Genomic DNA, 72,089 nt, shown 5'->3' with positions numbered 1-72,089 from the left:
CAAACCCTACTACCATCAGTAGGTACACAATCAGACAGAAGCTACTAACCCTACTACCCTCAGTATCTACACAATCAGACAGAAGCTACTAACCCTACTACCCTCAGTACCTACACAATCGGACAGAAGCTACTAACCCTACTACCCTCCTACACAATCAGACAGAAGCTACTAACCCTACTACCCTCCTACACAATCAGACAGAAGCTACTAACCCTACTACCCTCCTACACAATCAGACAGAAGCTACTAACTCTACTACCCTCAGTACCTACACAATCAGACATAAGCTACTAACCCTACTACCCTCAGTACCTACACAATCAGACAGAAGCTACTAACCCTACTACCCTCAGTACCTACACTATCAGACAGAAGCTACTACCCCTCAGTACCTACACAATCAGACAGAAGCTACTAACCCTACTACCCTCAGTACCTACACAATCAGACAGAAGCTACTAACCCTACTACCCTCAGTACCTACACTATCAGACAGAAGCTACTGACCCTACTACCCCTCAGTACCTACATAATCAGACAGAGGCTACTAATCCTACTACCCTCAGTACCTACACAACCAGACAGAAGCTACTGTACTAACCCTACTACCCTCAGTACCTACACAATTAGACAGAAGCTACTGTACTAACCCTACTACCCTCAGTACCTAATACCTACACAATCAGAAAGAAGCTACTAACTCTACTACCCTCAGTACCTACATAATTAGAGAGAAGCTACTGTACTAACCCTACTACCCCTCAGTACCTACACAATCAGACAGAAGCTACTAACTCTACTACCCTCAGTACCTACACAATCAGACATAAGCTACTAACCCTACTACCCTCAGTACCTACACAATCAGACAGAAGCTACTAACCCTACTACCCTCAGTACCTACACTATCAGACAGAAGCTACTACCCCTCAGTACCTACACAATCAGACAGAAGCTACTAACCCTACTACCCTCAGTACCTACACAATCAGACAGAAGCTACTAACCCTACTACCTTCCTACACAATCAGACAGAAGATACTAACCCTACTACCCTCAGTACCTACACAATCAGACAGAAGCTACTAACCCTACTACCCTCCTACACAATTAGACAGAAGCTACTAACCCTACTACCCTCAGTATCTACACAATCAGACAGAAGCTACTAACCCTACTACCCCTCAGTACCTACACAATCAGACAGAAGCTACTAACCCTACTACCCTCAGTACCTACACAATCAGACAGAAACTACTAACCCTGCTACCCTCAGTATCTACACAATCAGACAGAAGCTACTAACCCTACTACCCCTCAGTACCTACACAATCAGACAGAAGCTACTAACCCTACTACCCTCAGTACCTACACTATCAGACAGAAGCTACTAACCCTACTACCCTCAGTACCTACACAATCAGACAGAAACTACTAACCTTGCTACCCTCAGTACCTACACAATCAGACAGAAGCTACTAACCCTACTACCCTCAGTACATACACAATCAGACAGAAGCTACTAACCCTACTACCCTCCTACACAATCAGACAGAAGCTACTAACCCTACTACCATCAGTAGGTACACAATCAGACAGAAGCTACTAACCCTACTACCCCTCAGTACCTACACAATCAGACAGAAGCTACTAACCCTACTACCCTCAGTACATACACAATCAGACAGAAGCTACTAACCCTACTACCCTCAGTACCAACACTATCAGACTGAAGCTACTAACCCTACTACCCTCAGTACCTACACAATCAGACAGAAACTACTAACCCTGGTACCCTCAGTATCTACACAATCAGACAGAAGCTACTAACCCTACTACCCTCAGTACATACACAATCAGACAGAAGCTACTAACCCTACTACCCTCCTACACAATCAGACAGAAGCTACTAACCCTACTACCATCAGTAGGTACACAATCAGACAGAAGCTACTAACCCTACTACTCTCAGTACCTACACAATCAGACAGAAGCTACTAACCCTACTACCCTCAGTACCTACACAATCAGACAGAAGCTACTAACCCTACTACCCTCAGTACCTACACTATCAGACTGAAGCTACTAACCCTACTACCCTCAGTACCTACACAATCAGACAGAAACTACTAACCCTGCTACCCTCAGTATCTACACAATCAGACAGAAGCTACTAACCCTACTACCCTCAGTACATACACAATCAGACAGAAGCTACTAACCCTACTACCCTCCTACACAATCAGACAGAAGCTACTAACCCTACTACCATCAGTAGGTACACAATCAGACAGAAGCTACTAACCCTACTACCCTCAGTACCACTACCTACACAATCAGACAGAAGCTACTAACCCTACTACCCTCAGTACCTACACAATCAGACAGAAGCTACTAACCCTACTACCCTCCTACACAATCAGACAGAAGCTACTAACCCTACTACCATCAGTAGGTACACAATCAGACAGAAGCTACTAACCCTACTACCCTCAGTATCTACACTATCAGACAGAAGCTACTAACCCTACTACCCTCAGTACCTACACAATCAGACAGAAACTACTAACCCTGCTACCCTCAGTATCTACACAATCAGACAGAAGCTACTAACCCTACTACCCTCAGTACATACACAATCAGACAGAAGCTACTAACCCTACTACCCTCCTACACAATCAGACAGAAGCTACTAACCCTACTACCATCAGTAGGTACACAATCAGACAGAAGCTACTAACCCTACTACCCTCAGTACCACTACCTACACAATCAGACAGAAGCTACTAACCCTACTACCCTCAGTACCTACACAATCAGACAGAAGCTACTAACCCTACTACCCTCCTACACAATCAGACAGAAGCTACTAACCCTACTACCATCAGTAGGTACACAATCAAACAGAAGCTACTAACCCTACTACCCTCAGTATCTACACAATCAGACAGAAGCTACTAACCCTACTACCCTCCTACACAATCAGACAGAAGCTACTAACCCTACTACCCTCCTACACAATCAGACAGAACCTACTAACCCTACTACCATCAGTAGGTACACAATCAGACAGAAGCTACTAACCCTACTACCCTCAGTACCACTACCTACACAATCAGACAGAAGCTACTAACCCTACTACCCTCCTACACAATCAGACAGAAGCTACTAACCCTACTACCATTAGTAGGTACACAATCAGACAGAAGCTACTAACCCTACTACCCTCAGTATCTACACAATCAGACAGAAGCTACTAACCCTACTACCCTCAGTACCTACACAATCAGACAGAAGCTACTAACCCTACTACCCTCCTACACAATCAGACAGAAGCTACTAACCCTACTACCCTCCTACACAATCAGACAGAAGCTACTAACCCTACTACCCTCCTACACAATCAGACAGAAGCTACTAACCCTACTACCCTCCTACACAATCAGACAGAAGCTACTAACCCTACTACCATCAGTAGGTACACAATCAGACAGAAGCTACTAACCCTACTACCCTCAGTATCTACACAATCAGACAGAAGCTACTAACCCTACTACCCTCAGTACCTACACAATCAGACAGAAGCTACTAACCCTACTACCCTCCTACACAATCAGACAGAAGCTACTAACCCTACTACCCTCCTACACAATCAGACAGAAGCTACTAACCCTACTACCCTCCTACACAATCAGACAGAAGCTACTAACCCTACTACCCTCCTACACAATCAGACAGAAGCTACTAACCCTACTACCATCAGTAGGTACACAATCAGACAGAAGCTACTAACCCTACTACCCTCAGTATCTACACAATCAGACAGAAGCTACTAACCCTACTACCATCAGTAGGTACACAATCAGACAGAAGCTACTAACCCTACTACCCTCAGTACCACTACCTACACAATCAGACAGAAGCTACTAACCCTACTACCCTCCTACACAATCAGACAGAAGCTACTAACCCTACTACCATCAGTAGGTACACAATCAGACAGAAGCTACTAACCCTACTACCCTCAGTATCTACACAATCAGACAGAAGCTACTAACCATACTACCCTCAGTACCTACACAATCAGACAGAAGCTACTAACCCTACTACCCTCCTACACAATCAGACAGAAGCTACTAACCCTACTACCCTCCTACACAATCAGACAGAAGCTACTAACCCTACTACCCTCCTACACAATCAGACAGAAGCTACTAACCCTACTACCCTCCTACACAATCAGACAGAAGCTACTAACCCTACTACCATCAGTAGGTACACAATCAGACAGAAGCTACTAACCCTACTACCCTCAGTATCTACACAATCAGACAGAAGCTACTAACCCTACTACCCTCAGTACCTACACAATCAGACAGAAGCTACTAACCCTACTACCCTCCTACACAATCAGACAGAAGCTACTAACCCTACTACCGTCCTACACAATCAGACAGAAGCTACTAACCCTACTACCATCAGTAGGTACACAATCAGACAGAAGCTACTAACCCTACTACCCTCAGTACCACTACCTACACAATCAGACAGAAGCTACTAACCCTACTACCCTCCTACACAATCAGACAGAAGCTACTAACCCTACTACCCTCCTACACAATCAGACAGAAGCTACTAACCCTACTACCGTCCTACACAATCAGACAGAAGCTACTAACCCTACTACCATCAGTAGGTACACAATCAGACAGAAGCTACTAACCCTACTACCCTCAGTACCACTACCTACACAATCAGACAGAAGCTACTAACCCTACTACCCTCCTACACAATCAGACAGAAGCTACTAACCCTACTACCATCAGTAGGTACACAATCAGACAGAAGCTACTAACCCTACTACCCTCAGTATCTACACAATCAGACAGAAGCTACTAACCCTTCTACCCTCAGTACCTACACAATCAGACAGAAGCTACTAACCCTACTACCCTCCTACACAATCAGACAGAAGCTACTTACCCTACTACCCTCCTACACAATCAGACAGAAGCTACTAACCCTACTACCCTCCTACACAATCAGACAGAAGCTACTAACCCTACTACCCTCAGTACCGACACAATCAGACAGAAGCTACTAACCCTACTACCCTCCTACACAATCAGACAGAAGCTACTAACCCTACTACCCTCAGTACCTACACAATCAGACAGAAGCTACTAACCCTACTACCCTCAGTACCGACAAAATCAGACAGAAGCTACTAACCCTACTACCCTCCTACACAATCAGACAGAAGCTACTAACCCTACTACCTTCAGTACCTACACAATCAGACAGAAGCTACTAACCCTACTACCCTCAGTACCTACACAATCAGACAGAACCTACTAACCCTACTACCCTCAGTACCGACACAATCAGACAGAAGCTACTAACCCTACTACTCTCCTACACAATCAGACAGAAGCTACTAACCCTACTACCATCAGTAGGTACACAATCAGACAGAAGCTCCTAACCCTACTACCCTCAGTATCTACACAATCAGACAGAAGCTACTAACCCTACTACCCTCAGTACCTACACAATCAGACACAAGCTACTAACCCTACTACCCTCCTACACAATCAGACAGAAGCTACTAACCCTACTACCCTCCTACACAATCAGACAGAAGCTACTAACCCTACTACCCTCAGTACCGACACAATCAGACAGAAGCTACTAACCCTACTACTCTCAGTACCGACACAATCAGACAGAAGCTACTAACCCTACTACCCTCCTACACAATCAGACAGAAGCTACTAACCCTACTACCCTCCTACATAATCAGACAGAAGCTACTAACCCTACTACCCTCCTACAGAATCAGACAGAAGCTACTAACCCTACTACCCTCAGTACCTACACAATCAGACAGAAGCTACTTACCCTACTACCCTCCTACACAATCAGACAGAAGCTACTAACCCTACTACCCTCCTACACAATCAGACAGAAGCTACTAACCCTACTACCCTCAGTACCGACACAATCAGACAGAAGCTACTAACCCTACTACCCTCCTACACAATCAGACAGAAGCTACTAACCCTACTACCCTCAGTACCTACACAATCAGACAGAAGCTACTAACCCTACTACCCTCAGTACCGACAAAATCAGACAGAAGCTACTAACCCTACTACCCTCCTACACAATCAGTCAGAAGCTACTAACCCTACTACCTTCAGTACCTACACAATCAGACAGAAGCTACTAACCCTACTACCCTCAGTACCTACACAATCAGACAGAACCTACTAACCCTACTACCCTCAGTACCGACACAATCAGACAGAAGCTACTAACCCTACTACCCTCCTACACAATCAGACAGAAGCTACTAACCCTACTACCATCAGTAGGTACACAATGAGACAGAAGCTCCTAACCCTACTACCCTCAGTATCTACACAATCAGACAGAAGCTACTAACCCTACTACCCTCAGTACCTACACAATCAGACAGAAGCTACTAACCCTACTACCCTCCTACACAATCAGACAGAAGCTACTAACCCTACTACCCTCCTACACAATCAGACAGAAGCTACTAACCCTACTACCCTCAGTACCGACACAATCAGACAGAAGCTACTAACCCTACTACTCTCAGTACCGACACAATCAGAAAGAAGCTACTAACCCTACTACCCTCCTACACAATCAGACAGAAGCTACTAACCCTACTACCCTCCTACATAATCAGACAGAAGCTACTAACCCTACTACCCTCCTACAGAATCAGACAGAAGCTACTAACCCTACTACCCTCAGTACCTACACAATCAGACAGAAGCTACTAACCCTACTACCCTCAGTACCGACACAATCAGACAGAAGCTACTAACCCTACTACCCTTCTACACAATCAGATAGGAGCTACTAACCCTACTACCCTCAGTACCTACACAATCAGACAGAAGCTACTAACCCTACTACCCTCAGTACATAAACAATCAGACAGAAGCTACTAACCCTACTACCCTCCTACACAATCAGACAGAAGCTACTAACCCTACTACCATCAGTAGGTACACAATCAGACAAGCTACTAACCCTACTACCCTCAGTATCTACACAATCAGACAGAAGCTACTAACCCTACTACCCTCAGTACCTACACAATCAGACAGAAGCTACTAACCCTACTACCCTCCTACACAATCAGACAGAAGCTACTAACCCTACTACCCTCCTACACAATCAGACAGAAGCTACTAACCCTACTACCCTCCTACACAATCAGACAGAAGCTACTAACCCTACTACCCTCAGTACCGACACAATCAGACAGAAGCTACTAACCCTACTACCCTCCTACACAATCAGACAGAAGCTACTAACCCTACTACCCTCAGTACCTACACAATCAGACAGAAGCTACTAACCCTACTACCCTCAGTACCGACAAAATCAGACAGAAGCTACTAACCCTACTACCCTCCTACACAATCAGACAGAAGCTACTAACCCTACTACCCTCAGTACCTACACAATCAGACAGAAGCTACTAACCCTACTACCCTCAGTACCCACACAATCAGACAGAAGCTACTAACCCTACTACCCTCAGTACCTACACAATCAGACAGAAGCTACTAACCCTACTACCTTCAGTACCTACACAATCAGACAGAAGCTACTAACCCTACTACCATCAGTAGGTACACAATCAGACAGAAGCTCCTAACCCTACTACCCTCAGTATCTACACAATCAGACAGAAGCTACTAACCCTACTACCCTCAGTACCTACACAATCAGACAGAAGCTACTAACCCTACTACCCTCCTACACAATCAGACGGAAGCTACTAACCCTACTACCCTCCTACATAATCAGACAGAAGCTACTAACCCTACTACCCTCCTACACAATCAGACAGAAGCTACTAACCCTACTACCCTCAGTACCTACACAATCAGACAGAAGCTACTAACCCTACTACTCTCAGTACCGACACAATCAGACAGAAGCTACTAACCCTACTACCCTCCTACATAATCAGACCGACACTACTAACCCTACTACCCTCCTACACAATCAGACAGAAGCTACTAACCCTACTACCCTCAGTACTGACACAATCAGACAGAAGCTACTAACCCTACTACCCTCCTACACAATCAGATAGGAGCTACTAACCCTACTACCCTCAGTACCTACACAATCAGACAGAAGCTACTAACCCTACTACCCTCCTACACAATCAGACAGAAGCTACTAACCCTACTACCATCAGTAGGTACACAATCAGACAGAAGCTACTAACTCTACTACCCTCAGTATCTACACAATCAGACAGAAGCTACTAACCCTACTACCCTCAGTACCTACACAATCAGACAGAAGCTACTAACCCTACTACCCTCCTACACAATCAGACAGAAGCTACTAACCCTACTACCCTCCTACACAATCAGACAGAAGCTACTAACCCTACTACCCTCAGTACCTACACAATCAGACAGAAGCTACTAACCCTACTACCCTCCTACATAATCAGACAGAAGCTACTAACCCTACTACCCTCCTACATAATCAGACAGAAGCTACTAACCCTACTACCCTCAGTACCTACACAATCAGACAGAAGCTACTAACCCTACTACCCTCCTACATAATCAGACAGAAGCTACTAACCCTACTACCCTCCTACATAATCAGACCAAAGCTACTAACCCTACTACCCTCCTACACAATCAGACAGAAGCTACTAACCCTACTACCCTCCTACACAATCAGACAGAAGCTACTAACCCTACTACCCTCCTACACAATCAGACAGAAGCTACTAACCCTACTACCCTCAGTACCTACACAATCAGACAGAAGCTACTAACCCTACTACAATCAGTAGGTACATAATCAGACAGAAGCTACTAACCCTACTACCCTCAGTACCTACACAATCAGACAGAAGCTACTAACCCTACTACCCTCAGTACCTACACAATCAGACAGAAGCTACTAACCCTACTACCCTCCTACACAATCAGACAGAAGCTACTAACCCTACTACCCTCAGTACCTACACAATCAGACAGAAGCTACTAACCCTACTACCCTCCTACACAATCAGACAGAAGCTACTAACCCTACTACCATCAGTACATAATCAGACAGAAGCTACTAACCCTACTACCCTCCTACACAATCAGACAGAAGCTACTAACCCTACTACCATCAGTAGGTACACAATCAGACAGAAGCTACTAACCCTACTACCCTCCTACACAATCAGACAGAAGCTACTAAACCTACTACCCACACTATGCTTTCAGCTCCTACTGTTCAGTAGGTTCACTCAGTAGGTCAAAGATCAGCTCCTACTGTGCAGTGGGGAAGTTATTATGTGTTGCCCCTTATCATGGAAATAAATTTGCATTGGAAATAAATGTACATGATTTGTGATGAACAGACAAAAGTAAACACTTGAAAAGCGTCTGTATGGGGGTTTAAACTAGCCTTTTATTGTCATTTTTGGGAATAAAGTAAATCCACTTCCTGAAACTAACCATGCTAAGCTAACTCAGTAAAACCCAGAAGGCAGTAAACACACAGCGATTCTAAGAGTAGGCTACTGAAGGGGTGCCCAAAAGGTTCCTACTCGACCATCAAACAGTTATAGTGCGGTGGCTTAGCACCAGATTTGAGAAGGATGTGGACGCGCCGGACAAAAGCACCAAATTTTTCCCACGTGTTCCTCATCATCATAGCTTTCATTTTGGGGTAGGGGCCACGTCATCATGATGGATTTCAAGATGGCCGCCATGTAAAATCAAGGTTCTGCCCATTAATAAATAAATCTTGGCCCATAGCGCGCTCAATATTTGAGTATATATATATATTGGTATCCCTGTAAACTAGAGAAGCTAAGCTTTCCATTGGTACCATTTTCATTAAGCCCAACTGTTGGGAAGGGGGTTTTAATAGGCAATGATTCAAAATTATGTAAAATTTTCGCCTAGAAAAAACTGCCATGCTCATCTTCCAAAAGGTCCCTTGGCTGTTCACATGAATATATCAGAGTGAACATTGGTTTTATAGGTACCCACAAGCCTCTTCTTTCCAGACATACCCACTTTGTCCAACTTGCATGCTATTTGGGGATTTGGTGATTGAGTTTGAGGGTGGGGTTGTTCCTAGGGAGGTGTTTGCAGGGCAAATTGTGTATAGGGTTAGGGAATTTGTTCAGAATCCTCTTAGGTGTTATAGGTGCCAGGAGTTTGGCCATATAGCTATCATGTGTAGGAAGGGGCAGAGGTGCGCTAGGTGTGGCGGGGAACATGAATATGGGAAGTGTGGAGAGGGAGTGAAGCCGATGTGCTGTAGTTGTGGTGGGGAGCATAGTGTAGCGTTTAGGGGGTGTGAGGTGATGAAGGAGGAGGTTGAGGTGATGAAGAAGGAGGTCGCGGTTCAGAGAGTGAGAAGGGAGGGTAAGTTGTCGTATGCTGAGGCGGTTAGCAGGGTAGGACAGGGCAGCCAAGAAAGGGTGCAGGGGGTTGGAGAAGGGCATTTGGCAGAGAGGGTAGAGCAGGAGGATAGAGAGAGGGTAAGGGAGGAGAAATTAGGTATTGTGGCCTTCGTGGCAGGGGTAGTTACTGGTCTGGCAGAGGCTAAGGGTAAAACAGAGAGGGTGAAGATGATTGTTAGGATAGCGGTTCAACATTTGGGAATGGAAGGTCTGAAATGGGAGGAGGTGGTTAGGGAATTGGGTGAGGGGGCTGAGAGGGACCAAGCAGCCCAGAATAAGATTGCGGGGGGCAAGGAGGGTCCCGCGGAGGGGGGCTCAGACAGGAAGTAGCAGCATTAGCTGCACTCCAATGGACAATGTAGGGGATGACGGGATCCAGTAGACTGCGGGAAAAGAAGAAGAAGAAGAGCCCATCAAAAGAATTGCGGAGGGCAGTAATACGCCACGATGCGTCTACACTGCCGGAAAATCAAATAAGAAGAAGAAGAAGAGCTCATTGTGCATCTTGAAACAGTGCTGAGCAGTACTGAACAGATAGACTAACAACATAGATTGAAGCATGCATTTCTAGACCAGGGTGCCTTGCCTACCGTTTTGCTGTTTATTTACGGCTTTCAGGTGAGGACGAATTTTCGCGTCGGCTGTGATTTTGGAGACTGGGAAAATACAGTTTTCTTACCTTGTAGTAGTGACGTGAATATTTAGGAAAATAGCTTTAGGATCACTTCTGTAAAGAAAGACTTCGCTGTGGAAGAGAAATAAACCATTTGGATATCTTTGTTTTACACCGGAGCGGCTGTGGACCTTATTTTTCTTTATCAATGAACGTACTACTCACGAGTAAGCAACTTTAACCAGTAGAGTGGAACGTCGGCCCTGATACGTATATTGTGCATGTGAACGTTGACATGAAAAGAAAAAAGGTTAAAAAATAAATAAAAAAGGTTCCAAACAAAATTAATAATTTTTCTTTCTTTTACGGTATCTCGCGTGAATCGATACTCTGTAGTACCGACGTGTTTCGGTAAGTACCTTTAAAAGTACAGAATTCGGTACCCATCCCTAATAAGCAATGACGTTATAGTTTAAAGCTAAACTATACGTTTTTCTCTCTTGTTAGAAGAGGGATAACTTCTTCAGTTAGATTTGATTTGATCTTTATTTATCTCGAACATTTTCAACCATAAACACACATTTGTAATAACACAAAATTAATAAAAACGAAATAAAATATCTTCCTATGGAGGGAATAATCAACATAGCTCAAGACAAATGGTTTTGTTCGAGAAGGGACAAAAAGAAGCAAAGCTTATCTGGTCCTGCCCCTTACAATATCATATTAATATGTAATAAGTTATCTATCAATACATAGTTAACTAACGGAATAGGTAGTTAACTAATCAAAGTATCAGAATGTTTATAGAAATTCCTGCGGCCTGCGGGCCATCCTCTCCTCAGTCATGACTCAAGTGAGCACTCGCAAATTATGCTGCATGCATGCATATCATTGTCAAACGGTGCACGTCTCGAGTCGTGCCACTGTCGGTCGCTTGGTTGACAGTGGCACGCACAAGACCACTGCACAAGACCTGCGAAAATATCAGAATGTTTTATAAAAATTCCCGCGGTGGCCATACTCTCAGTGCACGTCTCATGACAGCTGTCGGTGGCAATACCGGTCATCAACACCGTAATGACCAAACGACCAGGATATTCTTCATAGCATTAACACATTTATTGACCCAGAAAATTTGTAGTTTGACATAGGGGTGGACGGTATAAACGGTATGAATTTGCGCTACGGTATGGATTTTGACTATACCTTGTAACCAGCTCTAAAATAGCAATGACGTCATGTAACCACAGCCAGGGCGCGAGTATTTCACTCGTATTTGCCCCTAAAAATAGATAGAATTAGTCATAATAGATGTGCGAACTGGAAAAAGTTATTTAGGAGCACAGAGGCTTCACGCAGTGGGCGTGTCAACAAGCAATTGTCATTTCATAATACACAGACGCAAACTAGCTCTTCCACCCTGCGTTTGAAGGCTGTGTGACAACTTCTCTCGCAAGTCGCGCAGTTTCTATGTGTAATGTAAACTCTGCGATGAGTCCAATGGTCTAACATGCTTTGCATCCTCGCCATTCTGGAATGCCCACGTTGCGCTAAAACCTTATGTAATGTTAACTGTCGTACTAGCCTCAGCAAGCTAACGTTAGCTGGCTCCACTATAGCAGCCTGTCGATGTACTAGCCTCAGCAAGCTAACGTTAGCTGGCTCCACTAGCAGCCTGTCGATGTACTAGCCTTTTTTTTTTAATTCGAATATTGATTTAGAATTTGAAGGCCAATGTAACGAACTCTCCCCTCACGAGGCTTGCTCACCAGTCCACAGTTGATAGAGATGCCTTCCTTAACCCTGTCCCCCATGGCCCCGGTCCTCTTCAGCCTCTCGGAACCAGCCAGGTCCACAAAGTGGAACTTAGCCGTCAGCGTCTCGAACTCGTTCACCTCAGAGCCGTTAGCCACCCGGTTGTCCGTCTTGTTGTCCTAGGTAGAGATGGATTATAGGCAGAGTAGGACATTAACACCAGATAGTAGTGTGGTTAGTGTAGTTAGCTTAGCAAGCATAATAATATACCCGGATCTGAAGGCCATTGGCCAGCTGTTGGTCATTGATTAGATTTGATTAGATTCAAATCTATTGTTATTATACAGCACGGGTACAGTGTACAGCTAAAAGAAGATTGGCATCCAACCAGGGTGCAAATGTAGCAATCAGACAGAAATATATAATGTACAGATTGTGTATAAACTACAGAGTGTAGTGCTAATCAGATGTATGTACAGAGTTGTAGTAAAATATGTACAGTGATACAGGTATAAAGACAATATGGTAGTCAAGTTTCAAGTTTCTTTAATAGTTGTCATACAGAAGTACAGAATACTTTCATACAAAATGCTTCTTACTGTTACGCTCCAGAGACTGTGCTAGACAAGATAGTATCAAATAACATATTATAGCATGTAGTTTAGAAGAAGAAAATGAGGTCACAGTGTTCGGTATAGACATGTACAATGTTCTGAGTTACCATATAATATACAATACTATGCAGTGTACTAATGTACAGTACTATATAGTGCAAAGCAGAAATGGGATGAGGTACAATTTAGGTACAATTTACAGTAAGGTGTACGAGTTGTAGTGCAATCCTTCATCAATAAATATAAAGTGTGGGGAGTGGGTGCTACAGTGTGTTTGTTTAAAGTGGGTGTGTGCTATAAAGTGTGTGGAGTGGGTGCTACAGTGTGTTTGTTTAAAGTGAGTGTGTGCGTGTGGATGTGTGTGCTATGTGCGTTTGGTGGTGGCCAGCAGCGTAACTAGTAAGAGTAGGATGTACAGATATAGATATACTATCTCTACAGATAAGTAAATGTCATGTCCTTCAAACAACGTCCCAAAACATTTGCAAAATCAACACAGTTTGTCTTTTACACCAATGTTGTTTTTAACTGTGTTAAACTGCAGCATTGTGATGATTTACATTTGCACCCTTTCACTACCACACTCATTAATGTCATTATGAATTGAAAATGATGTAAACAAGACGAAAGTCTTTCTCTGGTCTGTATCCCCTTAACAATTGTGTGTATTGAGCTGTGTACTGTACCCATTCTGCAATCTGTTAATAAAGTTTTCAATCAATCAATCAATTTCAAAAACAGACGGTTAACCATCTGTAATGTGGTAATGAAAGGTTAACCTTCTGTAGTGTGGTAGTGAAAGGTTAACCTTCTGTAGTGTGGTAGTGAAAGGTTAACCTTCTGTAGTGTGGTAGTGAAAGGTTAACCTTCTGTAGTGTGGTAGTGAAAGGTTAACCTTCTGTAGTGTGGTAGTGAAAGGTTAACCTGCTGTAGTGTGGTAGTGAAAGGTTAACCTTCTGTAGTGTGGTAGTGAAAGGTTAACCTTCTGTAGTGTGGTAGTGAAAGGTTAACCTTCTGTAGTGTGTGGTAGTGAAAGGTTAACCTTCTGTAGTGTGGTAGTGAAAGGTTAACCTTCTGTAGTGTGCTAGTGAAAGGGTTAAAGCTCAACAAATGGGATCGGTGTTGGGGGTGAATAAGGAGGTATTGTATTCCTTAACAGTAGCAACATTCTCAGTGGAGCTCCTGTCATCAGTATGTGTGGGGGGGTGGAGGGGCGTTGGAATGAGATCATGCCCAGCTGGTGTGCTTGTCCCTGGGGAGCTGTGTGTGGGAGGATGGGCTCCTTGGCTCCACTACAGATGTACATCACAGAATGCACATGGTCCTCAAGAAAACGAGATAATATCCTCATTCACAACGGCTGGTAAACCATGGTCACACATAATATGGTTCTGTACACCAACGGTTCTCAAACCATTTCATGTCAAGGACCCCCAAATGGACACGTAATTTGAAACCCCCATTTGAGAAGATCTTGTTCCAGGGACCCCCAGGATATTTGTTGCTAGATGTGATTTAGTCTAGAATTCCATAACTGCCTATACTGTACCTACTGAGGGTAGTAGGGTTAGTAGCTTCTGTCTGATTGTGTAGGTACTGAGGGTAGTAGGGTTAGTAGCTTCTGTCTGATTGTGTAGGTACTGAGGGTAGTAGGGTTAGTAGCTTCTGTCTGATTGTGTAGGTACTGAGGGTAGTAGGGTTAGTAGCGTCTGTCTGATTGTGAAGGTACTGAGGGTAGTAGGGTTAGTAGCTTCTGTCTGATTGTGTAGGTACTGAGGGTAGTAGGGTTAGTAGCTTCTGTCTGATTGTGTAGGTACTGAGGGTAGTAGGGTTAGTAGCTTCTGTCTGATTGTGTAGGTACTGAGGGTAGTAGGGTTAGTAGCTTCTGTCTGATTGTGTAGGTACTGAGGGTAGTAGGGTTAGTAGCTTATGTCTGATTGTGTAGGTACTGAGGGTAGTAGGGTTAGTAGCTTATGTCTGATTGTGTAGGTACTGAGGGTAGTAGGGTTAGTAGCTTCTGTCTGATTGTGTACCTACTGAGGGTAGTAGGGTTAGTAGCTTCTGTCTGATTGTGTAGGTACTGAGGGTAATAGGGTTAGTAGCTTCTGTCTGATTGTGTAGGTACTGAAGGTAGTAGGGTTAGTAGCTTCTGTCTGATTGTGTAGGTACTGAGGGTAGTAGGGGTAGTAGCTTCTGTTTGATTGTGTAGGTACTGAGGGTAGTAGGGTTAGTAGCTTCTGTCTGATTGTGTAGATATACTGAGGGTAGTAGGGTTAGTAGCTTCTGTCGGATTGTGTAGGTACTGAGGGTAGTAGGGGTTAGTAGCTTCTGTCTGATTGTGTAGGAGGGTAGTAGGGTTAGTAGCTTCTGTCTGATTGTGTAGGTACTGAGGGTAGTAGGGTTAGTAGCTTCTGTCTGATTGTGTAGGTACTGAGGGTAGTAGGGTTAGTAGCTTCTGTCTGATTGTGTAGTAGGGTTAGTAGCTTCTGTCTGATTGTGTAGGTACTGAGGGTAGTAGGGGTTAGTAGCTTCTGTCTGATTGTGTAGGTACTGAGGGTAGTAGGGTTAGTAGCTTCTGTCTGATTGTGTAGGTACTGAGGGTAGTAGGGTTAGTAGCTTCTGTCTGATTGTGTAGGTACTGAGGGTAGTAGGGTTAGTAGCTTCTGTCTGATTGTGTAGGTACTGAGGGTAGTAGGGTTAGTAGCTTCTGTCTGATTGTGTATGTACTGAGGGTAGTAGGGTTAGTAGCTTCTGTCTGATTGTGTAGGTACTGAGGGTAGTAGGGTTAGTAGCTTCTGTCTGATTGTGTAGGTACTGAGGGTAGTAGGGTTAGTAGCTTCTGTCTGATTGTGTAGGTACTGAAGGTAGTAGGGTTAGTAGCTTCTGTCTGATTGTGTAGGTACTGAGGGTAGTAGGGGTAGTAGCTTCTGTCTGATTGTGTACCTACTGAGGGTAGTAGGGTTAGTAGCTTCTGTCTGATTGTGTAGGTACTGAGGGTAGTAGGGTTAGTAGCTTCTGTCTGATTGTGTAGATATACTGAGGGTAGTAGGGTTAGTAGCTTCAAGTTCAAGTTCAAGTTCAAGTTCTTTAATAGTTGTCATACAGAAGTACAGAATACTTTCATACAAAATGCTTCTTACTGTTACGCTCCAGAGACTGTGCTAGACAAGATAGTATCAAATAACATAATAACATAATATAGCATGAATTTAGAAGAAGAAAATGAGGTCACAGTGTTCGGTATAGACATATGTACAATGTTCTGAGTTACCATATAATATACAATACACAATACTATGCAGTGTACTAATGTACAGTACTATCTAGTGCAAAGCAGAAATGGGATGAGGTACAATTTTAGGTACAATTTACAGTAAGGTGTACGAGTTGTAGTGCAATCCTTCATCCATAAATATAAAGTGTGGGGAGTGGGTGCTACAGTGTGTTTGTTTAAAGTGGGTGTGTGCTATAAGTGTGTGGAGTGGGTGCTACAGTGTGTTTGTTTAAAGTGAGTGTGTGCGTGTGGATGTGTGTGCTATGTGCGTTTGGTGGTTGTTGTTGTGTAGTGTTCATTCATTGTTCGTTTAGCAGCCTGATGGCCTGGGGATAGAAGCTTCTTCTGAGTCTTTCTGTGCTCGCCTTGAGACTCCTGTATCGCTTGCCTGACCGCAGCAGTTCAAAGAGGCAGTTGTTCGGGTGACTGGAGTCTTTAATGATTCTCTTAGCCTTGCCCTTGCAACGCTTGTAGTAAATGTTCTGGAGGGTGGGGAGCCCCCCTCCAATTGTGCGTTCGGCTGAACGTGTCACTCTTTGTAGTCTGCTTTGGTCTTGTGCAGTGCTATTCCCAAACCAGGAGGTGATGTTGCCGGTCAAGATGCTCTCTATTGTACATGAGTAGAAGTTCTTAAGGATCTTCTGGCTGACTTGGAACTTCCTTAGGCGCCTGAGGAAGTAGAGGCGTTGTCGTGCCTTCTTCACAACACTGTTAATGTGTGTGGTCCATGTCAAGTCCTCGGATATGTAGGCTCCGAGGTACTTAAAGCTGTTGACTCTCTCAACCGGTGCCCTGTCGATGCTGAGGGGGCTGTAGTCCTTGACCCCCGACCTCCTGAAGTCCACAATCATCTCCTTTGTTTTGCTGACGTTCAGGGAGAGGCTGTTTTCCTGGCACCATCCCGCCAGGACCTTGACCTCTTCCAGGTAGGCCCTCTCGTCGTTGGCAGAGATCAGGCCCACCACCACTTCTGTCGGATTGTGTAGGTACTGAGGGTAGTAGGGTTAGTAGCTTCTGTCGGATTGTGTAGGTACCAGTGATGCCGGTAACGCGTTACTAAGTAACGCGTTATTGTAATCTGATTACTTTTCCCCGAAAATAGTAATCTAACGCGTTAATCTTTAAAAGCCAGTAATCTGATTGCAGTTACTTGTCCAAGTGGCTGTGCATTACTATTTCGTTACTATCTCATCATAAATTCATAATGCAGGCGGAATGCAGTATTTTATTTCGTTTTCGACAGTCAAAAATACATTTTTGAGCTGTTTTTCTTATTTGGGAGTGACGTGGTGTGGCAGTGAAAGGGTTACACAAGAATGTGGCCCGCGGCGTGACTGGACTCTCTGTCTGTGAGTGACTCTGCTTTGGCCCAATCACATTCCCCATCCACAGTCTGCGAATCAGAGGCAGAGTAGGGCGGGTCTTCACAGCACGTCATGTGACATATGCGCCAATCGTGTGACAGCAGGGCTCCGTTGCATTCGTCTGAGAATTCCACCCCAAAACGCTTACAGGAAGAAAAAACGCTTATTATTATTACCGAGGCGCGCGGCTTATTATATTATTAAAACAGCTACTTGTGGGCACTCATAAAAACACCGTGGTCTACAAGTTGTTTAGCGAGAGGATGGTGGTAATGTGCTTCAATAGAACAATGGATCAATGCCATGTCAAAACTCGGCTCCGCTGATCTGACACAGACAGCTGATCTCCGCAGTACACACACAGACACACACACACGCGCGCGCGCACACACGGGATCGCAGCAGCCACACACACATTTCCACTGTCCAATAGACAAGCGCCCTTTTCGACCGCGTGACATTGTTCAGAAGGTCTCGGTCCGCCTCTGTGTGAAAGCAGGCGAACCAAATGAAGAATGCAACAATGTTGCAACTTCACCCCCAGAACCGCACCGAGTCCTCCAAAACTATATGTGAAAGCGACCTAAACGTAAATACTGTCTACCGCTAAAAACAGCACATCCAATCGCATTGAAAGCATCTGGAATCACAACACTACGACGCTTCGACTAGGTACAGGAGGACTCGGAGGCCAGCCAAACAGCAAAAGAGAGAGATTGTTTCTTTCCCTATTGATTAATGTATATTTGATGGTGGCAGAGCAAAAGCTCTTATTTGCCAGATTTACAGTTAATTTACATGTTAAAGAGAGACTGATTGTATGTTTATAGAGAGACATTTATAAAAACAATTTAATAGTTACAGTTGATATAATTGAATAGTTCAGCCTGCATTTGTTAGATGTGAATGGATACACTGGTTTTGTAAAACCACTGGCTGGCTGCTCTAATGCTGTGAGCATCATAGACTGTTGCTTTACCATACTTGATGGTACAGAAGCTGAAGCACTAGTTTAACAATTTACGTTATGTGCAGAGAAACAAGTTAAAAACAATTTATGCACTTTCAATAAAGCGTTTTAAAAAAACTGTTGGGGGAACGACGACGACTTCGTAACCTAGTTACTTTCAAAGTAACTAAGTTACTCTGATAATCAAGTAATCAGTAAAGTAACTTGGATTACTTTTTAAAGGAGTAATCAGTAATCAGTAATCGGATTACTTTTACAAGTAATCTGTGGCATCACTGGTAGGTACTGAGGGTAGTAGGGTTAGTAGCTTCTGTCTGATTGTGTAGATATACTGAGGGTAGTAGGGGTTAGTAGCTTCTGTCTGATTGTGTAGTAGGGTTAGTAGCTTCTGTCTGATTGTGTAGGTACTGAGGGTAGTAGGGTTAGTAGCTTCTGTCTGATTGTGTAGGTACTGAGGGTAGTAGGGGTTAGTAGCTTCTGTCTGATTGTGTAGGTACTGAGGGTAGTAGGGTTAGTAGCTTCTGTCTGATTGTGTAGGTACTGAAGGTAGTAGGGTTAGTAGCTTCTGTCTGATTGTGTAGGTACTGAGGGTAGTAGGGTTAGTAGCTTCTGTCTGATTGTGTAGGTACTGAGGGTAGTAGGGTTAGTAGAGAGTGAAACCTTTGATCATAATAGTCAGTCTTATGCATTCTTTCATTGGCATAACCTCTAGTGAATAAAATACAAGTGAAATTAAACTATTGCCCACATTTCTGGGGACCCCCTGGAACCCTCTCAAAGCCCCTTGGCGGTTCACGGACCCCACTTTGAGAACCGCTGCTGTAGACCACAAAGGGCCACAGGACAAGTGTGCCCAATTCGCTTGCTGTTTACTTGAGTAGATAAAGTCCACTTAGAAGGGAAAGTCCACTTGGAAAGATTTCGCAGGATAAATCCAGGACATTATTGACCCCCACTGTGTAAGGATTTACACAATCTCAAAAGTGCAATGGTCGCAATTTCAGAAGCTGCGATATTTCAGTCTGTCTATCAAATCGATCAATTTGGAAGAGAGATATTTCATGAAGATGTATTCTGGAATATTCCTTCAGGGAAAAGATAACATCTACCTTTATTTTACACATTTTTACACACAGCTTTGAATTCATAAGTTTTCCAGGACACGTGCGGTATGTAATGGCTACTAATTCTAATTCTACAGACCGCAGGTCAGTGGTCTCCACTGGGCACCGACCACAACAGCCGAGTCACATTGACCCCCCCCCCCCCCCATTGACCCAACCTGAGCATGACATAAGAGCAAAATGGGGAGAGAGGAAGGGAGAGAGGGAGAGAGTGGGGGGTAGAGAGAGAGAGATGGAGGGAGATGGAAAGTGTGGGGGAGGGGGGTGTACAGGAGGATGGAGAGGGAGAAGGAGAAGAGGGGGTAGAGGGAGATGGAAAGAGAGGGAGGGAGACAAGATGGGAGGGAGGGAGACAAGATGGGAGGGAGGGAGGGAGAGAGGGAGACAAGATGGGAGGGAGGGAGACAAGATGGGAGAGAGAGAGAGAGAGAGAGAGAGAGAGAGAGAGAGAGAGAGAGAGAGAGAGAGAGAGAGAGAGAGAGAGAGAGAGAGAGAGAGAGAGAGAGAGAGAGAGAGAGAGAGAGAGAGAGAGAGAGAGAGAGAGAGAGAGAGAGAGAGAGAGAGAGAGAGAGAGAGAGAGAGAGAGAGAGAGAGAGAGAGAGAGAGAGAGAGAGAGAGAGAGAGAGAGAGAATAAAGAAGGGAGTGGGATGGAGGGAGGGAGAGACATAAGGAATGGAAGGATGAAGGGAGAGAGAGGTCATCAGTTCACTTGTTAAGTTAAGACTTATAAAGGACCCTGATATCATCATTTGGGGATTGCTGGTACATTATAAGACATTGTGATATGATGGACTACTGTCGTATATTTATCTAAATAAAACCTGTAAATTTAACAATAGAAATTATGCACATATATGAAATAGCAAAGAACTAGGTTATTTTCTCTTAGAAAAATAGAGACTCACAGCCATGCCAAATCACCTGTTAGGTTAACCATACATTTGAGTCAACAAGAAGGCTGTTAACTGGCCTCAGTCGAAATGGATCAAAATGACCCATATAAGCATTACAGGAAGGATTAAAATCATCTAGCGGTTGATGGAAAAAGCCACAGGAGAACTCAGTCAAAAAGCTAACAGTGCACCCCTTCAGCCTTCACTTAGCAGTTATAGGAAAGGCCCAGAGTGCCATAAAGATAAAAAAACAGACCAAATGGCAAACAGATGAAACCTCTTTCCCCACACAACAAAGTGGGATGGAGGGCCCAATACTTAACTTTAAGGCCAACACCCGAGTTCTGTTTACTTTAGCTAAGCAGACCAAACAGGCCATTCTGTGATACCCACTGTTAGGTTGAGTGGGTACTATATTTCCATCTGTATGAGGGTCGCATTCAGGGACACTTGGGTAAATCATTCTAAAAGGAAACTAGTTCATATCCCCTCTGTAAGGTCACCTTGTAACGCTGTTTCGCAAGACCCAAATCACTGAGAGGGGAGACCTTCTAGCCAATAGGAAAGCAGGCTCTCTGGGGTGACGGCACTGGATGGCGCAAGGGCGGGGGGGGGGTTCTCTCTTCTCTATAAAACCTACAGGTTGAATGATGGAGGTGAGACAGAGACACGGAGACACCGAGACGCAGAGAGACACGCAGAGAGAACGGAGAAGCAGAGACGGAGAATCCACCCCACCAGTTCGAGAATAAGAGACGCCACTAAGAAGCCCTCCGGGAAAAGCTGATTAGAGATAGAAAATAATTGATGCTGTGAACCAGATAATTTAAGCTGTTGGATATTCCAATAAAACAACGGTCAGAACCGTTTTCACCCGCAGCGCTGTCTCCGCCTCCACGTGATTTCCAACGGACCACATTTGAATGAACTGTTACTTTAACGGGAAATACAACGAGCAGAGTAAGCTATTCCACTATACATTAGAGAACGAGCATATAGCTATAACATAGAATCATTGAGAAGATACATTAATCTGGCGCCGTGACTGCCGGTCTGTACATCCGAACGGAACCCAGGACAAGGACACAACAGAACTTCAAAAACTCTCAGAGCAGAGCAACGACGCCTGACTACACCACCCTCGAGCGACAACAACCAGCAGAGGTCAAACGGTGAGTTGAAGATGTGTCTGTATTGTCTGGGTTTGTTTGGGCAGATTTCGAACAGGGGTAGGGAATGGTTGCATTGGCGCGATCGAGTTAAACGATTGAGCGCACAGCCGTATCGGCACTAATGAAATGAAGGGGATTGGCGCGATCGAGTTAAACGATTGAGCGCACAGCCGTATCGGCACTAATGAAATGAAGGGGATTGGCGCGATCGGGTTGGACAATAATATAGTTCAGGTCGCGCACTGCTGAGGGGCGGGAGGATTGCGCCAGGTTAGGCGACAGAGACTCTTGTTTAGAATCGTAGGTTCAAATGCAATGACAATAACTAGAGACGTCTGGTTTGTACGTTGCTAAAGACAAATCGACGTCGTACGAATCCGTTTAATTCTTACGGAACAAGAGATCTGGAGCGCGTAAGGTAGTCCTCTTAAACCTCGGAAAAATTAGCACTTGTGCACTGGGGGGTTATAAAGATCTGCGCTTATGTTCGAACTAAAAAACTGCACTTAGAAGCGATGAGGCATTATATAAGGACTTTGGTATGTAACAATGTATATATGTTGTTTAGATGAAATAGGATGACACATGCATGGTATCATAGCTATGATCAAACGTACGTCATCATAACGCTAAACGTCGCGGATTACTATACTGTTGCAGAATACGGAATAAAGCCGTTTTATACCCGGGAAGCTACTGCTATACAAAGCAGGGCTAATACATGCTAAGCTACGTTGCAAGCTAACGGGGAATGCTTGGGGCTAATAATGTTTAGTACGACTGATGTGTTGAGATGACGGAACTTATAGCTTCATCCATGGTGGCTGAAAGGCTACCAAATGATGCTGCATGATGTACAAGGTTAACCAGTGCTAAGAATGATTATGTTGCTGAATGGAAGTATGAGTGTAACTGTGTGGATGAGAGAGGATGTGTGTGAATGAGTCTGCTAGAGGTTATGGAGTGGATGCCGGTATTTTTTGTATCATTATGATAACTCTAGGGACGGGTACGGCCGCGGGGACACCATAGCACTGTCCGCAAGAACGTCGTACATACCGTATGGACGCTGCGTTGCGATATCGAATGAATTGAGTGAATGACGAGTGAGATGGAACCAAAAGGATGTGTCACGTTATTTGAATTTTTTTTTAAATCAGTGGTAATGAGGTCGTGGTTTAATGTGGTAAAGATCAAAGAAAGCAGGGTTCTTCTTCTGCTTCGAGGAATAAATGGCAGATCGCGGCCACCACTGATGACGTCACTAGGAGCATCTGCTTGGTGGGGGCCTAGAGGGGGTGCGTTAGATTTGAAATACGGGGCTGGATCGGGAGCGTTAGATTTAAAATACGGAGCCGGCCGGGGCCGGACGGGCGTGCAAACGAGAAAATGATACTGTAAGGTTTATGAACGAATGCTTAATACATTTAAAATTATGTTATAAAGTATGACTGGGTTGTGCAAAACGTCGCGATGTGTTGTGCTGCTCAAATCAACAGGATAGTGGGCCGTATAGGAAACGCTATTGTAAGGGGCTAGGCTAAGCTAACTAGCCGTGCTAGGCTTATATCTATGGGCTGATCGAGCGATAGCAACATTGAGCTAAGCTAATGGTATTAAGCTAATGGTGTTAGCAGTGGACAGCTAACTATGCTAAAAATGCTAAGCTAACTATGCTAACATGCTAAAGCTACCTGTGCTAACAATGTTGCATGCTGGGAGTCTCGGGGAATATCGCGTGATGCTATTTTGGCTGACAGCGGGACCTTGTGTGTGTAAACGTGACGTAAGCCTGTGGCGACGTCTCGCGGGAAGCCATCCTTAATGCCGGACTACGATTCGGTACAGGGAATTCTGGGAATTGGGGTTCATGTTGTGTGAGCACGTCGGCTGACGTCATGGGAGGAGTGGCTGAGTGATGACGCACTGTGGGGCAATGGGGTTGATGTGCGAATAGAGACAGCAGGGGGCGGTGTTGTCTTTGAAATGGATACACCTCTGCTGTTGCTTGGCCCTCTCTCCCTAGGTTGCCCCCCTCCTTTCCTCCCTCCCTCGCCCCCCCTCCCTCCCTCACTTCCCTCCCTCCCTCCCTCCCTCCCTCCCTCCCCTCCCTCCCTCTCTCTCTCTCTCTCTCTCTCTCTCTCTCTCTCTCTCTCTCTCTCTCTCTCTCTCTCTCTCTCTCTCTCTCTCTCTCCCTCTCCTCTCTCTCTCTCTCTCTCTCTCTCTCTCTCTCTCTCCCTCTCCCTCTCCCTCTCTCTCTCTCTCTCTCTCTCTCTTTCTCTCTCTCCCTCCCTCCCTCCCTCCCCCTCTCTCTCTCTCTCTCTCCCTCCCTCTCCTCTCCTCTCCTCTCCTCTCTCTCCCTCCCTCACCTCCTTTTCTTCCTCCATCCCTCCCTCCCATTTCCACTCCCTCCCTCCTTTTTTCCCCTTTTATGGCTAAAATGGTACAGTATATGAGAGGATACTAGAAGTTTCATCAGGGCCCCCCCCCCTCCCCACTGTAGCCTTCCCTATAGGGTGTGCCCCCTCCTGCACTATTAGAATGGGTGCCATCCTGCATTATCATAGTGTGTGCCCCCTTCCCCTCCCCCCTTCCATCCATCCTGCACTATCATAGTGGGTACCATATTCCATTCCATCCTTCCGTTTATTATATGGTGTGAGCTCCCTATGGTACAGCTCCTTCCCTGGAATACTTCCTTTCTTTTGTAGTCTCTCCCTTCATAGCTTCTATGGTGTGTGCCCCCCCCCCCCCCCGCCCCACTGTAGAGATGAGATATCATCTCCCTCTATACCATAGTGTGTGCCCCCCCATGCAGATATAGTACTCTCCCTCCCTCCCTCCCTCCCTCTCCTTTCTCTCCCTCCCTCCCTCCCTCCCTCTCCTCTCTTTCCCTCCCTCCCTCCCTCCGTCCCTCTCTCCCTCCCTCCCTGCCACCCTCTCTCCCTCCCTTTCTCCCTCCCTTTCTCCCTCCCTCCCTCTCTCCCGTTCCTGTGTGCGTATGAGTCACGTGTCCGTTCTAATGTTTGCAAACAATGCACCTTTAGATGTAGTTGTGATGCGCTCTGCTCACGAGGACAAGTTTGTAACATGAGACGCACATGAGGTCTTGTTTCGCATTTAATTTAACCAGGTGTGTGGAGGCTTATTTCCTGATACGGGTTCGAAGATAACTTCACAGTTATTGGCGATTTGTTTCCTTATATCGCTTCTTCCAGGGTTCCAACTTGTGTTGGCAGACAACCCTGCTCAAATACGGAGCGTCAGCGCTCTCGCTGGGCTAGAAGGGTGCACTCAGTAGAGCACAGATGACCGCCAGGACGGCAGCCACACATGATAGTGATAATAATGGATTGGATTTGTGATGCGCTTTTTGTTCGATGGGATCCCAGAGTGCTACGCTACAGGTTTGAAACAGTTATAGGGAAGAAATAGAACATGGTTAATTAGAAACATAGAGAAAACGGAGGATTTAGAAAAACGAGGGCGATGAAGTTAAAATGGGAGGCTGACAGTCGAAGGCCTTTTTGAACAGGTGGGGTTTCGGCCTGCCTTCTCCCTCCCCCGTCCCCCCCTCCTCCCTTCGTCTTGCCGTCTCTCTTTTTCTTTCCCTCTCTCCCCCTCTCCCTCCCTCCCTCCCTCTCTCCCTGCATCCCTCCCTCCCCCATTCCCTTCTCCCTCCCTCCGTCCCTTGGGGTATAGTGGTGGCTTTTAGGAACTCCATGCAAAGACCATTAGTTGTATTAAGCTGTGGGTTAACTGGACCAGGCTGTACGGTGAAGTCTGCTGGTTGATTCTGGGAATAGAAAGAAAATAAATAAATCTCCCTTCATAGCATCCCCCCCTCCTTCCCTCTCTGTGCCCCCCCCCCCTCCCGTCATAGCTCCCCCCCTCCCTTCATCTGTCTGTGCCCCCCCTCCCTTCATCTGTCCTCCCTCTCTCCCTCCCTGTCTTCCTCCCGCTCTCTCTCCCTCCCTCCCTCCCGGTATCTCCCCTTCCCTCTGTCTATCCCTCTCTCCCAGATGGACTCTGTTGATTGATTGGTTGATTGAAAACTTTATCAGAATGGGTGCAATACAGTACGGCTCAATGCACACGATTGTTAAGGGGATGCAGACCAGGGAAAGACTTTCTTCTTGTTTACATCAGGGTCCCCCATTTTCGGTTCATCAGGACATACATGACATGCAGTTAGTTAGAGTATTCGAGTTAGGTTGCCCTTATGGTGGGCTTGAGGCAGTGGTTGTATTTAAAATAGTGTTTACTTTACGGAAGGATAGGGTAATATTCATGGTCGTTTGGGAACTCCTCTTCCGTATGTATGTCTCTCCCCCCCTGTGTCTCTCCTTCTCTCCCTCCCTTCATTTCTCCACGTGCGCCCCCCCTCGATGCCTTGCCTTCAAATGGATTGTGGGTACGTTACGGACCGTTTCTAGTTGGGGTCCCTCCAACCCCCAGACTGGCCCTCTTGAGTGTGGCGTGTGTGTTTGGGCTGGGGGCAAGGAGTTGGAGCATTTGTTATAAGGGAGATGGGTTTTACATTAGGTTGGTTTTGGTTAGAGACGGTTGTGGCGTGTTTTTTGTTTTTCATTTTAGGGAAGGTGCCAGTCCCCTGGTTTCCCCCTTCGGTTGGGGTCCTTGGAGGCAGGGTTGGCTTTGCGTCTTGTTGTGTGTTATTGGTTGGGTGGTTGTTTTGAACTACGTAGCTGTTATGTATGTGAAATAGGTGCCGGTACAGGTGATGGTTGGACGAGTTGTGATATTCCTTGGAAGGGGGCTTGGGGTGTTTTCGTTCAGGTTCGAAACTGAGGGAAGATGCTTTGGGCTGTGGAATGACGGGTCCCTGTGGATTCAGGGATCATGGGAAATGTTGCGGTGGGTATAGTACTGGGGTTCATGAATTTAATAACGTGGACAACTGGGCTATGTAACGGTCAGGGGTTTAGTGATCTAAGTTGCTAAAGATAAATTTTTTCCCGTGATAGTGGTTGGATGCAGTGACGCCACCAAACGTTTTTTTTTGGTGGTGTGAGGGGGTATGTGTGGAAAAATAATGTAGAATGGTGTTGTATGAAGAATGTGATGAAGGTGTGAGATGTAAATGTGGTGAGAAATGTAGGAGGAAGTATAGTTTTTGATTTTCATAGTAGAAAGCAAGTAGGGAAGTTAATATTACATTTATACATAGTTAATACGCGGAGCAGTCATTTAAAGTATAAATTATGACAATTTCAACAAAGCAAAAAGAAATTGGAACAGATGGCTAACCAAGTTTACCATTTGTTAGAATTGATAGGTTGTGTGGAACTTAATGATTATGTTCCCCAGAGAACCAAAGGTGAAAGGAACACACAAAGGATTGGAACCTCCAGTTTCCGGTTGGACAAACGGACAAAAACAAGTAAAGCCGTATCGTTATATTCAAGTAGATCACACCGAATCTCTCTAGAAGAATTAGTATAGGAATGCCCGACATTTCCAATGCATAAATATTGAGGAAATGACAAGGGAAATGCCACTGTATTAAGTGTTATGTTTTTGCTTTCTTTTTGCACAGGCTCGGCGAGGACTGGGGCTCTGACGATTTCAATACCAATTGGGGAAATGGCTATATGAGCCTTGGTATAGTATGAATGATAAGAAAATTGTCAATCCCTGTCTGCACCGGTATAAATCTGATAGTGTGGGTGAATTTTAACTCAAGTAGCGAAAAATAGGTTTGGACACAGAGAAACTTGTTCTTCCAAACGGTGATTGCAGGTGTGTTTGGAAGTGGTGAGAATGTCGGGTACATAGGAAGTTCACCTTAGTGGAACATTGATAGGAACAACTGAAGGTTTAGAAGCAATAACAATAGCAAAAGTAGACAATCTGTCTATGTCAAAGACTGGAAATATCACAATAGAAGTGAAGAAGCCATGGCCAAAGAGATTCAGGCCTTTACAAAACCTTGTATTTAAGTATAAAAAAGGAGGCTGTTATAGATTGAGAAACAAAAATAAAAAACAGAAAAAGAGAGCACGAAGAGCGATGAAAAGAAGTAATGCCGACAATAGCAATAGGCTGACAACCTTTGCAGACACTCCCGTAGAAAGATTGATATCTGAAGTTAATCTGATTGAGTGGGATGTGATGGAATTTCCTCAGGTGACCAGTATAACAGAGGGACTGGAAATAATGACTTTGATTCCAATACAGGAGGTCTTACAGGAGAGAGAACCAGAGACAACGGTTTTACTCCAACCAGAACCGAGCCACACTGGGGTGTCCATTGCAGGCGACTGCAGTTTAACCAAGGGACAGAGAAAGAGACTGAGAAGAGCGGCGTTGTTACAGCAGTCCCACGAAGTCTATTCTGGCCGTACGGCTGGTACAGAGACCGACAGCAGGTATGGAACTATACATGAACAGTTTCTACAGCCCACCCGTTTCCCATGTCCAGTCGTCCCTCGAGACCAAAGCCGGGATGAGAGGCGTGGGCCGGTGACGAGGAGCCAGACAGCGGGGGCCAGGGTGGAGGTAGAGAGGATGACGTACCTCTCTCCAGAAAGACAGAGAGCATTCACGGAAGCGTCCGAAAGACATGAGACAGTCCGTAGAAAACTGGTGGAGAAGCAGCTGGCGGTTGACCAAGTCACACGCGAGAGGGAGGTGCTAGAACAAGAGCTGGCGAAACAGACTGTGATCATGAGTGATGTAATTTTGGAAATCATGTTTCGTACTGCAGAACAAGGACTCAGTGAACAAGAGAAGTCATTTGCCCTGTTACCTGAACAGGGAGCGGAGCAGCGAGGGAATGATGACAGCCGCAGGGGGGGTGAGTTTCCAGGCCCCTCCCAACAACAAAAGGCCCAAGGTGCGGCGGCTGGGAAGAACAGGTATGTCCCTCTCTCATCCAGACAACAGAACTGGCAGCCCCAAGGAGGAAATGGACGACAAAGAGGGGGACCGCTTGGATGGCTGGCATCGACTGAGTGCTGGTAATGTGGAGAAATCGGCCATCTCGCTCGATCATGTGGCAAAGGGTGGCGGGCTCAGCAAGAGTCCAATAGACAGCAAGAGTCCATCAGAACACAGAGTTGCTGGACATGTGGAATGTTGGGACATTTTCAGAAGGGGTGTAAAGAGGGTGTGTCTGCAAAGGCCATAGGTTGAATAAGAACGAGGCAGGAATGCACAAGCGAAGCTCATAGTGCTCGGGAAAATAGAGTTATTAATAAGTTAAAATGGGAAAAAGGACTGATTGGAATAAAAATAGAATAAAAAATATATAGAAGCGTTGGTACATTAGATTATGAGTGGAAGCGACTAGGATGGATGTGCAACTAACAAGGAGAGATGAAATGACTGACAGACTTGATCCAAGGGGGGTCAAGGAGGCGTAAAAAAAAAAAAAAAAAAAAAAAAAAAATTAATTTCTTTACTTAATTTCTTTTTAATTTTTATTTCTTAGTGATTATGCGGGGGTATTTATGCCTCTAGCTGATAGTTTAATTCTGTTGATGGGTGTGTTGCATGAAGGCACTCACGAATTTTTGTTTATGTTTGTTTGCAATTTTCTTTGTTTTTGTTTGACACTCTATTTTTTTTAGGAACTGACTGGCTGGGAGGGATCTCTCGCCGGTCAGGGATAGCAGGTGGTGGTGACACAGCGGGACTGGTAGGAATGTCTAATATAATGGGCTGGAAACTAAGGGTGGACGGGAGCTGGTTCATGATTTGGTTTTCCGCTCATTGAGAGTCCAGGAGTAGTATCTGGGGAGTTGTGTCACGTTTTTGGGTTTGGTAAGTGTTGGGCGAACGTGTTTCTCTGTTTGTAGGTAAGCTCTGTAGATTTTGGTCGCCATTGGCCAAATAGTTTGCAAATAGGGTGCAGACGTGTGAAATTGATAATTGGCTTATGGGAGACTCTGCACCGGCTTGTTGAAGGCTGGCAGAGTGTGTGGGATGTGTGTTTAAAGGGACTGTGGTTTGTTACCATGCGCATAGGTTCTGTTGGTGGTTGGCCTCGTCTAGAGCTGGCTGTCCGGACCGAGGAGGCTGTCTGGAAACAAGGTATTGATAGTGTAATAAATGGTTATTCCACTTTCAAGGGTGGAGTGGTGATTGTGTTGAACTTGAGATATTTGATCTAGTAAGATAGTACAGCACAAAAATGAATGAGACAAAGGTGATTTGATTGAATATTAACAATTGAAGCTGTGGAATATATAGATAACGAATTTGGAAAAAGAGTGTTGTCAAATACAGAACAGTAAAAATGTATCTGTGCGAAAATGAGACCTTCCAATCCATTGTGTGTTTGCAAATAACAATCCAAAATGCAAAAAAGGACAGAGGGAAAATCGTTTCCTTCTGTGGAAAATCGGAGCAGTACCAAAAACTGCATACAACAAAGAAGAGGCTGTGGTTAGCACAAAATACAACAAGAAGAAAACAGTCAAAACGAGGTAGCCGTAAAGACCTCAGGAGGTTTAAACAGGGATAACTGACAGGGATGAAAGCGAAGAATAATTGAGGCCTCAGTGGTCTTTTCAAGGAGAAGAGATGATTTATGTTTGCTTGTTTGAATCTCCCTAGATGTTTAGAGTGTTAATCTTTTGGGTAGGATGTATTAATCTTTTCTTGCAGAGTCAATTACACAAAACAGACACATTGAAGCTAAGTAAACATGGATAAAATAGTCTAAACAAAAAAGCTGTTATTGAAAGAGTGTTTCCTTGTAAAAACAGGAACAGCTTTCTTAGTCTAAAGTCATAGTAATAACTGATATTGTGTGTGACTGGGGAAGAAGCCAACGGAAAGAGTGAATGATGATTTTGTAACTGTACAGACGGAAATGGGTTTGGTAGTTCGATTTGTGTAAATTTTGGATTTTTTGAATTTTTTGAAAATATTAGCAAAAATGATAATTATGGTTTAACATGTTTAATTTAGAACATATTGGTGCTATATAGTGGGTTATGAAACCCACTAAGGGTGGATTGTCGTATATTTATCTAAATAAAACCTGTAAATTTAACAATAGAAATTATGCACATATATGAAATAGCAAAGAACTAGGTTATTTTCTCTTAGAAAAATAGAGACTCACAGCCATGCCAAATCACCTGTTAGGTTAACCATACATTTGAGTCAACAAGAAGGCTGTTAACTGGCCTCAGTCGAAATGGATCAAAATGACCCATATAAGCATTACAGGAAGGATTAAAATCATCTAGCGGTTGATGGAAAAAGCCACAGGAGAACTCAGTCAAAAAGCTAACAGTGCACCCCTTCAGCCTTCACTTAGCAGTTATAGGAAAGGCCCAGAGTGCCATAAAGATAAAAAAACAGACCAAATGGCAAACAGATGAAACCTCTTTCCCCACACAACAAAGTGGGATGGAGGGCCCAATACTTAACTTTAAGGCCAACACCCGAGTTCTGTTTACTTTAGCTAAGCAGACCAAACAGGCCATTCTGTGATACCCACTGTTAGGTTGAGTGGGTACTATATTTCCATCTGTATGAGGGTCGCATTCAGGGACACTTGGGTAAATCATTCTAAAAGGAAACTAGTTCATATCCCCTCTGTAAGGTCACCTTGTAACGCTGTTTCGCAAGACCCAAATCACTGAGAGGGGAGACCTTCTAGCCAATAGGAAAGCAGGCTCTCTGGGGTGACGGCACTGGATGGCGCAAGGGCGGGGGGGGGTTCTCTCTTCTCTATAAAACCTACAGGTTGAATGATGGAGGTGAGACAGAGACACGGAGACACCGAGACGCAGAGAGACACGCAGAGAGAACGGAGAAGCAGAGACGGAGAATCCACCCCACCAGTTCGAGAATAAGAGACGCCACTAAGAAGCCCTCCGGGAAAAGCTGATTAGAGATAGAAAATAATTGATGCTGTGAACCAGATAATTTAAGCTGTTGGATATTCCAATAAAACAACGGTCAGAACCGTTTTCACCCGCAGTGCTGTCTCCGCCTCCACGTGATTTCCAACGGACCACATTTGAATGAACTGTTACTTTAACGGGAAATACAACGAGCAGAGTAAGCTATTCCACTATACATTAGAGAACGAGCATATAGCTATAACATAGAATCATTGAGAAGATACATTACTACATTTAAATGCTGGAAGAATGTGGAAGAATCCCTTTTGGTTGCCCCAAACAATAGCGTGTTTGTCAGGGGCTATGGCCCCCACCCTGCTCTACTTAAACTCATTGGACCTCATTCACTAACATTCTCATAAGTTTCCTTGTAAATAACCTTGTAAGAAGTTCGTAAGAGGAAACCTACAATGTACAATGCCGAAATCATCGCAACTGAATGAAGAATGTCACTCATTCTTTTCTTTTTTTTTATCCTCTTTTTCTCCGCCTGATTTTCTGTGCTTTTCCTCCCATCCCAATTTAGTCGTTATGCCAATTCCCCCCTCCCCTACCTGGTCGTTGTGCGCATGTGCCCCCTACTGGTCGGTACAAGGGAGCCCTGAGGTCTACCACATGCTTCCTCCGACACATGCGGAGACAGCCAGCGGCTCTCTTTTCACCTGACAGCACGGACTCTCATTGGTGAAGTGTAACGCGTGGGAGGTCACACTGCCTTCACCACTTCCTGTCTTTTGCTGTGCAGGCGCCCTGACCTGTAGGAGTCGCTGTCCACAACGCCAGATTACCACCCCATCGACTTCCCTCTCGCTAACTCAGCCAAACGAGTTAGTATGACGGCTGGCCCAAGCCGGAGGCAATGCTGACACCCGGATTCGAGACTGGAGTCTCTCGCATTGGTGACGAGCACAATCTCTGCTGCGCCACCCAGCCGCCCTTCTCATTCTTAAACTGAACGCGCGTTCTCGTACACCTGAATTTGCATACAGAAACACGTGATTGAGTTTAGTTCTTATTTATTTATGTATTTATTCAATGTCATTTGCAGTGTTTGTGTAGTGCTATATTTTACATTCACGATGCCTCGGCATGACTATAAATGTCAAACGTAATTTTCAATGATACAAATATTGTTGTATTTATTATTATTATAATTCATTAAATCCGAGGATGTCTGTAGAATCGACGTGAACGCAATAACGAAATGATTTCTTGTGAATGAAGTTGAGAACACAGCGCTTTTCGCCTGCCTTTCCGTGCTCGTAAATCCTCCTGTTAGCTACGAGCGAATCCCGATGAAGGAACCGTTCGTGAATGCCAAAATCGGCCCGAAAAGTGGAGCTACGATGAAATTTGCTCGTAACTTAAAGGAAAACTCCAACATTTTGGGAAATTCGCTTATTTAACATCTTCCCTGGAGTTAGACAAGAAGATACATACCTTTTTTGTCTCTGTGCGTGCATTTAGCTTTGGGAACAGTCGCTCCGTTAGCGTAGCTTAGCTTCATCACTGGAAGTGGGGGAGATCCGGAGCTTCATCACTGGAAGTGGGGGAGATCCGGAGCCTGACGTTCCCTTACACTGTATACAGTCACAAAATACACTCCAAATACAACTCCAAAACGTTCATGTAAACATGTTGTGACCTGTGTATTCACCACGTGGAGAAATAAAAAATAATTGAATTAGACAATTACGTTTTATAAGCAAATATACTCGGAACAATTTTTTGCCTAACCACTCCTCTCTGAGCACAGCCAGTGATTTCAACGTGTCGTCGTGATTGTTGACATTCTCATTCATTCAAAGGATCCGAACCGATTGAATTTTTTTTTTTTTTAAACTTAAATTTTTATTAAACATTTATAGACATATACCACAACATATACAATGACATCTACAGTACTATTAACACTTTAACTGCCGGGAAACGCTTTACAGCGTCATTCCCGGCCATGCTCAAGTTGCCGAAGCACGCTTTACAGCGTCTTTAATATCAATATTTCAAAAATCTGTGATCGGATTCATATTTCCCCTCCGCTGGCCTGAGATCCACCAGGAGGACCCACTGAGCTCTCTGGCGGTTCAGGAGCGCCATCTGGTGGCCGATCGGCGCAATCGCCAAACAGGAAGTGCTATGGAGGTTGTGCTGGTCGGCCATATTACTCCCGGGCACTCGGTTTGGCTGCCGGCACTCTGGCTTGTCACAATATAATAGCGATCCATTGCCAATAACTCGATAAACAACATGATTTGGACGTATATAGTATTATACAAGCTGGAAATGGTTCATCAGGATAAACATCCCATAATCGAAAACGGTCTACACCACGCTGATCGTCCAACGGCGCGAGGAAGATCCGGTGAGATTCAGCGTTATTCTTGAACGTGTTCCATATAAACTGTTATGATGAACATATGACCCACACTAGATGAATGATATAACGCTGCCCACGGAATTATAAACGATCCCCCGCCCATCCGGTCATCATCAGATCATACGTAGATCATTCTAGAAGTACGTCCAATTGAAATTTTTTATATCGCCCCGATTGCCATCAAACTGTATTTCATCATCAATATAATGCATTTGGGGCTATAGATCACGTTCTGGAGAAAGCTGCAGAAAGAGATTAAAACATACTTATACATTAGACCATACTTTACTATGAATATGTGAATGAAAAAGTTTAACGTTGCTACACAATGAACAATACATATAGGACTTTGAATGGGCCCTAATAATGGCAATGTAGCAATAGAATTTAAAAAGTTATAGCCATGCAAAGAAGGGGTACTTATCCATAGACAAATAGAGCTGGCAACCCATGGTATAGCATGAATTTAACCTCCGGCACCCATAGTGTTAACAGACATAAACGATAACGACAAAAACAATAAAAAAATGTAATACTCAAAAAATGGAAATAAAAAACACTGACTTAAGCAAAATTTCCACATACATAAATAGAAAACATTAAGTGTGTGACATGGGTTCAGAGACCCTCCTTGAACCTCTTTCCTCCTTTACCCTTCGCCCTCTTGTGTTTCATTTGTTCCTTCCTCTGTGATGTCGTTTTCGTTCCCCTTATAATCCTTCCACTTTCCCCATCTTTCCCCAAATTTCTCTTCCTGTAGCCTCAGCATGTGTGTTATCCTCTCCATATCCTGTATCTCCTCTACTATTCCTACCCATTGTGCTATTGTCGGTGGGTCTTCTTTGTACCACAGTCTCGTTATTGCTTTTCTGGCCGATATCAACATTATCTTTATTAAATACTTGTCCCCCCCCTTGTATTCCCTCGTGTGTCAGGTCCCCTAAGTAAAGCACTAGTCCCGTTTGTGGTAACCCGTATCCTAATATTCTGATCATTGCCTCCCCTATCTCCTCCCAATACCCCTTCAGCTTCTGACATCCCCAGAATATGTGTGTGATTTGCCCCCTCCTTCCCACACATCCTCCAGCATGCCCTTTGTGTTGGTGCATACTTTCCCTTCAACTCTGGGGTTATAAAGAATCTGATTATGTTTTTCCATCCAAACTCTTTCCATACCCTCGATCCTGTTGTTGAATGTTGCACCTCGCATATGTTACCCCATTCCTTCTCTGTTATTCCTATCTCTAGTTCTCGCTCCCATTTCTCCCTTATGTAATCGGTTGTGTGTCCCTTGCTGTTCATTATAGCCCGGTATAGTGCTGATATTACTCTTCCTTTCCCCCCTTCGTATGCCCATACTATCATCTTGATTATTCCATTCTGTTCTTCGTCTTTGTCCCCCCTTATTTCTTTGTTGTAGTAATCTCTAACCTGTAGATATCTGAAGTGGTCCCTGTTTTCTAGTCCAAATTTCTCCTTTAATTTTTGTAGTGTTTGCATTTCCCCCTTCTCTATCATTTTGCATATCGCTGTTGCCCCCCCCCCCCCCCCCCCCTCTCCCACCTTCTGAATCCATGGTCCAACCTCCCTGGTTTGAATCTCTTGTCATGTGCTACCCATCTCAGAACCCCTGACTGCTTCTCCAATTTGTGTGTTTTTACTACTCTGTTCCATATGGTCAAGGTGCATTTGGTGATTGGATCTAACAGTCCCTCTTTTTCTTTGAATAGTTCCCTATCTCCCACCAGAACTTGAACCTTGTATCCATCCCCTTCTTTTTCAATGTCTTTCTATCTTGCCTCATATCTGTCGTTACACCAGCACGTCACTGCTCTCAGTTACGCTGCATAATAATAATCTTGTAGGCTGGGTACTGCCATCCCTCCCTCTTCCTTTGGTAGTTGTAGTGTTTTATATCTGACCCGTGGTCTTCTCCCCGCCCATATGAACCTTGATATGATATCAGTCCGTCCCACTCCCTGAATTGATTCTGTGGTATTTGTATCGGTAGTGACTGGAACAGGTACAGTAACCTTGATAGTATGTTCATCTTAATGACCTCTATTCTTGAATTGAAGGCCAAGGGCATTACTGTCCATCTCTCTAAGTCTCTCTTGATGTTCTGATTTATCTGTGTATAGTTCGCTTCAAACAGTTTCCCCACTCCTCTCGTGATGTTCACCCCTAGGTATTTAATCTTGTCCATGTCCCATCTTATCCCGTACTCCTCCCTAATTTCCGTCATTGGGGTATAGTTCCATGCTAAGGTCTGTGTCTTTGTCACGTTTAGTTTGTATCCTGAGTAGTGGCCATATTCCTTCAGTAGATCCATCAGTGCCGGGAAGCTCTTGTCTGGTTGCCTCATGTATACTATCACGTCGTCCGCAAATAGGCCTAGTTTATATTCCGTTCCCTTTATCCTTACTCCCTTGATGTCCATGGTCTGTCTGATCAGTTGTGCCAGTGGTTCTATGAAAACGGCGAAGAGCGTTGGTGAGAGACAACATCCCTGTCTGGTAGCCCTCTCTAATCTGATTCTATCCGTCAGGCTGCCATTCACCTTAACTCTCGCTGTCGGTTCTTGATATAGTGCCTTGATCATCTTCATTGCCCTCCCGTTCAGTCCGAACCTCATCAATGCTTTATATAAAAATGTCCAACTCACACTGTCGAATGCCTTTTCTGCATCTAGGCTAATCAGTACTGCACTACCACCTTGTTTTTGTATCTCCTCCACTATGTGTAATGTCTTTCTCACGTTGTCCTGTGTCTGTCTCCCTTTAATGAATCCAGTTTGATCTTCATCTATAATGTCTGGCATAAACGTCTCGAATCGCTTTGATATTATTGATGTATACATCTTGTAATCCACGTTGAGTATGGACACAGGTCTGAAACTACTACATAATTCTCTATCCTTCCCTTCCTTCGGTATCGTGGTGATTACGGCTTCCTTCCACGAGGGGGGCATTTTGCCCTCTTCCATCGTGTGTCTGAATGCCGCCCCTAACATGGGTGCTAATTCTGTTCTAAATGTCTTGTAGAATTCCGATGGGAATCCGTCGCTCCCCGGAGATTTGTTGTTTTTAGCTCTACTAATTGCCTCTTCCAGTTCCCGTTCCGTAATTATTTTATTTAATTCTTCATTCTGTTCTTTCCCTATCGATGGTAACTCTAGCTTCTCCAGATAAGCTTCTATTTCCTCTTATCCCGCTGCCTTTGGCTGTGTGTATAGTTTCTCATATTATTCTCTAAATGTCCTCTCTATTTCAGCTGGGTCCCTCAATATTTCATTAGTCTTTGTATCCCTTATTGTGTGTATCGTGTTTAAGTTCTGTTGCGTCCTGATTCTCCTAGCCAACAGTCTGGTCGCTTTTGGTCCCCCTTCATAATACGTTTGTTTCATAAACCTCGCTTTCTTTTCTATTTCCGTCAATAATTCCCTATTTATTCTGGCCTTTATTTTTTTTATTTCCTGTTCTATTGATATCTGGTGTCTCCCCTCTAGATCCTTCAGCTTCCCTATCAGATTGTGATATGTCTCCGTTCTGGCTTTCTTCAGCAGTGCTGTTTTCTCCATCAATTTACCCCTTATCACCACCTTCAGTGTGTCCCATAGAATGTTCGGGTCGACCTCCCTGTTGTCATTTTCCTCCTTATACCTGGCTATCTCCTCCTTGATCTGACTCACCACCCCCTTGTTATTTAGTATTCCTACATTTAGTCTCCAGATCGTGTTCCTCCGTCTTCCCCCCAGATCTACTGTCAGATATATGGCACTGTGATCCGATATGTCCGCTACTCCTATTCTGCTCTCCCATACCCTGTAACTGTCCCCCGTCGTCATCAAAAAATAGTCTATTCTCGCATATGTCACATGTGGGTGTGAGTAATGTGTGTATTCCCTGTCCATGGCGTGCATCCCCCTCCAAACGTCTGTAATTCCCATTTCCGTCATTTGAATATTCATATATCTGCTGATTTGCGGCCGCCCTTTCCTAGTACTCGTGGTGTCTAAGTCGTGATTCAATACCACATTAAAATCTCCTGCGCATATCAATATCCCTTCTAGTTCCATCACTATCATATCAAAAATGGTCTCATATAAATCTCTCTCACTCTCTGGGGGTGCATAAACATTCACTAACGTAACCATTTGACCCTCCATTTTCCCCTTCACCAGAACAAATCTCCCCTCCTTGTCTCTTACTTCTTTGATCAATTCAAATTTTACTGTGTTCTTGATTAACGTGGCTACTCCTCTCCTCAGGGTCTGTTTAAAGGAACTATAGTATGCATTTTCATATCCAAATCTTTTCAGTTTCTCATGTTCCTGTGCTATCAAATGTGTCTCCTGCAAAAAAATCACTTGCATCTCACTTTTTCTACATTTCAACATCACTTTGCCCCTCTTTATCGGATTATTCATTCCATTAACGTTTAACGACATCATTTTTATACCTTTAACCTTTGTCATCTTTCTTCTTCGTTGGTCTGTCAGTCCCCCCCATGTCACACATATTTCCCCCTCCGGTTGTAGCCTCCGCTCTCTTCACCGAATACATATAATGATTAACATAAATAAAAAACATAAACTCTACATAAAGTGCTCCCAAGGCGTTCGGGGGGTCCCTGTGTTCCCCCCTGTCCCCTGCTGGTGGGTGAGGAGTAACTGCTCTCCTAGTGAGAGGCCTCCTCCTGACGGCCTGGGGGTCTGAGACCCTTGCCCCCAACTGCTCGTCATAATCGTCCAGCATTCTTGCTGTTTTTAGTGCTGTCGAGCTCCTGGTCAAAAGCGCTCTGTGACCTTCTTTCTGTCCAAAGATCCCCATTTCCTAGGTCTCTCTCAATGCGGCTCATATGTTCCAATGTCCCTCCTTCCTCCCAAACAAGTGTGTGGTGTCCTCTGTGTACCCCTCTTCCTATCTCTTACTTTCTTCCCCCCCCCCTCTATTTTTTATGTCAGGGGTCTCAAACTCAATTTACCTGGGGGCCGCTGGAGGTAGAGTCTGGGTGAGGCTGGGCTGCATCAAATATTGCACAAAAAAAGGGTTTCAAGTATTCAAAAAAAAAGTACAACTGATCCAATCTTCTCAATCTTTAGCAATAACATTTCAGAACATGAACAGTTCTTCAGAACATGAACGGTTCTTCAGAACATAGGCTTCTCAGTGGTGTCAGTGGACTCATCCACAGCTATGGAAATGCACTGTGCATTTTTTTTATTCTATCACAAACTGTTTAATCAAATCACCAGCCAGTATTTCAGTTATTCTGGTTGCTGTGCGATCTGAGGGGGATTTGCTTTTGTTTGCCTTCAAACATGGTCTCCATCACTTCAGTCATACATTATTTTATTATGTATGCATCAGAGAGAGAGAATGGCTTCTAAATTCTAGCCTCCGATCCCATGACGTCATAAATGAACGTGTTTTAAAGTGTGATGCTGTTTGTCATTTTAACAGCAGATACACTTTCTTAAATTCCATTGTCCCCGACAGTGCGGTGTGACGGGGAGCTCGGACGGGATGTGTTTTGCTTGCTGGTGTTAAGACAGCATTAGCTGAAAAGCTAGCTAGTTGGAACAACATCCGCTTTAACGTTACATCAAATCAGATGATCGCCTGTCCTTTCTCCAGGACCTGACACTGTCCGTCTATCAACAATAATGCACCCGCGGTGAATCGTATTTAAGTCAAGTAGCTACTGACTAGCGTTAGCTGACTAACGTTATCAAATGTCAATGTGAAAACCTTGCGGGGAAGACGAGCTAGGTCAGCTAGCTTAGCATGATAACGGTACCGTGGCTAAAGTTGGTGCTATTCATAATCCAGCAATAATGGCTGCAGACCTGCAAGAAAAGTACAGCAAGTTCCAAGTGCCAAAGGATAAGAGTCTGAGGCGGAGTCTCAAAAGAGAATGTTGAATATTTATTTTGCATCGAAAATCACAACATGAACGTTAATACTAGCCAGAGCCTCTGCTACTAACAGACTGGGTAGCGAGTGCAACACCGTCTAACGTCCGTGCGGATAATTGGAGTAGGGTATATCTGCAGTGCCGCAGCCCACATAAAATGTCCAACTCTCGCGCAACGACTCGGCAAACAGTTGCGAGCGGGCCGCATTAACACTAAACTTTGATGTCAAGTAGGGGGCTGCAAAATATCATCCCGCGGGCCGCAAATGGCCCGCGGGCTGCGAGTTTGAGACCCCTGACTTAAACCTTATAAGAACTTGGCTAAGTTTAAACACGTAGAAGAAATAGAAAGAAAAAGCATTGGAATTATTGCAAAAGAAAGAAAAGAAGGAGGGGTTAAATACGTGTATGCAGTACGTCCACCAGGCCAGGAGAGGGCGATATTCCGCTGTGAAGACTGTTGTTTCCTCCAATGGTTACCTATGCCGTGTGTGTGGTCAACAGAACGCATGTAAAAGTTACAGAATATTCCATTTCATTTTAGTAAAAGTGCACTTAGTCCATCGTATCAGGAGAGGGCGCTGTGCAACAGCTCGTCTGACATTCTAGCATCTTCTGTACTGTTCCATTATGTCTGGCGGAAGCCTCCAATATGTCAACAACAGCAATAATAAATGACGAAGCCGGCGGTGGAAATCACTATATGTCGAGTGAGTGGCCGGTAGAACGTGCCCGAAACGTCAATGGATCTCGAAGTCCAATACAAACATGTACACACACGGGGAAAACATAAAATAATAAAAAAAGAAGGAAGAAGAAAAAAAAAACCTTCACGAACCTCCGGAGGTATTAGCCAAGTCATGGCTCGATGACTTGCATAAAAATCATAGATCATTTAAACAGAGCTAACGTTAATCTCCCCAGCCTTAGTGGACGTTCAATGGTTTATCAAAACAAATAAACCCGACCAAACCCCCCTTATATCAGATGTACGAAACATTCAAATAAAGTATCTAGACGATATCCAGCATCACATAGTTAACCTATTTATAAAAACAAAGTTATCAAAATTTATATGACGCCGTTTGGCGTTTAAGCCATAACGAAGTGCTCTGCACAAATATATAACACATATACTGTAGCCTATGTAGACGAGGTGTCCTCCTGGCTCTTCAAGAAAGTTCTGGCTTCCTCAGGCGAGGAAAGATGCATCCTCAATCCGTCTTTGTTGATGATGGACAGCCTCACAGGGTACCGGAGGGTCGGTCTGAAACCTTGACTGTAAAGTAAGGGCATGACGGTCTTGTAACGGGAACATTGCTCCACAACTTCGGGGCAGTAATCTTCATAGAAATAGACTGTTTGCCCTCCGTATGCCAGTTTCCCACTCTTCTTCCGTGCCTCTCGAACAATTCTTTCTTTTATTCCAATTTGACGTAAGCTAGCAATAACTACTCTAGGCTTGGAGTTAGCTTTAGCACCAATTCTGTAACATTGATCCACCTCGGGTGTCGTAGTGAGGATCTCCGGTCCCAGAATTTCAACCAGTACTCTTGCAAACAAGACATTGGGTTGGTCCAACTCATGGATTCATCCAGACGTATTATACGAATATTAGGTCGGCGGAGTCGATATTCGACGCCGGTTATCTTAGCCATTAGCTTATCGTTGATTCCTTCTATTTCTTCCCACCTAGCATCCATCACATTCACCTTCTCAGTGCAAGTAGTCAAGCCGGTTTCCATATCATTTAGACGAACGGTCTGTGCATCAATCGTTGCCCATAGCTTGTCGATTTTGGATTCGATAGATTCTTTGGTAGAGGCAACTTGGATGGTTAGGGATTGTAAACCGTCAGTTATGGTGCATTCGAGCTTAAGCTTTATATCTTCGATTAGCTTAGCAATGGATTCCATCGGTGGAAGCCTCATCTTTCCTCGTATCGCTTGCTTTCTTCTGTGGCATTATGGTTCTTTCAGTCAATATAGTTAGTTGGAAACCTAAGGTGATGTATATATACAGGTTTAACCGAGTTGGTAGTATAAAAAGAGGCTTTTAAAGTAAAAATTTAAAAACGGGAGTAACAGCTTAGCAGAGTGCGACCTACATCCTCGACCAGGAACCGGAACTCTAGGGATAGTGTTATTGTGATCTTTGATCCTCAAAACATGGGTCTAAACACCTACTGTAATTTGTTCAGTTATCTGCAATATTGGCTGAGATATATTAAACTGATATTTTTGCCTTTTGATAATCGCGATCGCGTCCTTAATTTGCATATAAATGATACATGGGACACTCTGACAGATTTTTAACATAGCCTATCATTGCCTACACATTGTTTCCAATCTAGAAACACTGGTTAACAATATATTTCCAGGGGGTGCATGATAGTATCCGCTTTCCTAATCAACTAATTAGTAAAAATGTGATTATTTTGTATTGACGGCACAGATTTGCATAGGCAAATTACATAGAAACATGTGATCACTCTAGGGATAGTGTTATTGTGATCTTTGACCCTCAAAACATGGGCCTGCGACATCTCATTTGTTCAGTTATCTGCAATATTGGCTGAGATATATTAAACCAATCTTTTTGCGATTTTTTGATAATCGCGTCATTCATTTGCATATAAATGATACATGGGACACTCTGACAGATTTTTAACACTTTGATCGCCATGGTTAAATTCATAATTTACCATCCCTAGCCAGCTCTATTTGTCTATGGAGAAGTTCCCCTTCTTTGCAGGGCTATAACTTTTTAAATTGTATTGCTAAATTGACATTATTATGGTCCATTCAATGTCCTATATCTATTGTTCAGGGTGTAGCAACATTATACTTTTTCATTCACATATTCATACTAAAATACGGTCTAAAGTATAAGTATGTTTTTATCGTTTTCTGCAGCTTTCTCCAGAACTTGATTTATAGCCCCAAATGCATTATATTGATGATCAAATGCAGTTTGGTAGCGATCGGTGCCAGATAAAAAATTTCAACTGGAGGTACTTCTAGAAGTTACTACGTATGATCTGATGTTGACTGGATGGGCGGGGGGTCGTTTATAATTCCGTGGGCAACGTTATATCATTCATCTAGTGTGGGTCATATGATCATCAGAGCAGTTAGTATAGCAGACATTAGAAAATAACGCTGAAACTCACCGTATCTTCCTCGCGCCGTTGGGGGATGAGCGTGGAATAGAATTTTTTCTATTATGGGATGTCGAAATATCCGATCCATTTCCAGGTTGTATAATAGTATATACGTCCAAATCATGTTGTTTGTCGAGTTATGTGCCCCGATCGGTGTTCACTGTGTCAAGATGGAGTCCTGCTAATGATAGCGAGTGCCCGGACGAAATATGGGTGAGCACCACTTCATCCACATGACTTCCTGTTGGGCGATCTGCCGATCGGCCACCAGATGGCGCTCTTGAACCATTAGAGAGTTGAGTGGAGCTCAGCAGTATATCTCAGGTCCCCGGGAGAGAAATATGATTTCGATCACAGATTTTTGAAATATTGCTATCAAAGACGTGTTACGGCGTCTTCGGCAGAATGAGCATGGCGGGCAATGACGAGTTTCGGCACTGGTTAACTGGTTAACAATATATTTCCAGGGGGTGCATGATAGTATCCGCTTTCCTAATCAACTAATTAGTAAAAATGTGATTATTTTGTATTGACGGCACAGATTTGCATAGGCAAATTACATAGAAACATGTGATCACTCTAGGGATAGTGTTATTGTGATCTTTGACCCTCAAAACATGGGTCTAGACACCTCATTTGTTCAGTTATCTGCAATATTGGCTGAGAATCATGAAACTGTTTTTTTTTTAAATGCCTAGCCATTTCATTAGTAATAGTAAGACTATAAAAAACATGAATGAGGTGGTTAATGAATTCAATTTTTTTTTTGTAAATGGGGGGCCAAATCTGGCAGATGCCATTCAAAAACACGATGAACCATTACAGGAAGGATGGAGAGGAGATAGTAAAGTACTGAAGTCTATGTTTTTGGGAAATGTCAGTGAAGCAGAAATCATATCCATTGTATCAAAGTCAAAGAATAAGACATCCATTGACAGTGATGGGATAAATCAAATCAAATCAAATGTATTTATAAGGCCCGACAACACACGTTAATGTCCCCATGGGCCGGACATGTCTTCTTTAAACAGGTCAAGAAGAAAACATAACAATAAGTCAAGAACAGAACAAGAACACCATAAGGTCCAACAAATTTAAAATAAATGCAAATAAATGAAAGAATGATAGAATGATAGATATCATGATAGATATGATTATAGTGAAGACAATTGATTGTATGATCAAACCTCTCTGTTATATTTGTAATCTTTCTTTTCAGACAGGTATTTTTCCAGACAGGATGAAGGTAGCAAAAGTGATCCCACTTTACAAAGTAGGAGATAAGCACAGCTTCACTAACTATAGACCAGTGTCATTGCTCTCACAGTTCTCGAAAGTGCTTGAAAAACAGTTTTCGCATAAGTTAGATGGTTTTGTGGAAAAGAACAAACTGCTGAGCGAAAGCCAGTATGGCTTTAGGCAAAACAGATCAACAGCGACTGCCTTAATGAATATGATTGAAGAAATAACAACAGCAACAGATAAAAGGATATTAACAATAGGGGTGTTTATTGATTTTAAAAAGGCATTTGATACCTTAGATCATAATATTCTAATTTCTAAATTACGCTCATATGGTGTGAGAGGAATGGTTCTAGAATGGTTGAGTAGTTATCTCCACAATAGGCAACAATATGTGCAGTTGGCAGATGTCAAATCTGAGCTCATGAAAATTGAATGTGGGGTGCCGCAAGGTTCGGTTTTGGGGCCCAAACTCTTTCTTTTATATATTAATGATATTTGTGATGTTTCAAAACTATTACAGTTTGTCTTGTTTGCTGATACCAATTTTTTTTGCTCTGGAAATAATTTAAAGGAACTAGCTGAATATATTGTGTATGAAATGACAAAGCTAAAGAAATGGTTTGATGTAAATAAGCTATCACTGAATCTGAAAAAAATAATTATGATTTTTGGCAATCGAAAACTAGATGAAAATATAGTACTGACAATAGATGGAGTTGATATAGAGAGTTAATGAATTTCGTTTTCTTGGTGTGATTATGGATGATAAATTAACATGGAAATCGCACATAGCACACTTTAAAAAAAAGATGTCCAAGAGTATTTTTGTTATGAATAAAGTAAAGGATGTGTTAGAGTATGAGGCAATGAGAACACTCTACTGTTCACTCATCTCACCTTATATCAGTTATTGTGTTGAAGTATGGGGGAATACTTATGGGACCAATATAAAACCATTATATACTACAGAAGAGGGCCATAAGAATCACACATAAAGTGAGTTATCGAGAACACACAAATAAATTATTTATTAAACCTAGAATAATTAAACTTGAAGACATGGTTAAGTTTCAAACAATGTTAATTATGTTTAGGGCAAGAAATAATACACTGCCAGAAAAACTACAAAATCTTTTTCATTTAGAAAGTGAGTTTAGTAGGAGAAAATACAATTTTAAACATCAGTTTGCACGTACCACACTTAAACAGATGTGTCCTTCAGTTATTGGTGTAAAGTTGTGGAATTCTCTCCATAGCGAGCTTAAGGGATGTAATAGTGTTTATCAATTCAAAAAAAATTATAAAAAAAAAATATTTTGTCAGTATGAAAAAATCAAATGTGATCTGAATAGTGAGATCTTTTTCTTTCTTTTTTTTCTCTTTTTCTTTATTATTATTATTATTTAATTGTTTTCTTGTTTAACTGTGGATTGTGAGTGTCTTGTATAATGGTATAAATTATTATTTGTGTAAATTAGGTTGTACGCCGACCATTAAGTAAATACTTCTTTAGTTTAGGAATAAGGGGCAGGTAACTATAAGATTTATTCTTCTTCCTGCTCCTTTTGTCCATGGAATGTTATTTATGATTGCGTAATGAAGAAACTCTGATTGTATGATTCCATGTGGCAAATAAAAAACTCTGAACTGAACTGAACTGTTTTTTTTTGCGATTTTTTTGATAATTGCGTCCTTAATTAGCATATAAATTATACATACTGACAACTTGTTAACATAGCCTATCATTTTTTTCACCTTTTTTCCATTCTAGAAAGTCTGGTTAGAAGTATATTTCCGGGGGGGTGCATGATACCCCGCTCTATCTACTAACTAGACTACACTGGTCACTTCTCTCCTGTATGAATGTGCTGGTGTCTCTTCAAGTTTCCAGATTGACTGAAGCTCTTCTCACATTGGTCACAGTAGTAGGGCTTGTCTCCTGTATGAGTGCGGTGGTGTATCTTTAAGTTGCCATAGGTAGTGAAGCTCTTCTGACATTGGTCACAGTGGTAGGGCTTCTCTCCTGTATGGATGCGCTGGTGTGTCTTTAATTCTCCAGATTGACTGAAGGTCTTCTCACATTGGTCACAGTGGTAGGGCTTCTCTCCTGTATGAATGCGCTGGTGTGTCTTTAAGTTTCCAGCCCGACTGAAGCTCTTCTCACACTGGTCACAGGGGTAAGGCTTCACTCCTGTGTGAATGCGCTGGTGTACCTTTAAGCTGCTAGCCTGACTGAAGCGCACTCCACACTGGTCACAGTAGTAAGGCCTCTCTCCTGTATGAATGCGCTGGTGTGACTTTAAGTTTCCATTCTCACGGAAGCGGGCTCCACATTCGTCACAGCAGTAGGGCTTCTCTCCTGTATGAATGCTCTGGTGTTTTAGAAAAGCAGACTTTTTGATGAAGCGCTTTCCACACTTGTCACAGCAGTGAGGCCTTGACTCATTCATATCTCTGCTTGTTGTTTTGGAGCAACGCAGCAATTGTACCTGGAGAAGAGAGAAGTACACCAATGAAGAGTTTAGATTTAGCATTCGTTCAGTTTGTATTTCTCAAGTTCTCAAAATGTTTTATGCTCCAAATTTAGTTGTTGGTGTAATTTAAAAGTGAATCTGCTCCAAGGGCGGTTATTGAAACCTGACTAGAACAGCCATGGAGAAAATGTCACTGATTCCCGCCGAAAGGGGTCAGATGACCCCGACAGCTTATATGAGAAATATGAGAAAAATAAACAGTGTAAACTATATAATTACCTCTTAATATAAGAATATGAGGTTTACCACAGGTTTGAGTGACAAATTTCTTTTTTAAATAAAAAATAAGAAATAATAAATAAAAATATAATTTCAATTTTATTTAATTTTTTATGGAAGAGCCACACATTGACGGGCAAATAGCCACATGTGGCTCGCGAGCCACGGGTTGGCCACCCCTGCGCTAGACGCTCGCAAAGTGCTGTGACTTTCCACATATATGTGGAATAACGTTCTAATTACATTTTCCTGAAGTAATTTTGAAATTTCAGAAACCGTGCCAGATAAAACGGGTACTTTTAGGAAAAGTCATTGAGTGACAGAGCTGGAGCTCGACAGAGTGACGAGGATACATTTATTGAAAATGCCTAGGGGTCATTTGACCCCTTGTCGGCTGTGCTAGTGTTAATACAATACTGAGATAAATCCCAACAGGCAGTTGTCTGCAATATGGCATTGTGGTTGTATCTGTCCTTGTAACAATATCATTGTTGTTCCTAGTTTGTGTTGTTTTGGGGAGCAATTAAGAGTACACAGACCACTAGTACAGATAATTCAGTCTGAAATGATATATTCAATGGAATGGATATTATATTAGCAATATCAATTACATGTCAATTAATCGATGTATTGATTAGCCAAAGAGTAGCCTATTGATAATTTGTTTGTAATATGTCTATCAGATCAAGATCATGAATTAAGATAACTTAATTCGTCCTAATGAAGGGGGGGAGGCAGTCAACTCCACCAAAGTGCGAAAAAAGGGGGAACCTGGCACCCCTGAAAACGCACAGCACAGGCGGGACCACGTGTGACACAGCACCCCGTGGCACACACCCACACACCACTGCTAGCCCACCAAATGGTGGGACGCAGGAGAGGTCCCAGACCTCAGAACCACCTGGGAGACAGAACCCCCAGTCATGTCCACGAGGTAAAACTTAACGAAGGGACCCGGGGAGGACCAGGAGGCCGCAGCACAGATGTCTTCCACCGAGGCCCCCCCTAACAGGGCAGCAGCCCGTGGGGGGACCTGTCCAGCCAACGTGTAGCAACTCACTAGCGTGAGGAGGCGGACGAACGCCTGAACCACAATATCCCTGGAGCGAAAAGAACACAGTCTTAAGACAGCTGATCCAATGGCGCCTGCTCAAGAGGCTCAAACGGGGCCTCCAACAACCGGCCCAGGACCAGTTGGAGGTCCCACTCGGAGACAGAGAACGTTCCACAGGCTTGAGACGCCAAGCGCCAAGCAGGAAACGTTTCACGAGAGGGTGGCTGAACAATGTTCTTCCCCCACACTCGACCATACGCCACTCCCCAGCGTAAGCCGCGGTAGTGGACGGAGCGCGCGCGTTCCGGATAGCGTCAACCACAGAAGAGTCAAGACGCATCCCCACCAGATTCACACTTTCAGCAGCCAAGCCTAGAGGCTGCCCCAGAACAGGAGGCAGAACAGAGTTCCGCGTGCCTGAGAGAAAGCCTGTGGTGACCACGGAACAGGCCACGGCGGGGCCATCAAGAGCTGAATCAGGGCGCGACCAGGATCTGAATCCCGGCGCAACCAGGATCAAGTCCCGCGCTCCCGACGTACCCGCCCCAACAGCTGAGCTATCAGGTGTATGGGGGGGAATGCATACAAAATCCCGGGCGGCCACGGAATCGGTCCCAGACCTGTCCGACTACGTCTGGACGTAGTCTCCACTCGTCAGGGTGAGGACCACCCCGCGACATCACATCTGCACCCATATTCTCCCTGCCGGGGATGTGGAGACCCCTCAGGCTGCGCAGATGGAGAAACGCCCAGAGCCCGACCGCCGCCCGGTGCAGACGGGGGAGCGCACTCCTCCCTGTCTGTCAATATACAACGCTTGGTCAGAAGCAGGCCAGGCCGCGTGAATACTTTACCCAAGGCAGTTGTCCTTCCGCATTCGGTTTGCACGCCCTGATTGGCCTTTCAGCGCCCAATCGCGTTAGCCCTACTATCCCGCATGGAGGAATACTATCCTCGAGTTAACCTAATTTATACAAGTGGAAGTATTGATTTTGCCGTAACGAATCATTAAAAAAATATACCGTTAACTGGAATATGTTGTTTCTTTAAACATATGTTGGATTATGTAATTGGTTTGTCATGACAAACCAATAAGACATCGCGAATTAACTGGTGGTTATCCTATTATATTAACATAGCTACAACAACACACAGTAACGTTAATATAATTACATGCATCATTGTTTACAATGAACGGTGGGGCTAATCGAAAGGACTGGACACGGACAAGTTAAACAGCAATCAATTAATTTCACGCGTCCGGTTCTGTGTTTGTTGGTGTCTGTAGATTGTTGGTGAACAACTAACTTTAGGTTAGTTTTAACGTTAGCTAGCAGCAGGGATGGACACCGTTGTGCAAATGCAGGCAGCTACAGGCACTCGAGGTGGAAGAGCTGCTGAATTTAATCGGCAGGAGAGAGAGCTCGTCAAAGCCGGATATATCCCTGTGGCTGTGGTGTGGTTGTAGGCACGAAAATGCAGCTCGAACTACCTGTTATATTAAATTAATTGATTGCTGTCCTTTCGATTTTTTGTAATGTCAGATAAAAAATGAAATACTCCCACTTTTCTGAAGAGTTGTTGTTAAATTTGACATTACAAAAAATCGAAAGGACATCAATTAATTTAATATAACAGGTAGTTCGAAAAAAAAAAAAAAAAAAAATCTGTGTTGTTGCTAATCATTGACACATGCCTAGCCTGTAATAATCCCCCCCAGAAGAATTTACTTTGCATTTGATATATTGAAAATATTTTACTTTTTTTCAATAATTTGTGATGCCATCACACAAACTGGCATTTAAAGGGTTACAATTCGAAAATGTATTCAATATGTGTTTTTAATTTTTTTTTTTTTTTATAATTTGTGATGCCCATCACAAACACTGGAATTTAAAGGGTAAAAGAAAATTTAGTAGAGAATTAAGTACATTTGCTGAAATACAGTTGTTCTTAATTTTCTCACTTGCTATGTGAGAATGTTAGTTATTATGTTCTCAATGCCCCTTGCATTGTATGAGTTGTGTGGAAGAGTTTGCTAGTTCTAGTGCTATCCCTTTGTACATTGTGGCTGTGTCTGACAAAAGTTAACAATAAATAATGGTATTAGGAATACATTTGCCTCCTGCGTGAACTGTGCATAGCTGAATAGACTGTATTTTAACGCCGGCCATATGGTGGTACTTGGAGCCAGCTACGTTCTCAGGTGGTACTTGGTGTAAAAAGTTTGAGAACCACTGTTCTAGAATGTTCTATTATGACATCATACTGTGACATCACAACAGAACATGTTTGAGTTCCATTTGAATACTATAAATTAGGGATGCTCGATATTGGCTTTTTTATCGATACCGATATTGTCCAACTCTTAATTTACGATACCGATATCAACCGATACCGATATATATGCAGGGTTTCCCCCCCAAAAAATTGAATAATTTCAGGTAATTAACATTACATATCTCTTGTTGTGGAATGAACACAACATTATGCATACTTTTGACAATAAATAAAATCAGAATTTGTTCTTACTTGCTTGCCTGGGTAAATAAAGGTTATAGAAATGTAAAAAAAAAAAATTTAAATTTAAAACCGATACCGATATTTTCCGATATCACATTTTAATGCCGATATCGGCCGATAATATCGGTAGGCCGATAATATCGGACAACCCTACTATAAATAATATGTATGGTAAGGCTGTCCCCGAAGCCTGTTTTTGGGATTCAAACTTCATCAGGGTTCTTCGAACGGACCTAATTTTTCTTTTTTATATCCTCAAACTAAATCTTCAATTTGAATAGTGATTCAAACTTCGTCAGGGTTTTTCGAACGGACGTTTGAACTTCGTTTTTAATAAAATAAATAATAATAATGTATTCTAATATTTTTTTCTCAAACTAAATCCTCAATTTGAATAGTGATTCATCTGATTAAATTAGTCTTTTCTTTTATTAAATCAACTTTCCAGCCCCCTGTCACCTGTCAAATGATGTCAACTGTCAACCTGAATTAACATTCAGTATTCAATATTGTCTGATTCAATATTAATATTCAGTATTCAAGTAGAACAGCCAGCTAGCTGTTGTGGACACTCACCTTTCCACAGCAAAACGCTAGGCACCTTGGTCTAGAAATGCAGGCTTCAATCTATGTTGTTTAGTCTATCTGTTTGTTTCAAGATGCACAATGAGATCTTCTGAGAGAATTGTTGAATAGATACACAAATGTTATAGTACGTCTATTATGACATCATACTGTGACATCACAAATGTTCTAGAATGTTCAGTGTTTCTCAACTGGTGGGTCACGACCCACTTTTGAGTGGGTTGCGGATGTGTGTGTAAACAAAATTTTTTTGCACTACCTATCTTTGTGAAAGTGGCTTCTCAGCTCTGGTCCAGCTGAAGACAAAGCAGAGGACCTGCTCAGAGGTCATTAATCGGCATGCATGCGATTCATGTTTGCGATTCGTCGCTGCGATTAACCCATCCCGTCGTCCTTCCCCCCCAAGGGCAGCCGGAAACAGACAGGCGTCAACGTGAGCCGCGCCAGGGGACCAATCCAAGTGCTCCTGTCCGTCTTCGTTAAGGACGCCACAGCGTTAGCGATCTTGTTGTTGTGCATGTTTTTCCATTGGGTTTATCTTATCGGGGGGGGGGGGGGGGGGACCCTTGCGAGCACGGAGGGAACATGCAAACTCCACACAGAAAGGCCTGGGAGATACCCCACCTGGGTAACTGGCATCATGGAAACCTGGTCCCCAAGCGGGAATCGAACCCTGGACCTTCTTGCTGTGAGGCGACAGTGTTTAACCACTACACCACCGTGCCGCTACAGTGATGCAGACTGGGCAGCTGACACCACAGATAGAAGAAGTATCACAGGATATTGTGTGAGTTTGAACACAAACAGCTCACTGGTTTCGTGGAAAACAAAGAAGCAGCCCACAGTGGCACTATCAACTTGTGAACAGTGTGCGAACCATAGCATGGTCTTCAGGGGAGCTCATTATATTTTTTGTAGGGGGGGGGGGGGTCAGCATGCCTCGCAGGGGACTTTACTGTGATGCTTGCAATGCTGACATAGGCTATAGGTATGAGTAACGTTACAGAACCACACATAGTCCACACCACGCAGGTCTGCATGCATGCATGATGAAGATGCACATATTGACATCATACCTGTCAAGGATTCTCCTGTATTTCAACCTTCTCTCCCGCCGTCCTCCTGTTAAAATATTTTCCTGTATTTATCCAGTTTTTTTTTTATACAAAATGGCTGCAATTCCACTCCGTGACGACAGGTGGCAGCAGTGTAGATTAGAACGTTAGCACAGGAAGTCAGACCGGAAGACGGTTGCCGACAAAGCTTCTTCTTATTCTTATTCTTATTCTTATTCTTATTCTAGTTTTACAGCGAAAGCTGTTGGGCAAAGTGGGGTTGTTCCCGGAGAGCTCACTCTTGGCCGTGGTTTCTCAGTGTATAATGTATGGTGCTCTCCCTCAACATGCGAGTAGGGTGAGACAACACCATTCTTTAGTCCAAATAATACCCTACTTTATACTATATTATTGTCATTTGTTTAATGTAAAGTCAGTCTTACATTGGCACTGCTTTAACGTTGCATTTACCCATAATCCATTGTGTATTAGACCCATGTGCCAGTATAACTTTTGTAAAGTAATGAAGCGCAAATGTAAAGTTAATCAATACACAATGAAACAATATCTTTATCTATATCAAGGACCACAATGGAAATAAGTCTTGACTTTTTTGTGTAGCATCCTTGACGTTTTTCTGGAATCTTGTAATTTTTTTAAATGTCTAATAAAATTAAATAAAATAAAATATCACATGTCAAAACTACTTTAATAAAACAAGATTTCCGTTTTTCATTTATACTCATTCATCCAAAACAAGACAGCAATTCCGGGAGAATTGAGCTCATAGCACAGATTTGGAATTGATAGAATGGACATTGCTGTTCTTAGGAAATGTTGCAATTTTTTTCAAATCCCAATGTTGACAGCTATGATTGAAATACATATGCTCAGAATAACCCCTCTGATCCAACACTAAAATTCACACACAACAGTCCTATTTACACATAAACACACGGATGAACCAATACCGAACAAGTCAACGACCAAACACATCGAGTCTAACATTATTATAGGCAAATGCGACATTATATAGACATTTTATAAATGAGCAATAATGATAATAATAGTTACTGTAATTAGGAAAATAAGGTCTTACCTTAACACAGAAGCGACCACAAATGCCTGGGATCAGCTGCCTGCGAGATGCGTCCTCACTTGCTGTTTTAAAGTGGCGCGCTAAAGCAGGGTAGTTATTCCAGACTGCGTTTACAGTATTAAAATGACTCGCCACCCACCTGATGGTGAAGATCTGCCCAATTCTCAAAATCTGCATGTCACAAAAGTAGTCTCTGCTGCAGGTTGTTAGCGTCGCCAGCAGTCAATTTAAAATGGTCTGCGATTGAAGAAGTAGATGCTCCTACCTGCTCCTGCTCAGTCGAGTCGACTGGCTGCTTCGCCTTCTTTGTAAAACCAAAATTGGTTAGAAGGCTTACTTCTTTGATTTTTCGTTTAACTTTCGACATTATCCTGAATACCTGTATTTTCTTTCTTTTAAAACGGCGAGTAAAGTTTGATTTGTGCCTGCAGGCTGCAGCGCCGCCACGCTCCGAATGGTAATTGCAAGAATAGCATGTCACCATCTATTGAACCAGCGGTGAATTAGTGCGCAAATCATGAATCATACATCAAAATAGCCTAATTTTACGCATTATACACGATGATGACGAAAATTACAGAAAAATTAGAAATGCATGGCAAAAATAGCATTTATTGTCAGTATTTTAGAGACCCCCCAAAGATTCACAAATCATGTTTTCAGGGGAGCTGATGTCTCATCTAGGGAAGCCATGGCTCCCCTAGCTCCCCCATGGTTCGCACCCTGCTTGTGAAGCCGAATATATGGCTCTAGCTATGACAATACAGGAATGTATTTATCTAGAACAACTGCTTGAAGGGATGAATACCTATGTATATAAGAAGGCTGTTGTTTACGAGGACAACCAGGGAACCATTGTGATTGCTAGAAACCCTGTGTGCCGGAAGAGATGTAAACATGTCGATATAAAATATAATTTCATCAGATCTGTCATCATCAGAGAAGAAAGAATGACACTTCTTTATTGTCCAACGGACGACATGGTAGCAGACGCTATGACGAAACCTGCTTCCAAACTGAAATTGAAGAGATTTGCAGAGGTCATGTTTGGTGTGTAAATATTGACTGCCATATTCTTTTTGATGTTCTGAATTGTATTATTTTCTTTGTAAATTGTTTTTGAAGAAGTTATAGTGTGCTATACTGTGAGGATTCGCCTGTCCTTGGACCCCTTTTCCCTGTCTCCTCTCCTCATCAGCCCCCACCCTTGCGAGAACTTTTCCCTGTCTCCTACTCTTCACCAGCCCCCACCCTTGCGAGAACTTTTCCCTGTCTCCTACTCTTCACCAGCCCCCACCCTTGCGAGAACTTTTCCCTGTCTCCTACTCTTCACCAGCGTGTGCCCATCCCGTTTCCCCTCGGACCCAGGCTCGCTGTCGCTCCCTATTATTCCACGGGAGGATGGCGTGTGCCCATCCCGTTTCCCCTCGGACCCAGGCTCGCCGTCGCTCCCTAGTATTCCACGGGAGGATGGCGTGTGTGTAACAGGTGTAAAACTCACTCCCCAGAGGCATCCAAACTGAGCGCTTAGAAGGGAATTCCTTTCTTGGCGCAGCGGTTTGTGATGTCGCCTGCAGTGCGGACGCCTGGGGTTCGACTCCCACTCAAGGCATGGTCGAATTCGTGGCAGGGGCGAGTTGCCTCTGTTACACTGGTGCCGTAGACCCGGATGCCTTGGGTGGTGTGAGTTTAGGGGGGGTGAGTGTAACGGGTGTAAAACTCACTCCCCAGAGGCATCCAAACTGAGCGCTTAGAAGGGAATTCCTTTCTTGGCGCAGCGGTTTGTGATGTCGCCCGCAGTGCGGACGCCTGGGGTTCGACTCCCACTCAAGGCATGGTCGAATTCGTGGCAGGGGCGAGTTGCCTCTGTTACATGTGCCCATCCCGTTTCCCCTCGGACCCCCTTTGTTCTGCGCTGCAGCATCCGAGGAGGAGGAGGAGGATTCCTTCCTGAGCAGCAGAGCCCTACTCGGTGTAGGGACGGGAAAGAGAGACTCACTGTTTAGTTGAAACGTCCAGGGCAGGAGAGCTTGATAAACGTGTATAATCCACTGTTGAATGATGTATTCCAGACCACTGTCCACTGTCTCCAGACTGCATCCGCCATATAGCTTGTTAGCCAAGTGTTAGCTTGTTAGCACAACACAAGTACATTTCTTTGTCCATTTTTCCGCGTCGAACAGACTGCAAACTACCTGGCGTTCTATCGCCATGCTCTAAGACAAACTCTAACCTTAACCAACTTTGAAAGAGTGCCTAAGCTTAACCATCTAAAGAACTTGCAGTCACGGCACGCTCTGCTGCCTGCATTTCACAACAACACAACAACACAACTATCTCTCACCAACGGACCGGAATAAGCTAGAATTGGAACATTAGAAATTGGATTCGGCCAATCAGAGATCGTCTCTGTGAAATTCTGCTACGGAAAAAAATACTGGCGTCGGCCAATCAGAGAGCGTCTCCACGAAATGCGGCTACAGACATTCTTGACGCTACTGGCTAGACCGCTTCAAATCGCGCCCGGATTCCAACATAATAGTCACATTTCAACGCACAACGCGTTACGCACTGATTGGCTTCGACGGATACAGCGATCAAACCGTGACGCGCACTCAGAGCGCTATTGCGTCTAGCCCGGGCCGAGAAATACAGAAAAAAAAAAAAGTGATGTCACTTCCTGTTCAAGAAAATGAGTATTTTTTTATTTTATATAATAACGTTATGTTGTGCATTGGAAACACAAACATACTTAAAATGAGTAAATATTATTAATTTTAAACATGTTTATATTATTTATAGGGCTATAAAACAAAAAACTAAAAAGTTTTATTTTATTCTTCTTCTCTGATTTAACAGCAGTCAGCAGGTGGGTCGGCGCCCTTGCGCCCCTAGTGGCAGAGCCGCCACTGGTTTGTCACCAAATATCAGACTAATCGAACACAATTAAAAAAGAATGGTCTTCAGTGGTTCCTCGATGGCGGTGGCTTCTTCCTAAGGAACAAAGAGATTCTGTTCTCGTTCTCAGCTCAAGCAGCTTCGCCGTCCTCTTCCGGTGGTGGGTTCAAAAAAGCGTGTGTTTTTTTCTCTCTACCGAACATGCTAGTTTTAAAGCTTTGACTCCTCCCCTTGGGATATGTTAGATTATTACGTCAGAGGGGAGTATCTCTTCATCCTGATTGGCTGAAACATATCAGGGCCGTTTTTGATTACCTTTAAGAGGCTGTCCTTAATGTTTAAGAACAAGAATATTGTTCTAGAGTCTTAGCGTTTAAAGGTGTAATATTTGATTTTACTAACTTAAAACCCAAGGATTATTTCTTAACTTTAGTTACCTAAACAGGTTAGTTCTTTTGCCGAATTTCCTAGTGTCTTAAATACCTATGTTAACCTATTGTTGAGTATAGGATCTTCTCTTTGGTTTTAAGACAATCCTATTGCATTTTAATCATTCCTTTTAGCTTAAGTTAATATCCCTTATAAGCAGCTAATTTTCAGTATTATGGGTATTCTCCAGATTGGTTTCAGAAAGAGTTTTATGGCAAAATTTCTTTGGTCATAAACACAGCATATTTCATATCATTACGTCCAAGATTCTTAGCACAACATAACAGTAATATTTGCAGTTTAATTTGGAGCTTCTTTAAGGATATAAACATACTTTAATTACCTGAGTAGTAAACCTTAACTCCTCCTTAGACATTTTGTCTCTACGTCGTGCTCACAGGATGCCTGCAGCCTCTAACAGGCGCATGTGACCTAAAGGTCCATTGTTCCAGCTGCTTGTAACACTTGTATGTAAATTCACTCAGGGAGATAAGCACTATGCACTCTTTGTGGAACTAAATGTCTTCAACTGTTATTTTCACCTGTTCCCCCCAGGGGGAACAGAGTCTATAATTAACTCTAAAACGGGGAATTCTAATCCAATTCTCCCCCAGGGCCTCAGACAGACCCCCTATTATTAGTTTTAGCTTGTTTTATAGAGATCTAACTAGTATCTTATTTTTCTAGTTTTGCCAATATATGATTACTTCTAAAACACATGTATCTTAACTAACTTGTTACGAAGGATCAGATTACACCGAATATATATATTTATTGATTGATATATATTGCATAATATTTGTATATCGTCTGATATCCCTTGTGTATTCTTTGTACATATACACGGAATATCCCTTTAACCTAGTACAGACCATAATATTTCGTTCTCCTATTGGACAGCGGTCCTCTAGGCGCCACTGCCATACCCCCAGGGTCTGGTTCAAAGTCACCGCCGGGGCTTGTCTCAACATGCCCGGTTCTGCGCCAGAATACGAGACAGGAATAAGGCTGGTACTAGATTGTTCACCCAACGTATAAATACGGCGCAGGTGAATACAGCAGTTAGTTACCCAAAGTTAGTTAACCTAGAAACGCGTTACCCTCAAACGTAAAGCCTTCATCACGAGTCAACGACCAAGTGAAGTGAGCAATCGTGCGTCTAAATAGAGCACTTATAACCGCGTGCGAATAGGACAGTAAAGGTGTCAGAGCTTAGTAGAATAATGTCAAGTTCGACCAAGTTAATGTGAAGTACCGCGCACCGGAGAATCTACCCCGGTGAATGCAGAGCCCTTTTCCGGCTGGATTATTATTATTATATTGCTTTGGACCAGGCTGTTGGAGCGGAGGAGAATCGTCTACACCCCACTACTGTGTGGATTTACCTGTGAGGAACATTACTCGAGCCCGTCTCTTGGAGAGGCTGGCTGGCTTTCACCTATGCTGCACGCATACTTGGATTACAGCTGCTGCTTTCGTCTGCCGATCAAGGGAGTAATGTACCGACTCCCGTAGCTGGAGCTTATTGATTCCCCGTTGATCCAGAGTTTGCATTCGAACATTTCCTCCCCCTGCTGGCCTACAACCGGAGGGACCCTACCAGTATCTCCCGCTGCCTTGCTAGAGTACCATAGATATAATTCCTAAGATTCAGGTTGTATTCATTATCTCCTGCGTAATATGAGAATGGACATACGTTATTGATTTGCCTACGCACATTCCTTTGCCTTATAAGCGCACCTTACGTAAAGTATATTATGTACTATCATTGCTGCTAATAAATATTCTTAAACCCAGTTTTGTGTGGAACCGTGTCATTGTGGAGGTGTTCTCATCATATACCTGTGTACTGTATGGCCAGTAGTAATGTACATAAGACGGTAGTGGTTTAATGATACCATACTTATTAATACAGTCAGGGAATTGTACCCCTCAGTTACATAACTGTTTGGGAGAAAAGCAGAACTTTATATATCAATAACAAAGTGAATATATTGAATCACAGCAGAATTGAGCCAGAGTTATATTGAACTATATCAGAATGTTTTCTGGATTTTATGGTTTTCTCCTATCACCAAACTTACACACAGCCGTCGCTAAAGATTTCTGGGAGTTAAAGCATGGTTATGAGTCAGAATATACCACAGTACCTCATCCCATTTCTGCTTTGCACTATATAGTATTGTATATTAGTATATTGCATAGTATATTGTATATTGTACGGTAACTCAGTTACTCTATTCTGCATCGAACATTGTACATATGTATATACTGAACACTGTCTACACGTGACTTCTATTTTTACTTCTATTTTTACATGCTATACTATTTAATTTAATTTTATACTTATCTTTTGTCTAGCACAGTCTCTGGAGCATAACAGAAAGAAGCATTTTGTATAAAAGTATTTTGTACTTCTGTATGACAACTATTAAAGAAACTTGAAACATCACAACGGAACATGTTTGAGTTCCATTTGAATAATATAAATAATATGTATGGTAAGTCTTTTTGTTTTATTATTTTGTTAGTGATGTAATCAAAAATAACACTTGGAACAAAAAAAAAACAATAATATACAATTGGTAAACACTCTGATTAACTTAAAAGAAAACTGGATGAATTATTATAATAATATGTGGTTGGCACTTTTTTATCGTTGCTATTGTAGATAACTGTGGCAATTCTAGAGTTAATACATGTAAAAGAAATTATGCATTGATAACCCAAAAAAACATTATCTACTTGAGGAGAGAATGTGTATATCTGTGTTTTAACTTTGTGTACACACTTACCGCCCATAATGCGAGTAGGTATGTGTTACTCATAAATAGTTTCTGCTTGGGGAGAAGTCTTGGTTTTGGGGAGAGTAATACTTAGGGTTTCCAACTCTGCTCTACTTCTAGAAACAAAACAGTGAACAAAATGTGTATTTTAGCAGCGTTAGGGGCTACAGGCGTGTAGTTCACCAGTTTGATAAGAATCTATTATTTGGGAAACAGAAAATACTCGGTTACACTATAACCACTTGTAGGGCTGGGCGATATGGCCAAAAATAATATCGCAATAACGATATCGATAACAATATCATATCACGCGATATCGATAATTATCTATATTGTTATAAGTATTAAAAAAACAACAGATGTATGTTTATTTTGCAGCAATTCTTTGTCGTTGCCTCAATATTTAGTGTTACATCCCCTCACACACTCCAGTTCTCAGGCTGCAGCTGGTTTGAAAGTGAAAGTAAACAGGCTTCTCTGCTGGCTGTGGCTCCAGGGGAGTTGAACAGTTCTTGGCTCTGCTAGTTCTGTATCGTAGTGGCTCTCGCTCGGCGTCACTCATGCACTGTCCTCGCACGTGCACACGCACTGAATAAAATTCCACAATGTACCTTTATCCCAGTATTCGTCTGACCACACCCCTCATTAGCTTACCTTCATAAGCAGGTGTGTGGCCATCTGCTCTCCTCCTTCTCGCTTTCACCACAAGGAGTGCCTTCGGTAGATCCCCACTTGACGTGTTGTTAGTTGAAAAGAGTTGAGACGTGTTTACATTGTGCTTAGTTTTTTCTTCTCTCATAACTATTCAAAAAGAAAAAGCTAAGTCATAATGTCTACCTCGGAGAGTAGACCCACTCTTCACCAGCGGTTCTCCATTCCCGCCTCTGTCGTGCGTGCTGGTGCGGGGCTGCTGCCACTTTCGTGGTTGCCAGCCCAGCCCAGGAGACAGCCGATGGGTAGTTTGCCTCTCCGAGGAGCCGGTGCATCGGTGCCGTCGCCCCGGCGGTGGCCTGATCCCGACTCTGGTTCCTCTGGTTCCAGGGAATCGTCCGTTGTTGAGCGGCCGGTTCTTTTGGTTCCGGAGGATTTGCGACGCAAACTTTTCGCGTCTGCCCGTTCACGTCGCAAGATGGTGTCCTGCAGACGCGAACGGCCTGGGTTTGGGGAATTGCTGGAGACCAGCGAGGATGCGTCGGTCTCTGCATGCCCGATGGAAACTGAGGATTACATGGAAGAGTCGGACGGATTCTTGTTTGAAGGCCCTGTGGAGGCGAGTATCCCTCCCGTCCAGGAAACACCGGAGGGGGGAGAAATGTCTCCTTGGGGCGCCTTGTTCGAGGATGTCGGGGAACCACCTCGGCCTCTTCGGCAGGATGCCCTGCTATCAGCCACATCAGACTGTGGCTCCTCAACCGGTCGAAGCCTGCTGCATGTGAGGGATGCGGAAATTCAGCAGGGGGAACTGCTGGCTTTGTTTCCCGAGCTCATGACGGTAGCTGCCGCTGCAAACGGCGTGCCGCTGCCGCAGCCATTGCCTGCTCCTGCCCCCGATGATCTCATAGGTCATCTCTGGCAGCGTCGCCCGGTGAGAGGGGTGGACGTTGTCTACCCATTTTTCCCCTCAATGGGGGCCTATGTTCGTCGGGGCCAGGCGGTGTCTCACATCATGGGACTTACCCCCGCCTACGTACCAGTTACGCGGGTGTCGGGGTTGGTCAAAGGTATGAGAGAGGGCGTGCCACGGCTTGATAGGCCGATGGCCGCTCTCCTCTGTCCGGATGTGGTGTGGGAGCCATTATGCAAGCCGGTTCTCCATGGAAGATCGGCTAGGCGATTGGCATATTGGGGTGACCAGTCATTTATCGCTGGTACACAGTCGCTGGCTGCGGCTTCTAACATCGCGCAGCTGGCTAGATTTGTATCGGGGTTAATGACGGGCGGCACGGGTCTGACCGAGGTAAAATGCGATCAGATCACCCAGGCGGCAGGAGCTGTCCTGCATCTTACCCAGGTGCAGGCCATAGCCTCGGGGAAAATGCGCGCCCTGGCCACCCTGACCCAGCGCCACCTTTGGCTGGAGCAGGCTCGAGTGCCAGAGAAGAAGAGAGCCCCTCTTCTGACGGCCAACCTCTCCGATGCTGGACTATTCGGGAAGGCCCTGCAGCTGATGACCTCTACGTGCAGAGAGATGGCAGAGGAGCGATCCGTGCTCCAACCCCATTTTCCGCCTCCCGTCCTTGCCGGTGGAGTCAGAAGGCTTCCACGACGTCGAGCTCCCTCCGCCATGCCTACCACTGCCTCCGCCGCCACTGCTGGCCCCTCCAAGAAGGCCAGGAGGAGAGACGGCGATTCTGCTGCCGCCGGCCCATCCACGACCGGAGGAGACGGTAGGGAACGACGTGACCAGCAGCCGATCTACTACCGTCCCTCCGGGGCTTCTCGGGGTGGCAAAACCCGAGCGGCTCGAGGCAGCAGATGCCGCTAAAGTGACTTTTCCCCCTGTGGTCCCCTCTACACCCTCCCCGGCCCCCTCATGATTTTGTGCCGTAAAAATAAATAAAAGGTTCCATAAAAAGGGGACTATATTATTGGCCAAACAAACTGTGTGTTTCTTCAACAATACATATGATGGGGTTGCGAAATGTGAATCTGCATTATTACATTGAGGGATGAGTCATGTTGTGTTACGAGATTAAGCAAGGTCTGCAAGCATACACTCAGTCATAGAAAGGTTCTATTTAGCCTGACGCTCCACATGCAGGTAGAAGCTGGTGGTATGTTCCTTTGCTTGAGCAAAGTAATGTTGATCCACAACACTGTTGTGTTAGTTGCAGTAATACTCGTACACACACGTTCCACAGCCTGGCCGTTACTCTCTGTCAGTGTTTTGCTATGTACGACATAGAAAGCGGGTGTAGGATTCACACACACATGACTTGTTTTGTTATAAATCCTGTTCACAGTCTGTGGGTAGCGGGCATTGTATTAGCTTACGCTATACATTGGCATTCTACCGAAGGTCTCAAAATGCTACAGTTGTTTTTGGTGTGTAGGGAAAAAGGGTTTGTGTGAGGGGGTGCCGAATAAACCCCTCCTTCCCACTTGCTTGGTTTAGGAGATTGTTTCTCATTCTGCTGAGCCAGTCAGGGCCGAGCCATTCAACGTCTTGGCAGGGGAGGGGGGAGGGTTGTCCTGACACGACTCCTATTACAAACTGGAGTTGTGTACAGGGTTTCCCCCTGTCATAGCATATACGTTGCTATGGCGACGGCTTCCGTGAGTTAAGATCTTTACGTAAGGTTTGTGGTGTTAAAGTGTCGGGTTAGAGCGTAGGGCTTACGGGTCTGCTGCGCTCGATTTTATGTGTAAACTTGAGTCGGTTGGTCACGTGACTCACAGTTGACATGTCTTTTTCATAACTACGACTCATGTGGGAAGGCTTCTGGGAAAGTTCGGTCTATACTCTCTGACTAAAGGAGTGACTGGATGTAAAAATGTAAACAGTTTGTACTCCCAGCTGTGCAGTTTGGGTTTATACTGTTGATGCTTCTTCTTTATTATTATAAAGAGTTGGAGTTGGTTGCATCTCACCCCTCTTGTCGTTCCCCTGGGCGCCTTGGGGATTCAATGAAAGGTCTAAATAGCCTATTTATTGATGTGGATATACCCGACGCACACATAGTGCTAGCTCGGGATGTTCTGTTGGACATTAAGCAACTGACTGACTGTTTTTCCTCTTCCGACGACCTGTGTGGTTGTCGACGGATTCTCGTTCATATCAGGGGATGATGACGGAATGGATCTGAACATACGTAGAAGGGTCTCACACCCTGGGGGTGGGCCGCCGGGCGCGGTTCGCACCGAACATCTGGGTGGCGCCTTCTTTTCATGTTTAAGATCAACACGCATATCTGCCCCTTCTCCTGGAGTTGGCATGTCGGCGTGGTTAGGGCACGGGACTGGTTCTGGTCACGTTGGTCCGGATCAGTTAAACCTGTTGTCCGCCGGGGATGCAGATCTGCTGTTCTGGTACCCTGAGGGACTTGGGCTTTTTTCAGGGGGAAAAATGCCAGGTCGGTCCGGGTGTCACAGGGTTAAGCGCTATGGAGCCCTTGTTGGGTACATTGTATTCTACACTGTCGTAATGGCTTACGGCCGTGCCAACCTGTACACGCCCGATCTCGTCAGATCTCGGCCACCACGCAGGTTGGTCTTGGTTAGTACTTGGTTGGGTGACCTCCTGGGAATACCAAGTACGGGGTGCTTGGGGCTGGTTCTCCATTTCTTTCGCTCTTCTCTTACACGTGGCGAAGAGGGGCCTGTTGGGGTGGTCTTTGACCTCCTCGGGGGACCCTGTGCTCCCCGTATCGCCGGGCCCGGTCCGAAGTAATGTTTTCGTTGACCCGTAGGCCCGGGATAACCCTGTTGGAAACTGAAACACAGGTACTGCAGGTACATTTTGGAGTTTTTTCCTGAGGGGTTATGGGACCAACCGCCGCATAGGGTAACGACTGGGTGGTTGGTTCTCTGGTGTGTCGGTGCAGTGTCAACTCCCGGGTTGCCCGGTTGAGTGTGCCCCTGCACGTTCATGACGTCTGCCAATTGTGTCAGCCTTCGCTTTGAGGGAGGTTTGTCATGGTGACGACAACGCCAGCATAAGCCCCTTCCGCCGGGGCGGCTGTGTTCAGCTGACCCCTCTGGCGCCTGTCTCGTCCGCAGTCTCCAGGCTCGGGTTAACAGCCTGTTGCCTGTTTTTTTCCCCGGTGCGCTGCCTGCTTCCGTGGTAAGCCTTTGTTTATTACGGCCGTGCTGACTGCCTGTACTGCAGGGTCAGTGTGCCAGGCGGTGTACTATTGGGGGGACAGGGCCCGCTCGGCTGAGGGGCCTTTGTCCGAATACGCTGGCGATGTGGGGGGCGGGGTCACTAAGTGACCACCTGGTGGGGTCTTGATGCTGGCATCATGGACTTCTCCGGGCCCCCGTTCCAGGGGGTCCAGTCCCTTTGGTGGGTCTGGGCCTTCCTTCGCGCTCCGCTGCTACGGCCTTGCCACGGGGTTGGGTTTGCCCTTTACCCCGTGATTCTGGGGGCGGTAACGACGTTGTTCCCTCCGTTCGTTCCCGGGTGGCATGCGGGTTGTGCGTGTGTGTAGTCGTGGGGTCAGGCCACGGTCTGCTCACCCTGTGCGTTGAGTTGCTTGAGTGCCTCTTCGCACGGCCGGGAACCTCCATTAGGGGGGGTCGGGGGGGCTCGGTCCTCCCTGATCTGATGGTTGTGGGGGGCCTTCAGCGGGGTGTATTTGTCGGCCGATGGCTCTCGCTCGGCCTCCCTTGTGCATGAGTGACGCCGAGCGAGAGCCACTACGATACAGAACGTTAGGTTATGACTATAACCAAGTTCTGTTAGTAGTGGTGACACTCGGCGCCCGACGCCGCTGCAGCCCTTGATCTCACCTTGTGGTGAAAGCTTGGGAAGGAGGAGAGCAGATGGCCACACACCTGCTTATGAAGGTAAGCTAATGAGGGGTGTGGTCAGACGAATACTGGGATAAAGGTACATTGTGGAATTATATTCAGTGCGCGTGCACGTGCGAGGACAGTGCATGAGTGACGCCGAGGGTCACCACTACTAACAGAACTTGGTTATAGTCATAACCTAACGTTTCTTTTCTATCTGTTGGCGCTTTTTTGGTGGACAAACCACGCACATGTGCACCGTGACTGGAGACTAGCTCTGCTAGCACACATAGCCTACTGTGTACAGACAGTTTCAAACTGTATTTTACATTAGAAAGCAAACAAAAGAAATGGACAAGAGAAAAATAAATCTCAATTTGGTCAGTATTGTCATTTGGACAAGCAAAGCCATTACTTTAAGTTGCAGGCAAGAAAGACAAGTCTGTCCACTGTCTCTGGGTTTAACAAAAAAATTATAATAAAAATCGATATTTTATTAAAATGTATCGCGATAATTATCGTTATCGTTATATCGCCAAGCCCTAACACTTGAATGTGTAAACACCATGTCTCATGCCTCACCATAGTGTGAACAATATGTATATATACCATCTTATATATCTTTACATATTGTTTTCAAAGGCATTTTTTTTTGTCTCATGAGTGTTTTACAAAGGTGTGTGAGAGAGAGAGAGAGAGACAAACAGACACGATATAGACAGACAAATGATCAACCATATATCCTTTGCTATTTTAAGCTTGTTCTGGAAGAAATTACTATGAGTCTCAACCTTTAGTAAAGTCCTGTCTTTATGTAGCAGGGTGGATTATCCCTGCTTTATGAGTAGATGTACCCTGTCACCAGGTAGTAGGAATGCAGCAGATCTGAGTCCGGATGAATCCCCGACTGTAGTGCAGTAGTATCAGCATGGAGCTTTAGCAGAGGGAGTGGATGGGGCCTAGGATTTACTAACCTAGGGGTGGTGCGCTGGTCCTTCTTGCCCTCCAGGGCGACTCGCAGTAATTCCCCACACTTCTCCTAATACTACCCGCACCCTCCCACACCCGGTGGCAGTAGTGATAGCTGATATACTTTCTCCCCAAAGCAGTACCTTTCCTTAATGATGAGCAGAGACCTGTCCCAATGATGCCTAGGCAGGGGGTGGGGAAAGGGTTAAACAATAAAATGCATTACCCGGGCAGAAAGGGGTTAAGACAACAGACACAGTAACAGACACACACACAGTGCTCCCATTCAGTGTTTTTTTACTGAAGAAATTACCCTAATATTAACACAAGGCACAATGACCAAAGCTCTTCCCGCTTACATGAGGCACAATGACCAAAGCTCTTCCCGCTTACACGAGGCACAATGATTAAAGCCCTTCCCGCTTACGCAACACATTTACATTTACATTTAGTCATTTAGCTGACGCTTTTATCCAAAGCGACTTACAAGTTCTGTACGACAGGTCATCAGGAAGGGTACAACTCTATCAGCTGAGTAACAATATTCATCAAAGTGTTGCATGTTACAGTGTAGGTTAGTTTATTAGGACAAGTGCATGACAGTAAGGTTAGTTAGGGTTAGATTTTTTTTATTTTTATTCTTTTTTATTATTTCAGATAATGGTTCATTCCACCATTGTGGGGCAAGGACTGAGAATAGGCGGCTTCTCTTTGATGACCCTCCGGGAGCTTGGATAGGAGTACTGTAGGTCTGAGGCGGCCAGAAGATGCAGAGCGTAGGGGTCTTGAGGGTGTGTAGTTAGAGACCATTGACCGGAGGTAGGCGGGAGCGGTTCCCTTTGCCGCACGATATGCTAGGTCGAGGGCCTTGAAGCGGATACGTGCAGCAATGGGAAGCCAGTGCAGGTCCCTAAGAAGTGGGGTGACATGGGCCGACTTCGGTAGGTTTGAGATCAGGCGGGCCGCTGCGTTTTGAATGAGTTGAAGAGGCTTGGTGGCAGTGGCCGGGAGGCCAGCTAGCAGTGCGTTGCAGTAGTCAAGGCGGGAGATGACTGTTGATTGGACGAGGAGTTGGGTGGCTTCTTTTGTCAGGAAGGGGCGGATCCTTCTGACGTTGCTCAGGAGGAATCTGCAGGTTCTGGTTGTCGCTGCGATGTGAGCAGAGAAGTTCAACTGGTCGTCGAGGACAACACCAAGGTTCTTGGCTGTCGGGTACGCAGTCACAGCTGCATTCTCGACTGTGATGGAGAGGTCGGTCATGGGGGAGGATTTGGCCGGCATGTGGAGCAATTCTGTTTAGCTTAGGTTCAGTTTGAGGTGGTTGGTCGTCATCCAGGCGGAGATGTCGGACAGACAGGCCGAGATCCGCTCAGAGACGTGGATATCTGAGGGAGGGAAGGAGAGGAAGAGTTGAGTATCATCGGCATAACAATGATACGAGAAGCCATGAGACGTGATAATGTTACCCAGTGATTTAGTGTAGAGGGAGACAAGAAGGGGTCCTAGGACCGAGCCCTGGGGGACACCCGTCCGCAGGGGGCGGGTGGCCGACAGAGTCCCTCTCCATGACACTTGGTAGGAGCGGTCGTTGAGGTATGATGACAGCCATGTCAGCACAGATCCAGCCACTCCCATTCCTGCGAGGGCCGCGAGGAGGATCTGATGGTTGACTGTGTCAAAGGCTACAGATAGATCTAGGAGAATCAGGACAGAGGAGAGGCCTTTCGCTTTTGCTAAGTGAAGTGCCTCTGTGACCGCAATGAGGGCCGTTTCTGTGGAGTGGCCAGTCCGGAAGCCAGATTGATTGGGGTCTAGGAGGTCATTCTGTAAGAGATAAGCAGTAAGTTGGTTGGATACAGCATGTTCAAGTGTTTTAGAAAGGAAGGAGAGAAGAGAGACAGGACGATAGTTGCCTATGACGGTGGGGTTCAGGGTTGGTTTTTTATGAGGGGCGTGACTCTGGCTTGTTTTAGAATGGGAGGATGTCCGGTGCTATGGTCTGGAGGAGTGGGGAGGGTAGCTGGTCCAGCTGGCATGTAGTCGGACGGTTCGACATTACCAGTGTCAGGGTCTCGGCTTCTGTAATGGGATAGAAAGATGACAGAGTGAAGGATGAGGTTCTCGATTCAGTGTTTGGAATGGGTGGGGGTTGGGAGAAGGAGCATGCGGATGTTCTCCACTTTTTCCTCAAAGAAGATTGAAAAGTCTTCGGCAAAAAAAGATGAGGGAGGAGGGAGTGAGGAGGGAGGACATATTCAAGGGTACTACGACTATGCGTGCACCTCATGGTACCAAAGCACCTCAAAGGCGATTAAAACAAAATTACAAACATCACAAAACAAACTGGTCATACTACTACTTGACCTTACCCCCAGAACCCACCTCACCCCTGCCCACTTTGACAACCTAGGATGGCTTAGAGTAGACGACAGAGTACAGCAACTTGCAATGGGCCTGGTCTACAAGATACACTATACGACTAAGGTACCCATGTACATGTCAAAATACTTCCCAAAGGTCAGTGAATACCACAACCACTACACCAGAGGAAGCTCAACAAATCATGTTAAACCCAGATTCGGCTCAAACAAGGGACTAAATACGTTTCGCAATTATGCCACATCAATGTGGAACGCCCTACCCAAAGCTGTAAAGGAATGTGAATCCCTACCCACATTCAAAACCGCTCTTAAAGAGCACCTACGGGAGGCTGCAATTCTAAACTGGCCACCGTAAATGCCCAAAACCCCCACCACCTCCTAATAGACAGTCTCCTCCCCACCGCATGTATATATTCCCTCCCCGCCGTATGTATATTTCTCTCCCACCCACCCACCCCCTCCTAATGTACAGTCCCCTCCCCATCATATGTATATACTCTGTCAGGATCTAGGGGTAACAGTACTGTATATTTGAATACCGTTTATGTCACAAATGTATCAGTACTAAATACCTATATGTCCCTATGCCATAAATGTCATGTATGTTGTGTATGTCATAAATGTCTATATGAATTGAAAATGGGGGACCCTGATGGAAACAAGACAAACGTCTTTCTCAGGTCTGCATCCCCTTAACAATTGTGTGTATTGAGCCGTACTGTATTGTACCCATTCTGCAATCTGTTAAATAAAGTTTTCATTCATTCATTCATTCATTCAAAACATGCTGTTATATAAATATGGTCCTGCTGCAAAAGATGAGATGCAGCCTGGAATCGTTGTTGTGCAAGTGATGCTCTTTGGCCACACGATGGCAGTATAACATCATACCGCCACAGGTTGACCAGATAGTTTTGATTGTTTGATTGAAAACTTTATTAACAGATTGCAGAATGGGTACAGTACAGTACAGCTCAATACATACAATTGTTAAGGGGATGCAGACCAGAGAAAGACTTTTGTCTCGTTTACATCAGGGTCCCCCATTTTCAATTCATCATAACATATATACATACACGACATACAGATAGACAGTACTGCTACATCTATACATTTATGACATACCAGATTTGCAAATACAGTACTGTTTGTCAAAAAGAGTACAGAAAAGAGAGTATATACATTTGACGTAGAAACTGTACATTGGAGGAGGTTGGGTAGGGGTGGGGGGGGACCAGGCATGCAGTCGTGCACAAGCGCGGTTAAACGCCATTTAGGTAGGTCACTGAGGCAGAAGTGCGCGCGGATGTGCACGCGCGCACACAAAAATACGTTCACAATTGTCACTGGACTCGTCGCGCCGGCCGGCACTTATCACCTAGACTTTGCATAATAATAGGCTACCGATAGGCGATAGCATAACAACGGACTCCTCTCCTCCACTACCGCCTCTCCACCAGCGTCAATGAGTCCTCGGAGCAGCCGCCCAGCTCCGGTGGGGAGTCGCTGAAGGAAACTGTTAACAGAATTGGCTATGGGGCGACAATAATATGTACAAGAGGCATGGTTTCTATCTTTGGCCTTGCTCTGCTGGCAGCGGTTTATTCATTCACATTGACTCATAAAACAGCAGCTCATGTGATCTTCTCTCCGGGAGAGGCATGTGTGGGAAGAAGAAAGAGAAGGAGGGAACCAAGGCTTATATACTCCCAACCTGGCGTAGACAGTAGAAGCTCTGCCTATAGCGCCCTCCAGTGGACACAGATATATATGCAGTCATGGGAGCAGTAGAGGACAGTTACAGTTAGTTACAACCATACATACAACCTCTAGATTCAACAGAAACTGTCCTTCTGTAAACTAACTCTAAGTTACATTGTTAATTTAGTTTGTATTTACTTTTCTAGTTTAAGTTAATTCAATTAAAGAAATTGTAACTACAATTACATTTAAAACATTTATGCATAATAATCATCTGTTCTGTGCGCAACCGAGGGAACATGTATGCACGTGGCGTTTGGGCATTTCCCATATTACGACTGCACCACTGGGGGGGACTGTACATTGGAGGTGGTTGGGTGGGTGGGGTGTCGGGGGAGGTTGCGTAGGAGGGTGGGGGACACTGTACAACTGTACAAGCAAAACTGTACATTGGAATATTGACAACCATACTTGGTAATTTACTGTACATTGGAGGGGGTTGGGTTAGGACATTTACAGGGGCCAGTTTCGAATTGCAGTCTCCCGTAGGTGTTCTTTGAGAGTGGTTTTGAAAGTGGGTAGTGATTCGCATTCCTTTACAGCTTTGGGTAGGGCATTCCACATTGATGTGGCATAATTGCGAAACGTGTTTAGTCCCTTGTTTGAGCAAGAAGATAGATACCAGTTTCCTCTCTGTGCGTTCAGTAGAAAGCTATCTGGAGTGGCTGCACGTTAGCCCAAAATGTTGGCGTGTTCCTTTAAAGAGGAATCCTTTCACCCTGACGGAGCGCCATGTAAATGGTAAATGGTGCATTTATATAGCTCATTTATATTTAATTTCAATTCCCACCCCCTGTCCATCTCAAGTCCTTTTTACCATGCAATCATCATACATTTTTATTTATTTTAGTCAAGCAGCATGACTAAAGCCCCAATCTGTATTTAATTATTATTATTATTATTATTATTATTATTATTATTATTATTATTATTATTATTATTATTATTATTATTATTATTATTATTATTATTATTATTATTATTATTATTATTATTATTATTATTATTATTATTATTATTATTATTATTATTATTATTATTATTATTATTATTATTATTATTATTATTATTATTATTATTATTATAATAATTGTTTTACCATCGTGTGGAGTAACGGTTCTTGATTGAACCTACAGAGGGCACTGTAGGACTACAATCTGCACATCATGCAGGATCACCTGTGGTACCATGTGTGTTTTAGACTTAGAGTGTATAAACTTAAAATAGAATGTACAGGCTATCTTTTAGATCATTTAAACAGAAATGGACTTTGTGTGACTTATGTTCCATTTCTTACAGCTAATGTACACATTTTAGATGTGAAGATGGATCAATGTAATATAATGTAAACATTCCTCTGTAAGATTCCATTGTATCATAGCGAGAGTATGTATCATAGCGAGAGTGTGTATCATTGATCATCAAGTGCTGTCTGACTGTAATGATGTTTAGTAGACCAGAAAAACCTTGTATCTT

The sequence above is a fragment of the Notolepis coatsorum genome, assembly GCF_963971535.1.
Source record: "Notolepis coatsorum genome assembly, chromosome: 15".
Classification (NCBI taxonomy): Eukaryota; Metazoa; Chordata; class Actinopteri; order Aulopiformes; family Paralepididae; genus Notolepis; species Notolepis coatsorum.
Note: the sequence above shows the minus strand (reverse complement) of the source record.